Source organism: Pinus tabuliformis, chromosome 4_1 (genome assembly GCF_031772625.1).
Source record: "Pinus tabuliformis cultivar Carrire ecotype Pingquan chromosome 4_1, CPIR1, whole genome shotgun sequence".
NCBI lineage: Eukaryota > Viridiplantae > Streptophyta > Pinopsida > Pinales > Pinaceae > Pinus > Pinus tabuliformis.
In genome coordinates, this window is record NC_142303.1 from 263,554,775 (window position 1) to 263,626,863 (window position 72,089).

Here is a 72,089-nt window from a genome sequence, read left to right on the forward strand (position 1 = left end):
TCTTCAACAGTGGTGACGGTGATAACGTGGTACTCTAGGAAAATACCTTTTGTGGGTTAGGTGGTGAAGAAGAAGAAGAAGAAGAAAACCAATATGATTCTGACGAAGAAGGGGAACACAGTGACGAAGACATGACAGACCAAGATCTGGACTGGATGTTGTAGGGCCCACTTGCACTACCAGGTGTTCTAGACAAGATGCCAAAACATCAAAAAAAGTTATTAAAAAATTATGATCATGACAAAGGAATAAAAGTGGAGGACCATCTAGACAAATTATACCTATATCTGCAAATTCTAGAGGTACGTTATGATGATGTTGCATGCAAACTTTTTCCATGCACCTGAGACGGAAGAGCAGTTATATGGTATCATAGTCTTCCTCTGAATTCCATCTAGAATTGTAAGGGGTTTAAGAAGTTTTTTCTTGAAAAAATCCTTGATGACAAAACCCCTACCATGTTGTTGAAAGAGTTGGGCAATCTCAAGATGGAGAACAAAGAAAAAGTGAAATATTTCAATTAGAGGTTTAACCATATCTTGAATAGATTTCCGATAGACATGAAACCTCATGAATCCATCACTATCGATTATTTCACATTTTCCTTACCAAAAAGCATTGCGTAGTTCATGAAAAGAACTGCGAGGCCAACTTTGGCTGAGAATATTGAGGAGGCAATCAAAGTTGAAAAGGAATTACATGCGATTGGAGTCATCGCAAATGATGAATCAACAAAGGACTCCAAAGACATGGGGAAAAGGCCTCAAGCCTCTATAAGCAAGGATAAGGAGAAAGAAGTTACTAATCTTGAGAGCTTGACCCACACTATTAGGTCTTTGTCCAATGAGTTGGAATAATAGAAACAAAGGTCAAGCGAGACCACCATGAGAAACAAGCCTCAAAAGTTCAACATTATGAGAAGGACTACTAACTTTGGCAGCAACAACAACTAGTCAACCAATTCTATGAAAAGCTTGAACGTTGTGTTGAATGTTGAGAGTATGGGAATGGACTAGTACTGTTCATTTCATCAAGAATATCATTCAGAAAAGACATGCCCACATTGGAACCATAACATGAATGCTCTTGCTGCACATTTTATTGATATAGTGCTTTCTGATGAGTAGACCGAGCCTGCAAAAGAAAAGGAAGAAATTTCCACGACTAAAGAAACTACAAGTATGGGGCATCCAATGAACACATTCAGTTGCGTACTCGCAGCTGGAAAGAACGTTGCTGAAAAGCAACCATTGAGTGATGGTTTGACCCAGAAGCAGAACAACCGGTATAATTTGAGAAGCCAAGGGCTGACCACCGAACAAGAGTTGATGAAGCAAAAATTGAAAGAGTATTTGTTAAGGAAGATTGGTACGCCCATAAACCCAACACAAAACACTCAGAGCAAGTCTGGAAATGTAGTTACAACAAAAATTACTTTTGCAAGTAGTAAGAGTAAGTTCATAACTTTGGAAGTAGCAGATAATCCAACTTTGTCAGACACTTCGAAAATGTCTCCCACATTGGATTATAACATACTTGAATATATGAAGAAATCTCGTGTGAATATTTCACTTCTTAAACTAACTAAGATTGCGAGCGAATAGAAACTACTTAACCGTGCACTTGAATAATCTGCCTCAGGTAATGGTGCTTCTTCACATAATGGATTGGTACTTCCTCTGGTTCTCTCGAATCTGTACTTAATCCTTTAACGTTAGATGCAAACACAATCTTCCATCCATTTCTGTTAACATTTGAAATTTTAACTATAATGTGGACAATTGCTTAGTTGATTCTGGTGTGTCTATCAACGTAATGCCTTTATCAGTAACAAAAAAAATCAATGCAAAATGGGATAAAACAGATGCACAGATCATTTAGCTAGACAAGATTCTTGTGCATGCGATTAGTGAACTCCGAAATGTGCTAATACGCTTATCATCTGTCCAACGAGTTCACCAATGTATAAAAATAGTAATTGTGGACATTCAGAAAACATATAGTGTATAATTGAGTAGATACTAGTCCAGTAAGTTACCGGTGTATTTTGTGACAGATTGGTGACATTTATGGCTTCTGTAAAAGGATAGAAACAATAATATATGGGTGAACTTAGAGCGGTACATGAAACACACTGTAACTCCCTTAAAAGGCAAAAATGAGCCAGTGGCCTTCACAAATCTTATCTTTGGGAATTTCTTTTTTGAAACTCATCTGGGGTGCTATCTTTCTCAGCCATCCCCAGTACCACCTAAAACACAGTTGGAGCTCCTTCCTAGTCCAACTGGTGAAAATGACATTTGTATAGTTAGTAATAGTAGTAATAATAGTACTAGTGTAACACATAGTCCTTGTACATATGATGTTTTGACATTGTATTTTGATGGTTCTAAAACATAGGAGGGATCTAGAGCTAGTTGTGTTTTAGTAGACCCGCGACATAGGAAACATTTGATCTCCAGTCGCTTGTAATTTGAGTGCACAAACAACACCGTAGAATACGAAGTAGACATATTGGGTTTGTAAAGAGCCATTGACCTCAATGTTACAATTCTCAAACAAGTAGGTGACTTACAAATTATCGTACAACATGTACGTGATACTAGACGTTGTGTGTCACCGCATATCAAGAGTTACCAACAAGAGGTATGGCATATTATTTCGTATTTCCAAATGTTCAATATTATTTATGTTCCTAGATTACGCAACACAGTTGCAGATGCATTAACAAATGCTATTGCTAGGTTGTTACTGCTTAGGGATGATTTTTCTACAGAGATTCTTTATAAACCATCCATCCCTGACAATATCACTAATTTACATGTATTCAATGATGAACAACAGATACTGCACTTCATGGAAAACGCTAATGTATTCAAGGATGTAGCTATCGATGAAGACGAGCATGAGAAAGTGTTGTATGATGCAGCTTGCACAAACAAAGAGAACCTCATGCCAAAAGGCATGGTATCATTGGAAATCCATATGACTTTCATAACCATTTTCGAGGGCCATTCAATGCGAAAACCCATAGTTCGATGTTATCGCACGAGAAAATAAATATTTGGAGAAAAAAAGATCTAAATTTTTGTTAATATTGGTACTTGCTACACACCACAAGAGTGATAAGATTTAATCCACCTATTCAAGCAGTACCGAGATGTAATCATGTGGACATGCGATGAGCTCAAAAATTATGACATGCGAATAATCCAACATGTGATTCCAATCAAAGAAGGGGTCGAGTCGTTTCAACAAAATATACAGAAGGTGCATCCGACGCTTGAGCCTCTGATTCAAAAGGATTCGAGGAAACTTCTGGATGCTCGGATCATATACAAAGTGTGACATTCTACCTAGGTATTGAACTTGGTTCGGTGAGAAAAAAGCTCGGGGAAATCTGCTTGTACTTTGATTTCTACAACCTAAATCGTGCCTCAGACAAGGATAGTTATCCCATGCCACTTATGGAACAAATACTGCAAGAAGTATTCGGGTCAGAGATGTTTTCTTTGTTGGATGGATATTCTGGTTACAACTAGGTTCTAGTCTTAGATCCTTATAGACTAAAGACAACATTCTGCATGAAGTGGCGTACATCCACATTTAAAAGAATGTCATTTTGGTTGATCAACGTCGGTGCAACATTTCAGCATGTCATGGACATCACATTTCATGGGCTGATCAGATAGAGTGTAGTGGTCTATCTCGATGATGTCATCATATTTTCCAGGAAAATATTTGACCACATACGACACCTGAAGAAAATTTTCGAGTGATGTTGAAAATATGGGATATCCCTTAATCCCAAAAGGTGCATTTTCGTAGTGTCTGAGGGTAATCTCTTGGTCCATATTATCACAAAAAGTGGATTAAAGTAGACTCGAAGAGGGTCAAAGTGATTACGTAGATTCCCTTCCCTGTGAACAAGAAATCCATTCAGTCCTTCCTGGGAAAGATCAATTTCCTTCGCAAGTTTATCATCGATTATGCTTAGATTGTTAAATCCATATAGGAGATGGTAAAGAAGGACGAGATATACAAATGGGATAGAGGGAAAAGGACATGTTCTCCCATATTAAGCAATCCATTGCAAAAGCACTCACTTTGTATAACCCATATTTAAGCAAATATTTTATGCTCTACACCTTCGCTTCTGATACTTCTCTTGCCTCAATGATTACTCAGAAGGATGACTAGAATAACAAGCGGTCAATATCTTTCATGAGTTCCAGCCTTCAGGGACCTGAACTCAACTATCCCACCATTGACAAGTAGGCATACACAATTTATAAGGCGGTGAAACATTTCTGACCATATCTCTTGAAAAATCATTGCATCATCTTGGTCCACACCCAATAGTCATATCATTGTTCGTTAAACAAGAGCTAGGTGAGAGAAGAGCGAACTAAATGACCGATTTAAAAGAGTACGATCTGGACTTCAAACTAGTGCACACAATCAAGGGCCATGATCTTTGTCGGCTAATAGTAGAAGCAATATATCCGAATGAAGAAGATTTGTCTGGTTGGGATCATGAAATCGAAATGTACAATGTCGAGCGAGCTTCCCCCACTACCATTGCAAACTATTGGTACACATATGTGCACCAATACCTTGAGCACGACGCCATTACTTCCCATTTATATGCACGACAAAAGAGAGAACTCAAACCTAAACCATTATATTATCAGTTGGTACATGGCATGATTTTTAGGAAGCACCATAATAGAGTGTTTCTTAGGTGCCTAGAAGCGCATGATTCAGAGAATGTAATACGTGATATCCACGACAAACCAACCAAGGGAAACTTTGTAGGTAACACAATTGTGCATAAATTCATGCGGGATGGTTTCTATTGGCCCAGATTATTCAAAGATGTTCACGCCTATTCCCGCAAGTGTCTGGTTTATCAAAGGAGTGCCGGCCGAAACATGAAGTCATCCACCCCATTGCAGCCAATTACAATGGAATAACCATTCCAATAGTGGGGATTAGATTTCATCGGAGAAATATTTCTGTATTCGTCAAAGAAGCACCGCTACATCCTCACTACTACAGACTATTTCACGTGGTGGACAGAAGGAATTCCGCTTAAATAGGTGAATAATTAGGAAGTCGTCAACTTCCTTAAGCAGAATATCATTTCCAGGTTCAACATTCTGACTTCACTTGTTTTTGATAATGCAACATGTTTTTCATCATTATTCCTATATTAATTTTCATTAGAAAATGGAATTGTATTGAAACATTCAACTAACTACTATCCACAGGGAAATGGTCTTGCTGATTCCACAAAATAAGAATCGTATCTTCATCATTAATAAGACCATCTTCTCTGAACAAATGAACTGACACTCTGCTTTGGTAAATGCATTATGGGCTAACCGAGTCATGCCAAAACCCTCTCTGAAGACATCCCCTTACTTCCTGGTGTATGGAAAAGAAGTCATCCTCCCCCCTAACATTTACTTTCCTACTCCCCAGGTTTCAAAAGAATCCCAAGGCAAGCCTTGTTTATTGGTTCAGCGTAGGATGGACACCCTTCACAAGCTATAGGAAGAAAGGTTGAAAGCAAAAGAAAAAAATTCCCTTCATCGGAGTCATATCAAGAGGTGCTTTAACAATAGTTTTGCAGGGAAGAATAACTTTAGTGTGGGTGACTTAATCTTGAAGTGGGACAAAGCCTACGAGGACAAAGGAAAACACACCAAGTTTCAATCCCAATGGAATGGACCGTTTACTATTCACGAAAATCTTGGCCAACACACATATCATCTACAATCAATAGATGGGAAGATTGACTCTCTCCCCATAAATGGCCAAGATTTAAAACATTATTTTGAATGATGATCTGGGGCTATACCCTACACTATGTACATAGTCTTTTCTTGGTTTCCTAATTTTTATTTTTGTTTTGGTCATGTAAATAAATGTTGTGTATCAACATGTTTTCCATCTTCTTTGTGTGTGGCTGAATTAAAATAGAGTCTTGTGACACTTCAACATTTTCCTAACCTTCCGTCCATATTCCTTATGTTGGTTATATCTTTTCGTCGATGAAGTTCCAACAGAAAATACGATCTATCCGTGAGGAGAGTTTTGGTTAAACCATGAACTTGTGTCTATTTAGGAAACCTTATGCCCACACTTAGTTCTTATGTCTAGTGTCTTCACTCTTATCCAATTCGTAGAAGAGGAGAAGGGGAAAATTCTAAATGAGCAAACCTTAATTAGAGGTTTCTATATGCTTCTTTGAAGGAACAACCTCTCCTACTCTCAATAATTTGGGATCCCTCTTCCACCCATAAAATGAAAGTGTATCGAGAAAGGATTCCTACACAGAGACGTGAAGCAAGCAACTTCGCTAGGGTACTGACCAGGCTCGTTGGTAGCGCAACAATTTTTGTGTTCCTGTAGTGACTCCGCCTGGGTATTGTCCAGGCCTGATGGCAGCAGAGCAACATGATCCAAATGGAAAATGGAATTCACCCATGGTATTCATCAACCCATGGTATTTATCCACCCATGGAATTAACCAATGGTATTGTAAGTGACATCCATCCATGGTATTGTAAGTGACATCAACCCATGGTATTGATTCACCCATGGTATTTACCCACCCATGGAATTTACCTATGGTATTGTAACCAAAAAATGCTATAAGTAACAAGTCACATTTTGTAAAAGGACAGATTGTACATCACAATGTAGCCTTTACAATTATTATTTGTTTTAATAAACAAAATTTTCTTTGTGGTTTTATTTATTGTGTGTTATCTCCTTTTCTTTTTGGTATTTCAATTTTTCAGACCTTGGGGTCCTCCACCCAAGATCCATATTAGTGGTATCAGAACCAGGTTACGATTCCATGGGAATGAGGATTTGATGCTTATTTCAGTTTCAAATTTTTGCAACAATATTCAACAAACTTCAGGCACATGCTACGACCTCCACATAGCACTTTCTTGGGCAAAGCGAGAAGAATTTTTATTTTTTTTTATTTTTTTGCAGTAATTTTGTTTTTTGGACGGCAAGTTTGCAGATCCGATATAAAACTTTTGGTGCAAAATTTACCAAAAATAATACATATCAAGATTCCTTGCGAAAAAATACCCAAATTCAAAAAAAAATCGGCTGAATCAGAGTTTGGATGAGGGACATATTGCTGATTCAAAATTAGCTATGTTGTAGACATTTTTCTGATGGCAATTCATGGATGGAGGATCTCTTATCATTTTTTGCAGTTTTGTGCATAATTTCAGAAAAATGATTGTAGATTTGAGCTCTTCTCAAAAAATCATTCAATTTCAAAAAAAAATTGGTCGAAATAGAGTTCGGATGAGGGAGATATTGCTGATTTAAAATCATCTATTTTTTTAGAACTTTTGTGATGACAGAACAGTTGCAGCGTGAATCCAAGTTTCCAAAGTGTCCAGATAGGGATTTCAAACACATGAGAAGATGCATAATGGTCATTATGTTTCCAAAACTAGGTTATAATAAATATTTTGAGTTACATTGCCCGAGTTATGTACATTTTAAATTTGGAGCAACATTCAGAGCAAGTTCCCTTTGGAGACAGGCCCTCCCACCTTGCTTTAGTAGGCACCTGCTTCACATTCGTCAGTTTCAACATAGCAACATCTGGCTTGGATTCTTTGGAGACTTTCCATCCTACCCTAGGCTATGTAGGCACTTGCTACTTCATTAAAAATCAGCATCACAGTTATGGGTCAACCGCACAAAATCCTTGTCATCGAAGTCCATTTTCTAGGCCGCACATTGTTAGTATCATAGTTGGTCACAAGTATTACAGGGTATCTCTATCCTCGGATCTTCATTTGTCATGGTTATGGGTCATCCACAAACCCACACTTTATTGAAGTCCATTTTATAGGCCGCACACTGTTAGTATCATAGTTGGTCACAAGCATTACAGGGTATTTCTCTATTCGGATATTCATCAATCGCGGTTATGGGTTAACCACACAAAACCCTTCTCTTTAGTGACTCTTCATATCCAACAAAGGATTCTCAGGAGGGAAATTCATGCAATGGGGACCATTGATTCTTAACGAGGGAGGAATGATCTGAATGGAAAATGGAATTCACCCATGGTATTCATCCAACCATGGAATTTACCCATTGTATTGTAAGTGGCATCCACCCATGGTATTCATCAACCCATGGCATTTATCCACCCATGGAATTAACAAATCGTATTGTAATTGGCATCCATCCATGGTATTCATTCATCCATGGTATTTTAAGTGACACCAACCCATGGTATTTACCCACCCATGGAATTTACCTATGATATTGTAACCAAAAAATGCTATAAGTAACAAGTCACATTTTGTAAAAGGATAGATAGTCCACCACAATGTAGCCTTTACAATTATTATCTATTTTTAATAAAAAGTTTTCTTTGTGGTTTTATTTACTGTGTGTTTTCTCCTTTTCTTTCTAGCATTTCAATTTTTTAGATCTTGGGGGTCTCACCCCCCAAGATCGATTTCAACTTTTTCATATCTCGGGGGCCTCCACCCATGATCCAGATCATAACACCAGAGATGAAAAATCATACTCTAAAAATATTGACCTCGCAAACTTCACTACCCTTCCTAACTTGAAACATTGAGATAGTTCTGAACCTTATGTTGTGTTCAATCGAGGAGGTATAAAGGGGACCATTTTTTTCATGAGGTAAGTGGGGAGACCAAAGTAATATACACGATGAATCAATACTCCCCGGAGAATTCTACTAGTGTGTCGCCAAGTGTTGTCCTTGCAACAACACCCTCCAAAATTTTTGGCCTACGCTTAATTTTGGAGCCTTCCTTGGTCTTGTACATTGTCATCGCAAACATTGAAACTCATTCCATGTCTTTTCTTGAAGTATTTTTCCCCTTTTGCAAGGTAGGAAAAATGTCATATTTTCACATGTTAGATGTCGTGCAACATGTATAAGCCTATTCTGGTTGTTTCAATAGGATTCCTTTGTGTAAATGAGTTAATATAGCCATGTAAACATCCTTCACACTCATTTCCAAAGTTTCAAGCACTATCGCATAAGTGTTGTCACGGTCGTCGCAAAGTGTATATGTAGTGTTGTACTTGTCGTAAGTTGTCGTAAAGCTGTTGCACTAAGGGAAATGCATTGTTCATATTTCCTGGATGATCTACGTTGTTGGGTCATCAATTATTCTAAGTGTGTGGTCATAGTCGAAGTCTTATCAATGTTCACATCAGCCTCACTGATCCCACACTTAGCCAGTTTCTGAAAATCTTCCTGACCAAGAAACCTAGCTTGACCCAACCTCCCTGAACTGTGAATTATGTAATATCATCCCTTTAGATGTGATATTACGCAATGCATAGTTCCTACCTTCTAGGACTGCTACACTCCATTGTTCCAGTGCTCAAGCCTCGACCTTGGCTCCCAGAATTGCGAAATCCATCTTCCTAGCCTGGCCTCAACTGCACATTTCACAATATATAGCCTCAGTCTCATCCCTTGATCCCTTGAGATGCATAACTGTGCAATGGACCAACCTCCTGATCCTCCTGGAACTATGTAATGTGCTAATCTAGTGCCAATCCCCTTAGCCTGTCACACTGACCTCCAGAATTGCGCAATTTTCTTTCTCAGTCTAGCCTGGACTACGCATTATACAATCTCAAGGCTCAAGGCTCACCCCTAAATACCTGAAATTCACAATTTTTTAGTCACTAAGCCCCTCTCCCAGCTTGTCTCCTAATTCTGGGTTAGCTAATGGATCGATATGCACTATCTTAGACTAGGGGTTTTTCGGACTGATGTCATCTCATCATGAGTGAATTTCAGATGCAGGTACCTTATCATGCCATGGCGATATGATGAAGGAGCTGAAGAAGGGAAACATGTTGGAAGACATATTTGTAGCTGAGTATGCAAGTTGATCAACCAAGAGAAAACAAAGGGGACACCAGTTTGTGATCACAACTCAAGACTTGAGATCATTCAAGATTCCTTATCACCAAAGCATGCAGAGGTGGAAAGAAGAGCATTATCAAGTAGAAACTCAACACGCATCAATAAGAGTGGATTGACATTTATTCATCATCAATCAGGCCATGTCAGCAGTGTCATGTCATGTCATTTCATGAGTTTTCACATGCCACACCATATTGTGGATGATGTAAATTATCTATTGAAAATGTATTGTAAAGTGGTAGTCCAAAGGACACATTCAGAATATGAAGATTCATGTAAATTCAAAAATTCATAGGAATTCAAAGAGTCATTAGGGTAGTCAAAGAGTCACAAGGAAGGTGAAGCATCATCTCATTGGTTATATATACACCCTCATTGTATGCAAAAATGATTTTTCACATTAGCTCCTCTCACAAAGCATTAGAGAGATAAACTAGTTCTTTTGGGGAGCAAGGAGTGGCTCCAATGCTCCACTATTGTAGCTAGTGGTGTTGATTGTATACATGTGTCTTCAAACTTTTACTTAATAACAAAAGTCTTCATGGCCAACACATTCTTCATGCATGTATTATGAATGTTTGTAAGGCTATTATGTGGATGTTTGTATTTCATGTTTGCTTTCATCTATGCTAAAGTAGTTGAACTATTTCGGTTATTTTAGTACTTATCTTATTGAGAATGTGTTGTGATGGTTTTTATCATTGTCCCATCCTTATGGACTATTCCACAGGGTACTATACATATCTTTCTGATTGATTGGCTGTAATGATCGTCACATCTTTTGTGGACTATTCCATTGGATGTTAGACGGATCCTTCTTGGTTGTGTGTGTCTCTACTAGGGTGGTACTATTACCTCTCCCTGAGAGGCTAACTTTACTCTTTCCCTCCACAATAGAAGAACTTTGACACACCTAAAACTGAACACTCACCAGGAACACCTTCTTGCTTTTTCGATGGCACCATTGCACCCCTCTCTCTTGTTGACAGTTAGAGCCAAGGAAAATCTTTAAGAATTTGGCAGTTGGGCCATATTCTGGATGGGGTTCCTATCCAAAATGGTGTGAGTTCTAATTGGGACCACATATCGGGGAGACCCCTTGAATGTTGGTGGGTCTATCACCATCAATAAAACCCTTCACAGAAAAATCAAATAAAAGGAACCCCCAAACCATAAAATAAAGGATAGGGCTAGGTTGGACCACCCCAAGCAAAGCCATTGAAGCTGCAAATAAATAATAGTACTAGGAAGATGAGGAAGGAAACATGAAAGTGGTGTGAGTTCTTTAAGAACCCCACTCATAACACTAATCAATGCTGCTTAAAGTAGTCGTTGGCGGTTGAGCTAAAAGCTTAAGAATGAGGTAAAGGTTCTGACTCTAAATCAAACCTAGACAAGGGAAAAATATCATTGATGCAAAACCCAGCGCCATCATTGCCACCACTAGGGTCAAGCAAAGTGAACCCAAAGATATGTAGGAAGGTGAATGCCTCTTCCACTCATATATGTGGGTGAAGGGTGCTCCATTTCATTTCATTGTCAATAGCAGAAGTCAAAATAACCTCATCTTAGTAGAGTGGTTGAGCCTACCAACAACTGTACACCATCAGGTGGCTCCACCAATGGAAAGATATCTAGTCAACCAACAATGTCACCTACCCTACAATATCAATCCTTTCATGGATAAGGTATTATGTGATGTTTATCCCCTTGAAGTTTGTGATGTTCTGTTAGGCTAACCATATTTGTGAAAGTGGAATGTTGTGTATGAGTCTAGACCTAGTAGCATTATTATTACTTTCGATAGACAACTATACAAAATACCATAGGTATCCCCTCCTACTATTTCAGTAAGATCATCTCCCATATTGGGAAATTTTTCTTCCTCTTGATTCAGTCTCAAAGTAGTCGGAATATTGTGGCCACATCCATGGTATCCACACAAGGATCCTCCCAGTAGCAACAACAAGTGAATAAGATAATGGAATACTATAGAGACATCTTCTTCTCACCCACGGGGGTACCTCATCACTGTCAGGTCAAGCATTCAATCAACCTGACCCTCGGTGCACCACTACCTAGTGGGGAAATCTACCATCATTCTCTCTTGGAGAATGAGGAAATCAAGTGATAGGTTCAAGAACTAATACAAAAGGTCACATCTGACTGAACTCCTCACATTATGGAATCCCAATTTTACTTGTGCAAAAGAAATATGGGGTATGGTGACTTTACATTGATTATCGAGCGTTGACTAAAATCATGTCAGAATTTGGTCTTTGATTCCCTAGATTGATGAAATCTTTGACCAACTCAAGGGGACCAAGTATTTTAGTAAGTTAGATTTGAAGTTCGGCTACCACCAAGTCACAATAGAACCAATTGATGTGTGGAAGACTACTTTCAAGAGAAAGTAGGGTCTTTCTGAATGAATGGTCATTCCTTTTTGTCTGAAAAATGCCCCAACAAATTTCATGAGGATGATGGATGATATCTCGTGGCCTTTCACCAATGCTTTCATGGTTGTATATCTAGATGATATCCTCATGTTCAATAAGAGTTAGGAAGAACACTTGCAGCATATTCAACATGTCCTCCACAATCGGTGACAACACAAGCTATGTGCTAACTTGGAAAAATGCTCTTTTGGCATGGACAAGGTCCAATACTTGAGCTAAATTATTGATGAGAAAGGAGTTCTTGTGAATCCATCCAAGGTCCAAGTCACTCGGGATTGGTCGACCCCAACAACTCTAATAGAGCATCACAACTTCTTGGGCCTTACTAAAGTTTCATGCTCGAGTTATCTTAAATCTCTTGGACCTTAAGTTAAGTAACCAAGGGAAAATCAAAAGAAATTTGTGTTTGGTCTTAATCACAACAAAAGGCATTCAATGAGATGAAACATTTCCTTTGCTCTGCACCGGTCCTCACCCTTCCATATTGGCATCGACCATTTGAGATTAAGAGAAATGCATCTGTCTATGTTATTGGTGTAGTACTAATTCAAAAAGGACATTTGGTGGCTTATCATACTGAAACACTCTAATATACTATCCAGAAATACTCCACCTATGATAAGGAGATGTATTCCATCGTGCGGGTCTGCCAACAATGGAAACATTTTATGGGGAAGGAAACAATCATCCACATTTATCACGAACCTCTTCAATTTATGTAGACACAAGGGATGTTATAGAATGAACACCATAAGATATGGTACATATACCTACAAAAATTTCATTTGAACATCAAATATAAGAAGGGTAGCACCAATCATGTCACAAACTGCCTTAGTCAACCCCCGGTTGTGGCACTAATGACAATTCTCAACTCTTGTGGGCACGAGAGTTATGGATAACCAAAACGATACAACAATGACTTAGAATTCACTACCACATACCATATGTTGATGGCAGGAAAAAAGTTCCAGAATTCCACCTCCAGGATGCACTATTATGCTACCTGGGACACCTTTGTGTTTCTTCAATTGAGCATGCCAAGTTGATCTAGGAGGCACATTACAGTCGAGTAGTAGGGAAATTTTGTGTCGATAAAATAGTGACATTACTATAGAAGTATTTTTATTGGACAAAACTTCAATAGGATGTTGGCACGTATATTAGGTCCTGCACCGCCTGCGCCATTTCCAAACCAACCATTAAGAAGCAAGGCTTGCACACCCCTTTGCCAACTCTTAGCCAACCTTGGGAATCCAGCGTGATGGACTATATATTTTCCATTCCTACTACAAAGCATGGTAATGACTGTGTGTTTGTGGTCATTAATAAATTTTCTACGATGTCCATTTTAACTGCCTGCAAGAAGGGTATCGTAGTAGAAGCCACTTCCAATATTTTTCTTTGAGTTGGGTATGGGTACATCTTTGGATCCCGTAGACCATCATATATGATCGAGATAGTAGGTTCCTAAGTGCATTCTGGTTGACCCTCTAGTCATTTTTGGACACCCAACTCGCCAAATCAACTACGTTCCACCCCAAAATGATGACTAGATGGAGGTCCTCAATTTAATGATCATGCACATTTTTGACATGTACAACTCCAAGCATCCACACACATGGGATGAGAGTCTCCCTTATATTCAACACAACTACAATAGATATCTGCATAGCTCAACTAGCCATAACACCTTTCAAGTGGGCATGGGGTTTCAACCATTGGGTTCCATCAATGTTGCACTTCCCTTTGCAACTACACATATTGTATTTGCACATGTTCAATCTGAAGTCAAAAAAAAACTTCCAATTTTATCGAATGAATTTAGCACATTTTCCAACAGGTTCATGATATATTGGAAAGAATAAGTGATATGTACAAACAATGCCATGATTAGCATTGGGTTCCACATGCGTTTTAGGTGGGAGACAAGGTTTTTTTACATTTGTAGAAGGAACGCCTTGTAAGGGCCCATCAAAAGCTTCAACCATTCTGCTATGGACCTTACAACATCACCAAGGATGAAGTGGACAACTATTTTGAAATCAATATTTCCTCCTTCCTTAGCCTACATACAATGTTCAATGTGGACCGCCTTTGTCCATACTATACACCTTTGTTGGAAACATACAAAATCGTAGAGTAGTTGACATCAACATAGCTCACCCTAGATTGCATTGAAAAAGCCATGGTTGATCAAATCATGGACACACATCTTAAGAGCACTCGCCAACAAAAGATCCAGTTGCATTGTTTTTTTAAAGTAGGTCATCTTTTGCAACATGACATGTGGCTCACCAGGGACCAAGTTCAGCACACGTTTCCTCATTTAATGGAGGCACTCAACATAATGGATACCATTGCTTCCTAAGGGGGGAGGATTGATACAAGTGGATATCGGTGGCCACCCACCTATTCCACCTGGATCATAGCACAATTTCCTATTTTGTATCACAATTTCCTATTTTGGAAGTTTCTATTTTTGGTAGTTCTCTGGTCCTATTAGAGATGTTTTGAGGACCTATTATTTTTTTTGGGAAATGATCCAACATCAATCACAGACTTCATCAACACTCAAAAGTTGTACTCCTCGAATAGACCTTTCCAGTAGGCTATCATGTGCACCAAATGAAGATGATATGCCAAAGTTACGACCTCGAGAAGTTGGTGTTCTAACTTACCCCATCGAGTAGATAATCCTTTGGGGCTTCATCTCCTAGGGTTAGGTTTTTGGATGTTTAGGGTTTTCTTATTCATTCTTCATGGTAAAATGCCTCAAAGCCACATTGTAATATAGCTCAGGAAGGCAAATAACAATCACTTCTCTTTCCAAATGACTCACAACTTGAAGAGTGTTTGGAATCCTGTGTGGAGAATTTTTCTATTGACGTTTTGAGCTAAGTATCACGACCCATCTTTAGGAGATCCACAGAAGAATCTTGTATTTATTTAATTGGCCAAATATGTAAATAAATAATGATTAATCTATAATATTAAAGGTGTTATGTCGGCCAAAGTAAGTAAAAGAGAGGTAAATAATGTAAGTAGTTAATATAATTAATATTAATAATTAAAAAGAGTGAAGCAAAGTTAATTAAACATGTAGCTAAAATTAAAATATAATAATTAAAAGAATGTAATGTAATTAATTTACTAATAATAACTAAAAATAAAATAGTATTATAATTAGAATAATAAGATAATATAATAACCATAATAACAATAATAACAATAATTTTAATCATTATTATAATGAATATAATAATTAATTATAATAATGATTATAATAATTAATCATTATAATAATGATTAATATTAATCATTATTATAATAATAATTAAAATAATTTTTATTAATTTAATGAAAATTATAATGATGTAAAGAAAATTAGATTGTAATGTGATTAATGTACTAATGATAATTTAAAATGAAACAATATTATAAGATAGATTAATAATAATAGATTATAATAATAGTTATAGTTCTAATGACTATAATATTAATCAATATAATGATAATGATTATAATAATTCATCATTATAATGATTAATATTAATCATTACAATAATAATATTAAAAAATAATGTGACAAAAGAAGTAATAATTAAATAATGTAATTAATTTGAAGTAAATTAATATTGATTAGTGATAATGAGGTTTATAATGGGTGACCAAGATTTATTGAGTTCCCATCCATGATCATGATTAAAGTTGTTGGGGTTTTTTTCTTATCTCCAAGGCCTCATTAAATTTTCTTTTGGAATATTGATCAATAGAGGTGATAATTTGGAATTCTCTAAGCATATGAGGTGTTTGGTTGCTTTTGAGGGTTCAACTAATGCATATTTCTTAAATCTACCATGAATGATATTAGCACAATGTTCCTTAAGCCTACCTAAACAGAGCGGTTTGTTTCTCCAATGTAAACTTTCCCACATCCAAAAGGGATCAAATAGACACCTTTATTTATTTTAGGGCCAGCTTATCTTTGAGATGAAGTTCACAACGGTGCTTATTTGATCAATATCAAATGCTTCTTACAATTGATGAAGGGTGAGCCACGTTCCACCCCACCATAGGGTTGGGTAAACTACAATATTTCTACAAGATGGCCAACCTCGAGCTAAACCAAGAATCCATGACAGGATTTCTCACTCAACATTATAGGGTGGAGTCATGAAGACCATTCTACTTCTTCAAATCATGCTCATTAATAGTGTAAGGATGAAGAAATTCTCCTTCATCCACACATAAATTAGTATGAGTTATTTCAACCTATTGGGCCAAGGCATGTTCTCATTCTTAGTGTGGACACAATCGACCTACACAACACAACTACATCCATTAACTATGTCAATAGTTCCCTTGTCGCTTCTATTTTTGTGCTTTTTGTGCCTTCACGACATGAAATGATCCCTTCACTAAGACAATAGTCCCCTCCATGCTTCCATTTCTTAGTGCTTTTGTGAATAATTCAGAAAAAATCTTTAGAAATTGTAGTTGGCCCTCTAGCTCAAGTTAAAGAATCCAACATGTAATTTTCTCACCAAATCAGGCGAACCAAAATCATGCACAGGTCTCTGTATCATGCACATAATTCTCTATCTACACGAGAGTCTCCTCTCTATCTCTTTGCTCTGGTCTATTCGTTTGTTTACCTATCTATCTATCTACTCTCAAACCTCAACAAGTTCTTCTCTCTTATTCTTCTTTCTTTTTTATTCTTCCTAATTGTCTATTCTTCTTGCACCCCGATAAGTGCTTCTCTTGTTTCCTTACACACACTTCTCTACTTGTCCTTACCTTCCTTCAAATATTTCTTCCTTGATGGATTTCTTGTCAGATCTTCCCATCATGGTCAAATTAGAAGCCTCTAGTTATTTGTAGAAGTCTTTGAGTGATACTCTACCCATACATCGAATAAGATAGTTGGGGTATAACCCAACTAATCCCATAAATATGGAATTTACTAGCACACCTTCCCATTAGTTTTTTCTCTTAAGAAAATTTGAAAATATTAGATCTTCTGAGTATTGTATCAACCAAATAATTTATTGGAAAGGATTAATTCCCTAAATCCCTTTTACTTGCTTCCCTCCTCCTTATGGTTTCTCATGGTCCCTATTAAGGCTCCATCTCTTCATCAGCCGTTATTAAAATATAATTTCAATTGTTCTAGGTATTTTAACCCATTTACATTTACTTTCCCACATGGGCATCATTATCATAATTAATTACAATTACAATATCAGTGGGGGATTTTAGGATGTAGTGTTACAATATGCCATCTCAAAGCTTTTCTTCAACTCTTTCTTTATATAAACAATAAAGATTTGATTGTTCCCTATTATCAACAAATCATCTACATACACTGTAAGATATACAACAAATCTTCTAACTAGCTTGACAAATAGAGTTGCATCATCAAGATTAAAGTGCTTAAAATTCAATTTCCAAAGTTGCTTAGTTAACCTTTCATACTAGGCTTGTGGTGCTTTCTTTAGGACATATAAGGATCTAATGTGTTTACATACTTTCAATGTTTATCCCTTCACAACAAAACCTCCTAGCTAATAAATCAAAAGATTCCCTTTCAAATCTCCATTCAAGAGAGAAGTATTCACATCCATTTGATGAACATTCCATCTCTTCTTTGCTACGAACGAAAATAGAGTATGGATGGTGGCCATTTTTTGTGGGGGAAAATGTTTGCTCATAATCAATGCCTTCTTTTTATGCAAATCATTCTTCCATGAGAGTTGCTTTATGTTTTTCAAGTGAGCCATATGATTTGTATTTGTTCTTAAAGACCCACTTACATCCAATTGGAATGGTTCCAAATGGAGGGTCCACAAACTTCCTTGTGTCATTCTTAATGAGAGAATCATATTATTTCTACATTGATTATTTCCAATCTTCGTGACAAGCAAATTATTTGAAGGAATTTGTTTCAAATTTAGTTGATAAATTAAATTCACAATTATATGAAACATCCATGTCATCTAGATCACTTAAATTAGAGTTGTCTACATCATCTCCATCTTGTTTGGCGAAACCTTCGGTTCCTTCCTTTTTGACCTCATTAAGATGAAAAATTTAAAGTGTTTTGATGAGCCACTTTGGTGGAAATTTTGAGATACTCTTGGATGCTCCATTGATTAACATGATGTTCCATCAAGATTCAACTTTTCAATCCTCTCACTCATCATTTAATGAATCTTCTTGATTTGATGAAGTGGATAGAAATTATTGAGGCAGAGTTGGTGTTTCAAAAGGAGATTCTATAGATTCATCCAAGAAAGAGAGCCACCTTAAATATATGGAATATCATCATCAAATTCATGATTTTTCTTTACATGAGTGACTCTATCTAGATGATTAAGTTACCACTTAACCATTTTGTCAATCTTGGATGATTCAAGAAAAATTACATCCATGTAAATAATGAAATTATTGTTTACCTAATTATAAAGATGATATGCCTTGGTGGTATTTGATTACCCCAAGAAGATTCACTTTTGACTCCTTTCATCAACCTTGTTTCAATGCTCCATAAAAATCAGGTCCTAGCAAGAGGAATCAAAGACCCTGAAATGCCTCACCATTCAACCATATAACATTTCATAATGATTCTTATTTCTAAGAGCATGAGATGGACACCTATTTTTCACATATATTTCACATAAAACTGCATCAACCCAAAACATCAAGTTTACATTGATGAAAAACATCATGGAATGAATCATATTTAATATGGTCTTGTTCATTCTTTCGACTACACCATTTTATTGAGGATTCTATGGAAATATGGTTTAATGTTGAATCGCCATGTTGGTGAAGTGAGATTTCAAATTCATTACATGTATATTCCCCTCCATTATTAGTATGAAGAGAGCCAATCTATTATTTTTCTTCATTTTGAACCCATACATTAAAACTTTTAAAAGTTCAAAAGCTTGAAATTTATCTTTCAACAAGTACACCCAACACATCCTAGTGTAATCATCAATAAATGGAATGATATATTCGTTACCATTAATATATGAAATAGGCATGGGGACATATAAATAAAAATTCATCAATTCAAGTTTTCTACATGCTCTAGAAGTTGAATCATTGAAGGGTTGTTTGTTATGTTTTCCAAGGATACAAGCATCACATTGCTTCAATTTCCTAGGAATAGTAGGAAAACCAAAAACACCATTAATTTTCAACAAACAAATGATTTCATAATTAATATGTCCAAATGTATCATGCCATAAAGTACCAGAGGGAAATGTACCTTCACTGTGATGAGAGAGGTATGCATAATTCTATGCATGAGTAGATGTGCCTTTCAACTTCAACAATCTTTCATCCTCCAACCCAAATCATGACAAACATGCTATCAAAATCATTCCTTATTTCAAATTTTCCATCACAAACATGAATGGAGTGGCCTTGATATTGAATATGTATAATGGATAACAAGTTCCTTTGCACCTCTAGAAGATATAATACATAATGCAAAAGAAATTATGAGAATCTAGGCAATTTAAGCTTCATGGTGCTAGTTCCTAAATGTTTGAGACTTGATTTATCTACAGATTACACCATACCATCTACATTGTTGCTGAAATAATTGTCTCTTTGGAAGGTCACATGGTATGTTTGATCTATAAACTAACGTGGATATTCCACTAGATAGTTCATCATAATAAATATGATAAATTATACTTTAAAAAGTTACAAATATAACTATGAGGGTTTATTTCTCTTTAGATTTCTAGATATGTAAATTATTGATTATTACATATGCATGAAAATTACAAATATGCATAAAATAGAGAAAAATGATATGAAAACTCACAAACCATGATTGACACAAGATATATGCTAGAAAATGCTTTGGAGATAAACCTATTTGGAAGGTGAGGTCACTTTGCTCTCTTTCCATGAATAGAAAATTATTACAAGTACAAAGAAGGCATGTGGCCCATGGGCTACTATAGTGCACAAATCCTCTCTTTATGCGCTTTCCTTATCCCTCGTGACTACTTTTTTTGTCTATGAAACAAAATTCATTCGAAAAGAATGGAACCCATTTTCCTCCTAGTGGCCCAGTTATAATACATCCCAATAGCCTACTAGTTGTTAAAAGTTGACTCATTCAACTCTTAAGTGGAGTTACCACATTGAATCTTCTAGAGTCATCTTCATCATGATCATGTGGCCAACCCCTTTTCCTCCAGTAATGGCGATTGACATGGCATCCTCACTAATTATGGTGGAAAAAACAATAAGGTCAACTTCCAAGTGGCATAAATTTTTCATATCGAAACTGAATGAGGGGATTCTTGGGTCATTGTAAAGGTATCTGTGTGTGGAATACGAGAAAAATGTGCCACGTTAAAGCAACAAATTTCTACCCCCCAAAAATGTTGTTTGATGCCTCAAAATTCTCTCGGAAGATTTCAAACCCCAATTTGTAACACTAGGTCTCGCCAATAAAAATGATCCTGTTAGTTGATTCCTCCGCTTTTTCCACTCTAAAAGTATTGAGATGGATGAAAAAAATATAATGATCCAATCTAGATCAATATTTCACCTATGCTAAGCATCCACACATCTCTCAAAGATGTAAATGAAATGTGAAATAAATTTCCAGATACTCCAATATTACAATGGGAAACGATGTAACAAATAGTTTCAGGTGCTTTACTCCTTTTTATTATTTTTGGTCTTGTTTTTCTTTGATATTCTCCAAGGGGATTTTGCATGTGGTTGAATCATGTCCATTTATGTCCCAATAAAATGAATATGATATCTCTCTCCTTGGTTGTGTTTACCACTCTTCCTCTAGAATTATTTCTCCCGCATCCTCTTTTGCTACCATTTCCTCTAGAAGAATCATGGGGTTGATTATTCCAATTTTGAGATTAACACATGCTCTGTCTAGTGGGTTGATCTATTATATTCCTCTTTCTAATGACCTTTTCATGTTTTGCAACTTTATTGATGAAAGAGTCAACTGTAATATACTTCAATTGGTCACTAATTTGTAGGGATTAAATACAATGAGAGTATGCTAGGTAGAGGGCCTTGATGAAGGATGTGAGAGTATATATTCATTCCACTGACATGTATGTCTTGCATGATATCTTTTCTCTGAGACGCTAAGGCCATGGGATCATCATCCTTCAACTCTAGCTTGAAGAGATTCACTAGTAGTTGTACTAGATCCAGTTATAGTGTGAGTTATACAAGTCCTTTAACTTATTTAGAGCACCATAAGAATATATAATGGAAATAATATGATAGTTCACCTCTTCACTTACCAATGTAGCAATAAGGGTATATGTTTTATTGTCTTTGTTCATCCACAAGGCTAGCTCCTTATGAGATGTAGGTTTAGTAAGTACATTGCCCTCCTATGCTTCACAAGTGGTAGCTTCTCCTTCATAGATGACATTCCATAAATCATTAAATATGAGAGTGTGTTTGATCTTTTTGGACCACTCTTGGTAGTTCTCCTTTCCAATCAATGCCATACTAACAATGGAGATGGTGTTGTGGGGAAAAATGCCTATGCAGGACGATCCTATCCACCTAAGGTGTGACAGTGCCTTAGCAACAAACAGAGACAACTATTCTAGTATTCTTCCTTTATGAATTAAGACTGAAGAGAGATGGATGGACTAACCGGTGTCTTCCGTTTGTCCCTCGATCCAGTTTCTCTTCTCTTGGAGAGTTCCCAGCCACTTGCCTTCTCGCTCGCCCAGCTTCAACAGGTTTCTGCAAGATCACAAGAGAAGAACACTACACAAGACATGGATTCATATTCATAACTAGTTCAGGATTAGAAGTAAACTAAACATACTAATGCAATCATACATCAAAGATACACCAGTATATAGGAGAAACCAAGATAGCTTTATTGATGAATAACAAGGTTCAGGAAGAGATACAACCCAGAGGGCTCCAATCCAGCATCTCCTTCCCAGCAAAATGGAATTCCTATCTTCACCTCCCTTCAAAGCATTAAGCACCCAATGATTCTGATCTCAAACCAACAACAATTCTTTGCAATAACAAAATTCCAGCCTCCAGATCTCATGGAGGAGAGATCCATATATAGATGTTTGGAGAGAGGATGAGTCAGCTTGAGATCTGACTAGTGTCCTCTCCCTCTGTCAGTTCTTGATTCCACTTGGAGGTTCTTGCTTCCACTTGGAGATTTTGGAACCTCTTACTCATCATAGTCGAATTCCCTGAGGCAAGTTTCATTTTGGAAGCTTCCTGGGTTTTGACACCTTGAGAAATGAGCTTGCCACATGTCCACTCTCGCTCAGCGCAGGTAGCCAGTGTTGGCTTTGACATTCAGCGCAGATAGCCAGTGGAGCCATTGACATGATCCTGAATTGACTTGTTTTTGAGCAGATTCTGGTGGAGAACTTCTGTGAATTGCTGTGGTTTGTTAGCCTTGTTCCTCTAGGGGTAGGAACAACATGTTTAGGGACTTTGGATCCCTTAGATTATGGACATTTCATGCTCAATGCTGTAAGGCACAAAAATGTCTATAACAGTTGCCCCCTAAAGTATGAGGCCGTTTATCGGGTGAAATGCTTTATCCAGGAGGGTCCGAAGTTCATCCAATGCTGGGAGGAGACCTGTAATAAGATACAATACAATACATTATTTTCCATACTGCTTTCATGATCTAGCTGAGGCGGGCATTCCCATGCTCAACTTTATAAATTCATTTTTCTGTACATAGAGTAGACAATCGTCTGATGGTAGACTGATAATTTTGATGAAATTATCATCCTTTGAGTAGGATGATCATCTGCTGCAATGATGTACATGTCAATGTCTTTATTTTTCCTGAATATATATCGCAGCCTGGATGGATGAAACTAGATCCGGGGTCTTCAAACTCGTTCGATCTTCACTCTAAGTACAAGTCGATCCATGTGAGAAATGTTCTGAAGTCGAACATGGAAAGACATCGCTTGATTACCGGTCACTGAGGTAAACCGTTAACAAGCGCGAGAGGAATCACCGATAATGATAATGACCCTCAAGGTACTGCAGTACAATTCATGTGGTGTCAATAAAGGACTTGGCGTCGAACACCACGCAAAATCTTTCGGTCGAAGGTCATTGATGTATACCTGTCGCCGGAAGTGAGAAACTTTCCATTGAGGCATGCAAGCTTCAAAGTACTGAAGGGGTTGTTCCTAGATCAACTTCTTGGATAATGAGCTGATGTCGACAAGAAGCAATCCGTCAAAGGAGGGCCTTAATGAATCCCACATCAGTGACACAGAACGGAGCTAATGATTTTGATGGAGGTGAAAACGATCTGTGACATATGATTCAGGGTGGCGGTCATGAAAGGATGAAGGATAATGTATTGCAGTGGATATGACACGGTTGACTTTTCTGAACGACTTCTCTTGAACATATGGCGACACTGATGCGATGGATCAGTAGCATTACCCCAAATATGGATGGTATGGTGAGACCATGGTGATGTGACCGGTGAATGAAACAACCCAACCCAATTGTGGTATGGAGGAAAAGTGTCATGTTCAAGAGCGACTTGCTACCATCAAAGTTTTCTTGAGTTTCTCCCGATTTTTCCCCAGTCATTGCTGACCAGTACCTCTTTATTTTTGTCAAGCTTGAGGAGGATAACATATGCTTGTTCTATAACCTGCCCTTCGGGCAAGCCCATCGCTATGTTTTAATGAGCCTAACGATAGTGAAACTCGTTCTCGTCTAAAGACAAGTTTGTCGCTATTTAATGATTTTAACGAGTCTAACGACAAAGATAACTCGGTCCTTTTCATTTTTAGAGAGTCTGAAAAAGTACGTAAAGATAACTCCAAAGTTCCTTTTTCGTCATCTAATCCCTTAAGTCCGAAAAAGTATAAAACAATACAGAAGGGATGAGTTTTCGATAGTTTTAACGAGCCGAACAAAACAAGCGCTTGATCTTTTTGTGCAATAATCCCTCAGGTCCAAAAAGATTAAAATCTAGAGGAGGGATAGCACTTCCGGTCGCTTTAACGAGCTGGAAGGCCAAAAATCGGCAATCTTTTCATATTTTACGAGTCAGTCGAAAAGAGCTTAAAGAAGACTCGTCTTTTGAGGAACGAGTGATAAACAGGGTTAGCAGCTGATTCCAGGTACAGGTTGGAATTTTCCAATCACGGCAGTGTCACAAGGATGGCTAGGTGAAATCACTCTTCGCAGTTGTTCCTCAAAATGGGTAAACAATCATACGGAAGTGAACGATCAGCCAAATGAAAAGTGGAGGTGATGGTGCAAACACGACTAAGGCTTTAATGGCTGATAAGGTTACATTCATAGTGGTTATTTACCGGGTAGTTCATTTTTTAACGAGCTTAAACGCAGGAAAACATTTTCTTGATCTTATGTTTATTTTTTAACGAGCATGAACTATGTGCTAAAACTGCTCGGATCTTGCGTTTATTTTTTAACGAGCATGAACTTTGTGCTAAAACTGCTCAATTAACCCAGTCATATGATAAGAGTGTCTCATTGAAGATGCTATTTTTTAGGGAGCTTAGATCTTACGTAAGCTTTGCTTCGGATCCTTTCGTTATGCAAGTGGAAACGACTAATCCTACGAGTTTAACGGGTTAGACCTACAGGTTTAAAGGGAGGACCTAAAAATTTAAAAAATAAATAGCCGCCCCTTGCTAGCACTCCAAAAGGTTTGCATGCCCCCAGGCATAAAGTACGATTTCAAGGTTACCTCTACTTCATTTCCGTCAAAACATTCGTTTCACCGAGAGAGACGTACCTCTTTCAGGTTACCCAAAGATTGTCTCGTTTGCGGGCACGAATGAAACACTTCTTTGGCGATGTCTACCGAGATAAACAAAGGTGAGCGACGTAGCCCGCCAACTCACATAACTTTGACAAAAGAATCTTATTCTAGAATAACCCTCTTCCTAGACGGACGGGGTACAGACTAGTCATATTCTCCTGCGGAAACCTACTCTATACCCAAAGTTTCTCTGCCGAAGCAGACCAGGACGCATGCTCCCTGGGTTCCAGTCATATCCTCCCGGATTACTCGCGCTCATCAGGGGGACGGACCGTGGGTTGAGACACTTCTTGCGTGAAGAGACCATTTAGGGATGGTACATGACTATTTGCGATGTGTGATCTGTGAAACGAAAGTTGGTCCACGAGCTTGACCACTCTTCCTTCATGCGGAAAACACATTACTCTAAAGAGTGAGGAGACGATGGCTTCCATGCAATATATATAGTCTCGTCCAAGGAGTAGGTTATAATCCAAGGGTCCTTGAACGACTATCACGTTCATTTGAACGGTCTTCCCTTTCAATGTGATAGGCACATTGGGGAGGATCCCTAAAGGTCGATTGGTTCCTTTATCAAAGCCTGATAGATTTCTCATTTCAGGCAAAAGCGCTGGCGAACCAAGCGCTTTCCAAGCAATAGAGGAAAGGATACTCACAGATGCCCCCTCATCAATAACTATGCCAGCCATTACCATTCTGTATATTTGAACGATAATTTTGAATGGTATGCTAGCTGGCAAGCGGGGTCTGCCTAGTTGGTTCCAGTCGAACGAGACAACTAGGTTGCTTGGTGGTGGGACCGAATAGACGGCCGGGTATGACCCTGACGAAGTTCCTTCCTGCGATAAAGGAATGGGCAAATTGCCCCCTTGTTCGTCAGAGTCTATGTTGATGAAGAGAACTTGGACGGTGTCATCTTTATTCTCCTCTGTGATGGTATCATTCAAAGAGAGAGCCTCTGAAGGCAAAACCGGGGCAACTGCCGCCTCAACCTTTTGACTTTCGTCAGGTATGGATTCAGACGGTTCATCTTCAATGATAGGTGCTGAAGTTGCGCTCGTAAAATCAGGCGATCTTCCAAAACTCTTTTAGCCTCATCTAAGAAGGGACAACGGTGGATGGCATGGTCGCCTTCACACAGTTTGCAGGGAAATCTAGCTTTCCCTCTCTGTCCTGGGGCTTCACTTTCACTAGTTGACGGTGTGCAGTCAACATGGTTATCAGAGGTTGATGCCACTGAATTGTGCAAACGGGGAGACCAGTCCCTTAGTATACGAGGGATGCAGGGACAATCTCTGTGGAAGTGGTCTCCCTTGCATATGACACATGGCGATTTAGGCCTTACGAGTGCCGTGTGTGGATTTTTGTCAGACGACACTTGTTTGCCCCCAGTCACTTTTGGCTCCTTCTTCTTCTTCTCTTTCTTCTTCTTTTCCTTCTTCTCCTTAGGAACTCGGTTTTTTGTTTTACCAGTTCCGTCAAGCGAAGAGGAAGGAGGAGAGGAAGAATTATATGAAGTCGAAGGCTGGTGGGCAGTTCTGGTCTGATCTAACTGTTGACTCGACTGTTCAGGAATAGTGGTGTTCTGAACGACATTGGTTGAAAAGAGCCAGACCGGCAGGCCAATTGTCAATCCTGGAAGTGACAAAGTGGCTATGTGGGGCGCACCAACATCTCCCCAAGAGGAGAAGGGATTAGGATTTCCACCAAGGGGAATTCCTTGGTTGGTGGGCTCCATCTTTTCAACCTAAAGATCAACGCAGGAATAAAGGGTGATTGTTCCGTTTAAAATAAATTGTTAACGACGCTTAGACACAACTTGCTTTTTCACTTTTAAAGAGTCGAGAAAAAGCTAAAGATGACTCTAGTCTCCTTCGATGTTTTAACGAGCCTGAAGTGACAAATGCTCGGATGGACTTTTTCTGTTATAGAGTCTGAAAAAGGCCAAAAGAAACTGCTCTGGAGTTCTAGGCAGAGGGTGTGCCAAACTTTTCGCAAAACCGCAGAATACTTTTTAGGGTACGGGCGGTCGATCTTCCCGAATGCTGTGTTCAGTGCATTGCGATCAGTAGGGCGGCCGACACGGCTTCCTAAGGATAAAGGTTTTATGCCTATAGGGGTCTCCCAATATATACGCGACGGTACGTGGGAGCACAATCCGTACTGGCGCTATCGTCCCTCAGGAGGAATCACCCACCTTCAACGAGATCGACAGTCACCAGGCTTTACGACGCCGGAACATGTCTCTAGCCTAGACCTCTATGTTGTGTGTTATGTTGCAAAGTGTTGTTAAGTTCATTCAGTTTATTTTAGGTTGATCTTTTTAGAAGTTTGCCTTTCTGGATCACCATGAGATGTATGGTACAATTCCTAAATGCAGTCTAAAGATGATAAGCAAGCTTTATATCTTTTCAACTTTGAAAATCCTAGCTACAAAGGGAAAAGAAAGACACCATCTTTTCTCAAAGAGCAATCAGCACACTCTAATGCACTTTTCCTAAATCAAGCATGCAAACTATCAAGATGCAAATGCACAATGCAGGTGTTTGTTTTCCGCTTTCTTAGTATTGATGCCTACAAAGAAAGCTTTTTGTACAACTTTGAATTTGCTTTTAAATGACAAGTACAAACAAGTTTACTTTTTCGAAATCAGAAAGGGTAGAAGAGAATACAACACTTTACGACTTTCGAAATGAACACTTGTTTCGACACTTAAAAGAGACAAACTCAAACCAAAAGCAAAAGCAAATGTATAATCAACTGTAAACAGCCAATGAACTCTCTCCTAAGATCACAATGAACAGATCTGAATCAAGGGCTACAGGATGATTATTTCACTCATGCAAAGGAAAACTGTAAATGACGCCACAAACACATAAAAACACTCATAGTCTTTTGTACAAAAGGAGGCGGAATTTAAGAAGAGAAAAGGAGTTATCAGACTGGTACCTATGCTGGTTACAGGCTGCAAAAATCAGAGATCAAAATAGGGCAAAACAGAGCAGAGAACCCCAGCTGCACAAGGCCAAACTGGTTCAGCGCAACCTCAACACTGGGGTTTTGACATTCAGCGTAGGTAGCCTTCACGGGACCTGCGTTGAAATGTAGAACCTCTTCACAGGGGTCGCGCTGAAGGAGAAACGAGAGTTTCTCACTGGGTTCTGGGTCACAGATTACTGATTAATCAACGGTTTCAGGCCAAATAAAAGCAACAAGCAAGGTACAATCAAAGGGATGCTTTGAGGGAGTACTAAGATCTATCACAAAGGATCATCAAATCATTTGTGAGTCCATTGTTCAGATCATAGACAAATCCAGTGATTGGATCAAGGCAGCAACTGTCTACTTTGCATCTGAGAAGAGCAGATGTAGTTCGATTGTTGCTGTTGAGTCTATGAAACAAACAATGATAGAGACACAAATAAAATGATTAAACAGATCTCCCCAGCGGAGTCACCAATTTGTTGTGGGGAAAAATGCCTATGCAGGACGATCCTATCCACCTAAGGTGTGACAGTGCCTTAGCAACAAATAGAGACAGCTATTCTAGTATTCTTCCTTTATGAATTAAGAATGAAGAGAGATGGATGGACTAACCGGTGTCTTCCGTTTGTCCCTCGATCCAGTTTCTCTTCTCTTGGAGAGTTCCCAGCTACTTGCCTTCTCGCTCACCCAGCTTCAACAGGTTTCTGCAAGATCACAAGAGAAGAACACTACACAAGACATGGATTCATATTCATAACTAGTTCAGGATTAGAAGTAAACTAAACATACTAATGCAATCATACATCAAAGATACACCAGTATATAGGAGAAACCAAGATAGCTTTATTGATGAATAACAAGGTTCAGGAAGAGATACAACCCAGAGGGCTCCAATCCAGCATCTCCTTCCCAGCAAAATGGAATTCCTATCTTCACCTCCCTTCAAAGCATTAAGCACCCAATGATTCTGATCTCAAACCAACAGCAATTCTTTGCAATAACAAAATTCCAGCCTCCAGATCTCATGGAGGAGAGATCCATATATAGATGTTTGGAGAGAGGATGAGTCAGCTTGAGATCTGACTAGTGTCCTCTCCCTCTGTCAGTTCTTGATTCCACTTGGAGGTTCTTGCTTCCACTTGGAGATTTTGGAACCTCTTACTCATCATAGTCGAATTCCCTGAGGCAAGTGTCATTTTGGAAGCTTCCTGGGTTTTGACACCTTGAGAAATGAGCTTGCCACATGTCCACTCTCGCTCAGCGCAGGTAGCCAGTGTTGGCTTTGACATTCAACGCAGGTAGCCAGTGTTGGCTTTGACATTCAGCGCAGATAGCCAGTGGAGCCATTGACATGATCCTGAATTGACTTGTTTTTGAGCAGATTCTGGTGGAGAACTTCTGTGAATTGCTGTGGTTTGTTAGCCCTGTTCCTCTAGGGGTAGGAACAACATGTTTAGGGACTTTGGATCCCTTAGATTATGGACATTTCATGCTCAATGCTGTAAGGCACAAAAATGTCTATAACAGATGGTAGAATGCATCATGAGAAAAGTTTTGAGCTGAGGTATGGATAAATAAAGTCTTTCTAACAACAATAACCTATGGTGGAATTTTTTTTGAAATATATCTACATATAATAAGGAATTTTCCTCATATTAGTGCAACATTTAAAATTATTTTAACTAAAATTACTATTGAAAATGCAAAAAATACAAGTCCAGATATATATAAAGCAAAATATTTGTCTTATCCCTTCAACCTTCATATGCTCACATAAAAACAAGCCCTATTGCAGTCAACTAACAAACAAAAAATCCATCCTTAATCTCAAAAGAGTCATTCAACCAACAAACCATCACAACCTTAATTTCAAGTTAATGGAGTTAATTTCCACTGGATATGAGTTATATAAAAACTTTATCTAATCTTTGTTTCCCTCGAGAGTCTATATCTCTCAAGATACACCCAAGCTAATTGGGAATACTATCAATTTAGGGGAATGATATTGATTGTTGACAATGAGTTTGATTAATTCCTTGTAGTAAATACATAATAACTATGTCACTTCCTTCTTTTGAACCATCACAACAGGGTTCCCATAGGGCGAAGCGTTTGGTCCAATGTATCCTTTTCTATCAATGCTTGAATCTAACATTTGATGTTCCTATTTTATAGAAGATATCTCGATACACAAGGCCATTAAGTGGAATAACACCTAATGTCAAATAAATTGCATGCTTTACATGATAGTGCATAGATAATATTGTGAGTGAGGTCAATAAATATTAGTATTCTGCAACCAAGTAATCTACTTGTCTTTATTGCATAAGGGGACCTTATTAAGGCCTCCATAGTTGCGATGAATTTTTTTAGTCCTTTTTAATGAACCGTGAAGAGAACAAACCTCCTAGTTTAAGATATTATCTTCTTGCACTTGCTTAGCTGTGATCAACGAGACCACAATAAAAATTTGATCTCTGATGGTGACAATCACATTATGGTGCATGGACTACTCGGATCAATGCAGCAGCTCGTGCCAATGGGGTTTCTTATAATAGATTCATCCAATATTTGTACAAGAGGCAGTTGCTTCCAAATCATAAAACACTTGCACAAATAGCTGTATTAGATAGTAATTGCTTTTCCACCATCTTTAACAACTTATCGTATGATGAAATAGGTTAGGTATAGATGAAATAAATAGGTAAAGATGGACTGGATAGAACAGATTCTCCCGGAGAATTCCCTCCGGGAAGGTCGAACATAACAATATGACACTTCTATAGATATGGTTGTCCTAAAAGAACATCACAAACTTCAAGTGGGGATTTGATATCATGCATCACCTTATCTTTGAAGAGGTTGATGTTGCATTCCAAGCAGGGGCACTGCTAGCTAATGCTAATGTCTCATCCCCAGTGTATCCAATCAATGATGTATGATCTGGGGTGTGAAATTTTTGGTAGCTTCGTATTCTTAGAAACCTTGAGCAATATTATGTTCTTTTGTTTTTCATTGTGAACTATGAAATGCAATGGCGTCTCCTTCACGCACATTTATAAGTCAAAGAGGTGCTTACCTTCCTTGAGCTACTTGGGTTCTTCTAGTTGGATCTTCTTTGTGGTGATAGTAAGGATTCCATATCAATGATCCATTTTCCCAAATCTATCAATCTTGTGGGTTAGGGCTCAATTAGAGTTTAAGGATTTCAATTTATGCGATAATGATTATCCGATGAAAAATTCATTATTTTTATATTAATGAATTTATGGCGGGCATGCCACTTTAATGTATCCTTCTTCAACTTCCCATTCTTTTTCTTTGCATGTAGTTGCGAGTGATTTCCTTAAGGCTAGTTATCTTTACTTTATCCTTTATTTTAAGAGTTAGGATAACCTTTACCCTTCTTCCAATTTTTTTCAATATTGACAACACAATGGTAAGCAACTTCCAATGAATATATGTTATCAAAATCCTTTTATGTTTGAAAGTATCTTTGTAGGTTGTTATAGTATTCTAGAATCAAGTGTCACATGGAGTTCCTAATACCTAGTTTTGTAGTAAGGCATGAAAGGAGTCCCTATACTTTGATACAATCTAGTCTTTACCTTGGTGCAAGGTTATTTATCTTGTAGTTTCTAATCCTTTAAATACTCCTCCTTAATTGTATCAACAAATTCACCAAAAGTGGTTTCTATACGATACAATTTAGGATCTCAAACATGTTGCAGGTAGTAAGTATGCCACCAATCATCAACATTGGGAAGGGGCTTTAGAAGTGATGATCTAATCTTCTATTGTTGGAAAAATTGTGAATAAAAATTAACCATCTCTCCAAACATCTACACATATATTGCCTTCAACCATATGGTTTATGAAAATAAATGATTCACATCTTGAAATGTATCATTCATTTGAAATGATTGCTCACTGAAAATGACTTCCCCCAAAGTGGTTTCTATAGCATACAATTTAGGGTCTCAAACATGTTGCAGATAGTAAGTATCCCGCCAATATTTGGCATTGGGAAGGGGCTTTAGAAGTGATAATGTAATCTTCTCTTATTAGAAAATTGTGAATAAAAATTAACCATCTCTCCAAACTTCCAGATATATATTTCCTTCAACCATATGGCTATGAAAATAATTAACTCCTACCTTGAAATGTATCATTCCTTTAAAATGATTTATTGTCGAAAATGACTTCCCTTGAAGTGGTTTCTACAGTATACAATTTAGGATCTCAAACTGTTGAAAATAGCAACAAGAAATGCTAAATATAGAAGTGCTCAATTTAGTACTACTATAAATAGCATTTCGGGATACCTTCCTATTTTAGTTAGTCCCTGAACTAAAATAGAGAAGTAAAAATTCGAATTTGATCTTAGCAGTTGTTTGTAAAATAATTAATTAATTCACCATGAGTTAATTAGTTGTAGAAAATCAAACATGAAGTCTATGTGGGGACATGTCATAGTTTCTCCATTAATTGAGGAACTTATCCATCAGTTAAAGAGATAAGGATGAGTTGTAATTAGTTGGCTCAGTTAACTACGTCAAGTCTAGTTAGATTAATTCAAATAGTTTGTTGAATTAATAGTGAGTTCAGTTAGTTAATGCATGCATGCATGTAACTGCTGCACTTCAGATAACTGAATATTCTCTCATAAATAACTCATGCATGTCAGTTTAGACAGAGACCCAGTTGAGATTAGATGGAGGGACAATGTACTATCAGTTGATGGAATATTCCATTGTGAATATCCCTTGCATGCAGAAGGAATTCTTTCCTTGAGGATTGCGCAGTTACTTCTTCAGGTTTTGTGAGTGTGAGGAGGCCAATTCACACATGTGGCAACACTAGACCCCAAGGAAAATTGCACAAGGAAATAGGAGGCTTGGAGGGCTTGAGGAGGACATATACAGTGTCTATTCAGTCTATGAGCTGTATTGTTTGATTGCAGAGAGAGCAGGATAGCTTGAGAGATGATTCTTTTTGTAACTTGAACAAGATTTCCACTTGTATGATAATACAGAGATTGGGGTTTTAGGTTGAGGCTTTACCCAGGTTATTTCTTCTATGTTATGTTTGATTGATTTCTCATTCTCAGTTATATGTGTTCTCATTGATCTTGCTCAATTCGATTAAGCTTCCGCAAAGTTTGTTGTAGAAGTAGATCTTGTATTTTTCTTTAGTCTATTGCATAATCTGTTGATCTACAGTGGGAATTTCTACATGGTATCAGAGCAAAGGTGATCAAGGCGAAGAAAAGTATACAAGAAGGGATAAGTTCAAAGTTTGAGGTTCTTGAATATAGAAACCGAGTTCTTATCACATCTCAATTTCACCAATGGCTTCAGTGGTTTAAGACTCGAGTATGCGCTTGATGGCAGCTCGAATTATATAGCTTGGAAGGATCGCATGGAAGTAGTATTAGAGGATAACGGTCTAAAGGAATTCATTGATCAAGAAGTCCCCAAGCTGACTGATGCTACTCAATTGGCAGAATGGAAGAAATGTGTCGCTAGAGCAAGGAGAATCCTCTTGGAGGGAGTTCGAGACCACATTGTCTTGATCCTCCATGGGAAGGAGACACCATTTTCGATGTGGAAAACATTTAAATATCTATATTAGAAAAACAACGATCAGAGGAAGATGGTGTTGAAAGACAAGCTTCGTAAGATCAAGTGTGAAAAGGGTGACACGATCTCTACATATCTGAACAAGGTCACCACCTGCAGGGATGAGCTTGGATGTGTAGGGATCACGACCGCTGATGATGACATGGTGAGTCTTGCACTTCTCGGTCTTCCTAAGAGTTGGCATAGCTACCAAGACTTGGTTAATGGAAGAGAAAAACTGCTAGATTGGGAACGAATTTGGTCGGATTTGAGGTAGGAGGAAATAAGAAGAAGCACTAGAGATGGATCCTCATCAAAGCAAGATGATGAGGAAAATCTAGCCTTAGCGAGTAAGGCAAGGAAAGGGAAAGGGAAGGTGTCCCATCCCAAATCCAGTTCTTCCCATGGTGGGAAGAAGTTTGACAAATCGAAAGTGTGATGCTTTCATTGTCATGAAGTGGGCCATTATGCTACAAATTGTCCACAGAAGAAATCCAAGAAGGGTTCCTCGAAGGGATCTGATGGTGAGGCACTGGCCTCACAGTTTGAGCTGGATTTCTCACTTATTGCATGCATGGTTTCATCCATGGTGGGATGTGTGTGGTACTTGGACAGTGGAGCTTCATTCCACATGTCAGGTGACAAGAATCTTTTCAGTACCTTGGAGGAGAAGGATCTCCAAATGCGGATCGAGATGGGCGATGATGGAAAGTACCGTGTTTCAGGTGAAGGTACGGTTATGTTTCAGAGGGAGCATGGAGCTCCCCTCACCTTGACTGATGTAAAGTATGTACCAGGTCTAAAGAAGAATCTTGTGTCTATTGCTATGCTAGAAGATAAAGGCTATGATGTAGTCTTTAGTAAAGGAAAGGTATTCCTGAGGCATATCGGTACTGGACAGACAAAGTGAATTGGGATTTGAGTAAAGAATCTCTACAAGCTGGAGGTAGACGACTGTGCTGCATTGAGTTCCAAAGTTGAGATGGTACAAAGCCAAGATGTTGGTGAGCTATGGCATAGAAGATTGGGCAACTTGCACCATGGAGCCCTAAAGATCATGTAGTAGATTTCTACCAGATTACCCAAGGGAAAACTTGAGCAGACGAATACATGCAAAGGTTGTACCTTGGGTAAGTATGCGAAATCTTCCTTTTTGGATTGAGACAGTAGAGCTGGAGCAATCCTGGAGCGAGTTCACTCAGATGTTTGTGGACCCTTCTATACGGCCTCCACCACTAAACAAATGTACTATGTTACTTTTATTGATGATTTTTCTCGTAGATGCTAGATCTACTTTATGCAAAAGAAGGATCAGATCTTCTTGAGGTTTTGTGAGTTTAAAGCCTTGGCAGAGAAAGAATCTGGAAAGAAAATAAAAGCCTTGCGTAGCGAAAATGGTGGAGAGTATGTCTCCCAATAGTTTAAAGACTTCTGTGCTACAGAAGGAATTAAACAGGAATTGATGGCACCCCATAACCCACAACAGAATGGGGTGGCCGAAAGGAAGAACAAATCGATTGTGGGAGCAGCTCGAGCGATGTTGCATGACCAAAGCCTACCACTGCATTTGTGGGCTGAGGCATGCAATACAACAGTATACTTGTAGAACAAAAGCCCACACCGTATACTGGGGATGAAGACACCTATGGAGGCCTTTTCTGGGAAGCGACCTAATGTAAGTCACTTCCGAATATTTGGATCATCAGTTTACTGTCATGTGACCAAAGATGCCAGGAAGAAGCTAGACCCAACAACTGAGTTGGGAATACTTGTGGGGTACATGGATACACCCCACAACTATCGGGTGTACCTACCTACCACTCAGAGGACAGTGGTACGCAGGGATCTGAAGTTTGACGAGCAGAAATCCATGCGCTTATCACTTGAGAGGGAGCTCAAGTTGCATGCAGAGGAGGAAATTTTAGTTCCTAAGGAGGAGGAGCCTCAGATTGATGCGGAGTAGCCGCATGCAGAGGATCCGGGAGTGGAGACATCCACTCATGCTGAGACTCCCAAAGATGGGCGGAAACGCTCAAGGGAAATTGACAGGTTGATGCTGGATGTGCGGGAGAATGTGGGACAACCATCTTTTCAACACAGACAGAGGAGGTCACCCAAGCGGTACACTGGGTACATGGCCCTGGTTGGGGAGTGTGTAGATACCGAACCTTCTTCATTCAAGGAGGCAGTGTAGCAACCAGTCTGGGTTGATGCAATGGTAGAGGAGTACGACTCTATCATTTGGAACAGTGTGTGGGATGTTGTCCCAAGACCTCAGGGTAAGTCAGTGGTGAGTTCCAAATGGCTTTACAAAGTAAAGCAGGCAGCTAATGGCAGTGTTGAGAAACATAAGGCAAGGTTTGTTGCCTGGGGTTTCTCACAGGTCGTGTGGATCGACTACTGATGAGCCCCAAAAATGGGGAATCATATGGGCTCATTTAGCCTCCTAATTCGACTTAATCCACCATTCTCATCAGTTTATTGCATTTTTTTGATTATATTTATGCTAATAGAGTGAATTGGGTTAGTCATTGTGCCAAAAAGTCTAATGTGTGCTTTATGCAGATTTTTGGTCAATTTTGAGACAAAATCAAAGGTTTTAATGAGCACTTGATAGCCAAATTCGTGGAAGAACAAGGGTGAAGATTTGTAGGAAGGTGTCCCCTTCATTTATGAGCCCTTACCTCGAATTCTCCACCAGCAGCTCGGAGTTCAAGGGCCACCACATCGATTATCACAAGGGCAGTCGAGCAAGGGCTAGTAAAGTTGTTGTTAACTGCAAGTTTTGGCAGCCGAGTTCCTAAAGTTTAGGAGGGTTGTTGGGGTCCTCAATTTGTATAAATAAGAAGGCTTAGGGCCTCATTTTGGTTAGGCAGATGTTAGCCAAATTTTAGTCAGATGTTAGTTATATTTTAGTCAGTAGGTTAGCTCTGCATTTCAACACATTTTCGAGCTTTTTTCTTGTAGACAATTTTTGGGATGTAACTATTATTTCTTGATCAATAAAGATGAATCCAGATTTGCACCAACTCTGATCTTCCTTAGGAGGCTGTAGCTCTTGGGGTTGGGCCCAACTCAAGTGCCAATTCCTCCTTTGTGTACGCTTATGTGTCTTTGCTGCATTCTTAGAATAAATTCTGTTATTTAGGTTAAGATCTTACTTTGTTACTTTTGATGATTAAGATAGCTTTTTCTGCTTCAGGTTGATTTGATAGGTTGGTAACAGAAAAGATCTTCAAAAAAGGCCATCAAGCAACCCTTGATCTCACCTCTCCCTCCTTAGGACCATGAGCTGAGACCAAGGCGTCCTTGCTGCCACAAAAACATTGTTTTTGCCTCTTCATGCAATTGCTAGTGTTAGATTTTTAGTTAGGAAAGTTGATACCAATTGTACTTGCATGTTTAGAATCTGTTCTTGCTTAGTTTCCATAGTTATCTTGCATGATTTTCAGCCAATAAACTTATGTTCATCATGTTTATGGTATTTAGGTCAAATTAGGTCAAAATAGCTAGATCTTTGGTTTTGCTAGTCTTCGTTTGATCAATTTTGGAAAATAACGTGCAGAACACATGTGATACCTCCCTGCCTACCCTTCCTCCATCAATACAACCTGCTCCATCCCCTAACTCAGATTCTTGCCCTTCATTTGCCACATTTTACCACTTTGCCCTAATTTCTACATTCTTGTGCATCATTGCTCCCTCCATCCTTGAACAAATTCAATCACCTTAATCACTCCTTAGCCTCATTCACCAGGTCCTATACCTCTTCACATCCTCATCCAACCTCCATCTCCACTTTTCCACCTTTTTTTCCACCATCAACCCTCCAAAATCCTCTTTTGGATCTTCCCGTAGAACATCCTGTAGAACCCCTGCAGACTTTCTGTAGAAGTTCACGTGAGTGGTTTTTCAAGATCTAATCACTATGGAACTCTCTGGAAGGGTGCTAGGGACCCCTTAGGCCCTCTTCTCACTTTCTGTAGAAGTTCACGTGAGTGGTTTTTCAAGATATAATCACTATGGAACTCTCTGGAAGGGTGCTAAGGACCTCCTGTAAGCACCTACTCCATTTCCTTTCGCCAATCAACCTCTGCACAGTCAAACATAGTCAAAGCACATGCATAATAATTTTACGAAATTACTCAAAAATGTGAAAATATGTTTTTTCCAAATTTCACTTCAGAAGTAGCTTAGTCACATACATCTAACCCTTCCAAGAGTCAATGGCATCCATTTCCACCACTTTCATCTCTTTTCTTGCGTCAGTAGGGTTAGTCAGTAAAACTAGGGTTTGTTAGGGTTTGCATTTCCTTTCAGCTTCCAGCTTCTTTCTGCAAGTAGATTAGCCTCCTTTGAGTTAGCTTTCATCCATCACAGTTAAAAGCTTCTTCTAAGAGCTCATAGAAGTTGGCTTAAGCTCCTAGCGAACTTGTGCCAGCTGATCAAGTGACAGCCTGCAGTAAGAGCTAGTACTTGTGCATATAACATTATCGCTTCCAAGTTTGTTACGAACAACCGGGTTGATAAAATTAAAGAAGGGAGTCCCAGGAGTTGTAGCATCATTGCTGCAATACTGGGGCTCACCATCTTTTTGGTGCCGTTGTCGGGGAAGCGTCAAAGTATTGGTGATTGCTGCTTTTCTTCTATTTTCTACTACAACCTTCTGCTAAGTAGTTTATTTCATTTCCATTCTGCAATTTCATTTCCGCAAAAGTAGATTAGACATTTCCTGCTTTCATAGATTAGCATTTCAATTCTGCAATTTCATTTCTGTAAGCTTAGATTAGCATTTCAATTTTGCAATTTCAATTCTGCAAGCGTAGATTAGCATTTCATTCCTGCAATTTCATTTCAGCAAAATAGATTAGTCATTTCCTGCTTTCATTTCAATTCCGCATTTTCATTTCAGCAAGATAGATTTTAGTTAGTTGCAGTTCAATCTATTTCAGTTTTGCAGGTACAAGTAGAAAAAAGAAGAAGCAAAAGTCAACCAAAAATATTTCCTTTCATGCCTTGTAGGAGTAGAGATAATTCAGAAAAATGATTGCACAACACCCCCACTGCTTCACATAGCCAACCTTCTCTCTTCTTCGATGGCTGTGATTAAAGAACCCCTAGGTGGACAGCAAGACATATTTGAAGAACCTCTAGGGGAGAAGAAGAAGAAAACATTCCTCTGGAGCAAATGGCTACAAACAGAAATGTTGGGAGCAGTACCTTGTCCAAAAACGAATTTGCAAATCAGATGGAAGATTTCAAGAGCGAGGTGAGGCAGTTTCTTGCCATGCAACTGGATACCTTGCGGATCCAAAAGAAGCAAGAGGAAGCCAAGAGGGCTTTGGCCATCTTTTGTCACAGGTGCTATAGAAAGCATCCTAGGAACGAATGTCCATTGCACTCCATAGAAGTGTGTTTTGTCTGTGAAAAAGACCATCCTACGAATTAGTGCCCTTCCTTGCCCGGAATTAAAGCTGCATATCAGAGGGCCAAAGGAGCCACTGAACCACTCTATTATATGAACCAAAGGAGGCCACATGGACCCATACCTTACCAACAGGGAATGCAAGGGACATCCCAGGCCTATTACAACCCCTATCAAGCCACTTCCATGCCTTCTTGGAGTTCTCCTGCTCATCCTTCCTGGTCCACACCTCCTCCTTGGTCCTTCACATCTCCATATTATGCCCAACCAGCTGCTCATCCATTTCACCCCTACGCTTAGCCATAGCCTCAGTGGAATGCACCTCATTAGGGGTGGAGGCCCCAATACAACACTCCTCCAACTCCTTTTCCTCCACCACCTGCTCAACTGCAACCATCGCCTCCTGCTCCATCAAGGCAGCCCCAAATGCCTGCTCAACTGAACCCGAATCCAAATAATAGGCAGGCTCAGCAAGTATATAGTGGGAAAACACCTGCCCAACCACAACCACAACCCCATCCACATCCATCTCAAATATACACCCCCACTCAACTACCCATACCACCAATTCCAAACCCGCACATTGGAGTAGCTCAACCCAATTGCAAAGCTGAGGTACAACATGTCCAAACAACTCCTCTTGAGCTCAATGATATTCACCATAGCGCAGGAAGAGTATTGCAAAATAGAGATTATATTGATATCATTGAAGGACCTCATCCAGCAGACGAAGATGCAAAAGAGAAGATCAAAGAACCATGGGTTGCACTTGATAAAGAGAAGACAACAGAATCAGAGATCGAGAGAGCTCCCTCATGGTTACCATCAAATCCTCCATGTATTCAAGAGAAAAGTCAGCAAAAATAGGAAGATGAGAAGGTCATGGTAGAAGGTGACATGAAGAATGATCCATATCAGCAAAAGGACCAAGGATATCAGAGCTATATTGAGATATGGTTCCAGACAGTCACTAAGTTGCAGTAGTACTCTCTTCCTCAGCTATGTTTGATCCCTTCAAAGTCAAATCATTTGGTCTTTGAAATCTGGATACCTGTTAAAGCATGCATTTCAAGCCTCCACATCATTTTGTCTCTAATCTCGATGTGCACATGGCTCCATTGGAAGTATTCTTATACTTGAAAATGATTTTGTTTTTCAAGTAGGGTAGGGTAGGAAAAAAGAAAAAATAAAAAATAAAAAACGAAAATAAGAGGAAAATAAAAATCTAAGGTGAAAACCTCCTCAGAGGCGCCTCAGATTGGCTCATTGATTGAAAACCTCCATGAGGCGGTCAATGGGTTGGAAAGAAGAGAAAATAAAAAGAGAATAAGATCCCTGGGTGAAAACCTCCCTTGGAGGCGCCCAGGGCAGGCAATTAGGGTGAAAACCTCCATGAGGTGCCCTAGTTGTTTTCAAAAAAAAGAGAAAAAGAAAGAATAAAAGAGAAAAAGAAAAATAAACCTAATTTCTGTTGAATAATTGTAGGTTGCCGGAAGGACATTGCAGGTTAGGAGGATCACACAAAACAAAGACAGAGGAAGTTCTGTGCCTTCTACAGGAAGTTCTATGTCTTCTACAGGAAGATCCTGTAGAGCCTGCAAACAAGCCAAAATCGATCTCAGAAGAGGACCCGAAGGTTGAGAATCTGTCCATGAGGCCTGTAGACATCCCTGCTTCCATCCCTCACTCTTCTCCATCATTTTTTTCCACCTCATTGTGCTTCTTTTATGAAAACTGTTTTCTATAGGAAGTTCCTGTAGAAATTACAAAAAGCTAGAAATGGATTTTAAAAAGTAGTTTGGTGAACATGGAAGCTTCATAAAGGGTTCATAAATCCTCCCACAATCTTCAAACCTCTCTTCCATCAATTCCAAGTCTGCATTACAGCCCAAGATCATTTTTTCAAAAACTGCAGAATGCTTTGAAACAAAATACATAGAGCAGAAATTTGTTTTTTCCCTAAATTGAAAACCATGCATCCATTTACAAAACTATTTTATGGGGAGTTGTATAGGGATGATGGCAACCTGCCCGAGAAATTTCAGCCAATTCCAGTGCATGGTTTCCAAGAAATCAACCTCCATCACTTTCAGCCATTTTTGCATTTTCTCCATATCCAGGCATCCATTTCAAAACCTGTTTCATGGGGAGATGCATATAGGTGACAGTAACCTACCCAAGTAGTTTTAGCCAATTCCAGTGCACTGTTTCCGAGAAATTGACCTCTTTCATATTCAGCCATTTTCAGTTTTTCTCGAAATTTGTGCTTCCATTGACCACAATTTTCCTATGGGAGGTGCATAATGATGATAGAAACATGCTCAGAAAGTTTCAAGTCAATCCGATCTATCGTTTGGGAGCTATGGAGAAAACAAGTCGCTGTCCTGCAAAAATCCAGCATCAACAGCATGAGGGTGCAAATCTAAAGGATGAAACAGACTTCTGCAGCTTAGATCCAGCCAGAGGATACCTGCACAAGAAAAATAGCCACACATCAGACAGCAAAAAGCATATAGCATAAGGGATCCAGGCATGCAGCAATGGAATATGAGCATGCAGCAGCAAAAAGAACCAAGCAGCACGTCGACTTACAGGTAAGTGTCTAAACCAATTCCTCTATTTGCATCTGTATGATTCGAAAGTGCATGAACGAATGAAATGGTTGGATTAAGCTAGAAGGCTAGCCAGTCAACTTGACACCCTCAGTTGGTTCGATTGCACTCATCTGGAGATCACCCAGCAGACGTGTATAGTCATTCACGGCAAATTTAAAAAACACAGGTAATGGTAGATGTTTTAAACTCCAGCGCAACTGATGGTAAGGGATTACAGGCAGAAAACATCCAGTCCCATGATGACACTGCAGTCTGCATGGGGCCAATGCACATTTCTGCCACCTCATCTCCTCACCACGAATCACGCCAACAGTTAAAAGGCGGCTACGTTAACGCATTCACCACTCTTTGTTCACTATGCCTTCACGACATCCCTAACTGGAGTACGCGTCCACCACTTCCAGAGCAGCTAACCAATGGTCCTCTGTAATATTTTTGCCTGATTTTTTGAGATTTCTGCCTGTTTTTTTTAAATCTCCCACCTATCAGGCTCTACCGGAAGCACAATTTCGTTCTACAGGAAACGAGAGCCTTCTATAGGAAAGGCCGAAAACAGCCTTGTAGAAAGAAAACCCGGGATTTTCAGTGAATTTCAAGCTCAAAGTGAGGTAGGCTCAGGAAAACTTCTCTGTGCATGATTTCTTATGCAAGGTGGTGAATTGAACGGCATCAGATTGGAAAATCAGAGGAAAAGTCTGCCTGTGTATTGAAAGTAAAACAGTTGCCTGCATATTGCACTGAGTTCCCCCAATTTTTTTCTCTGCATCCGAAATCTCCTCATCATTTTTAATTTTCCTGTAAAGAAGATACATGCAGTAGCAGAGGCCAACCTGTGTGTGTGAAAAAATCCGAATTTACATATCTATCAATGTGCTGAAAAGAACTTGTGTTATTTATCCACTATTCTGTTAAAAAAAAAAAAAAAAACTGAACACCACATGGAGGACAAGCTAAAGGAATTAAGAGGAGAGTTGGCCATGGTGAGACACATTGAAAGCATTAAAAAATCCCAGCTACAGGAGAAAAATGCACTGCTGAAAAGGCAGTTACAGCAACAGGAAACTCAAAGGGCAGACATAACACAGATTTCTGAAGAGCAGCAACTACAGGAAGGTCCCCTAGCAGGTCAGGAAATAGTAGAGGAACAACAGCCAAGGGAAGAGACACAACCTGATGTTGAAATGAGGACAAAGTAGCAGCAAGAAAGGGAGTCTCAGGCAGCAGCCGAAATACTGATGCTGAAACAACATTTGCAGGAGAGAGAAGCCTAGATGGCCTACACGTCTAGTTAGGCAATAGAAGCCCTGCAATGTAGACAACCAGCTAGATCCTATGCATTGTATCTTAAAGACCAAGAAGCCCTCCATACATTCACACTCCCTAATTGGGAAGTCTTCAGGGACATGACAACAGAAAGTGACATAAAATCCCTCACCTATGATATCAGTCCTTCTGATAGTGAGGAAGAAGAGCAGAAAGGGGGAGAAGATGAAGCAATTGATGAATCAACAGGACAAGAAAAGGAAAAGGAAGAAACTAAAATAGAAGAGGAAAAGGATGAAGAGACAGAACAGGAAGAAACAAAGCAAACAAAGAAAGAAAAAGAGACAGAAGGAGGAGAAAAAGAGGAAGCAGAGGCAAAACCAAGAAAAGGGTCCCCTAAGACTCTGGAAAGAGAGGTAGCAGCTGGTCTCACTGCCTTGAGCACATCAATTAAGCCAAAAGAAAAGAGAAAAAGGTAGGCCTCCATGTATTTAAATGCCAGGAAATGCACAAGAATTCAAGCAAGCAGAATAGGAGGAGCAGTGGAAGGACATGGACAAGAAGGTAGAATTTTATGGCACGCATGAGTAGATCACATCAGAAGCTTGGGATGATAAGGAGGCCACCAGGGCCATCAAAGATGAAGAGATAGATTAGTTGCTCAGAGGATGAGCAACACTTTCAGTAGGGGGGTGATGTTGAGCCCCAAAAATGGGGAATTATATGGGCTCATTTAGCCTCCTAATTCGACTTAATCCACCATTCTCATTAGTTTATTGCATGTTTTTGATTATATTTATGCTAATAGAGTGAATTGGGTTAGTCATTGTGCCAAAAAGTCTAATGTGTGCTTTATGCAGATTTTTGGTCAATTTTGAGACAAAAGGTTTTAATGAGCACTTGGCAACCAAATTTGTGGAAGAACAAGGGAAAGGATTTGTAGGAAGGTGTCCCCTTCATTTATGAGCCCTTACCTCGAATTCTCCACCAGCAGCTCGGAGTTCAAGGGCCACCACATCGATTATCACAAGGGCAGCCGAGCAAGGGCTAGTAAAGTCGCTGTTAACTGCAAGTTTTGGTAGCCGAGTTCCTAAAGTTTAGGAGGGTTGTTGGGGTCCTCAATTTGTGTAAATAAGAAGGCTTAGGGCCTCATTTGGGTTAGGCAGATGTTAGGCAGATTTTAGTCAGATGTTAGTAATATTTTAGTCAGTAGGTTAGCTCTGCATTTCAGCACATTTTCGAGCTTTTTTCTTATAGACAGTTTTTGGGATGTAACTATTATTTCTTGATCAATAAAGATGAATCCAGCTTTGCACCAGCTCTGATCTTCCTTAGGAGGCTGTAGCTCTTGGGGTTGGGCCCAACTCAAGTGCCAGTACCTCCTTTGTGTACGTTTATGTGTCTTTGCTGCATTCTTAGAATAAATTCTGTTATTTAGGTTAAGATCTTGCTTTGTTACTTTTGATGATTAAGATAGCTTTTTCTGCTTCAGATTGATTTGACAGGTTGGTAACAGAAAAGATCTTCAAGAAAGGCCATCAAGCAACCCTTGATCTCACCTCTCCCTCCTTGGGACCATGAGCTGAGACCAAGGCGTACTTGCTGCCACAAAAACACTATTTTTGCCTCTTCATGCAATTGCTAGTGTTAGATTTTTAGTTAGGAAAGTTGATACCAGTTGTACTTGCATGTTTAGAATCTGTTCTTTCTTAGTTTCCATAGTTATCTTACATGCTTTTCGGCCAATAAACTTATGTTCATCATGTTTCTGGTATTTAGGTCAAATTAGGTCAAAATAGCTAGATCTTTGGTTTTCCTAGTCTTCGTTTGATTAATTTTGGAAAATAACGTGCAGAACACCTGTGATACCTCCCTACCTACCCTTCCTCCATCAATACAACCTTATCCATCCCCTAAATCAGATTCTTGCCCTTCATTTGCCACATTTTCCCACTTTGCCCTAATTTCTACATTCTTGTGCATCATTGCTCCCTCCATCCTCGAACAAATCCAATCACCTTAATCACTCCTTAGCCTCATTCACCAGGTCCTAGACCTCTTCAAATCCTCATCCAACCTCCATCTCCACTTTTCCACCTTTTTCTCCACCATCAACCCTCCAAAATCCTCTTTCGGATCTTCCTGTAGAACATCCTGTAGAACCCCTACAGACTTCCTGTAGAAGTTCACGTGAGCGGTTTTTGGAGATCTGATCACTATGAAACTCTCTGGAAGGGTGCTAGGGACCCCTTAGGCGCTCTTCTCACCTTGCAAACCTCCTGCAAGCGCCTACTCCATTTCCTTTCGCCAATCAACCTCTGCACAGTCAAACATAGTCAAAGCACATGCATAATAATTCTGCGAAATTACTCAAAAATGCAAAAAGATGTTTTTTCCAGATTTCACTTCAGAAGTAGCTTAGTCACATACATTCCACCCTTCCAAGAATCAATTGCATCCATTTCCACCGCTTTCATCTCTTTTCTTGCGTCAGTAGGGTTAGTCGGTAAAACTAGGGTTTGCTAGGATTTGCATTTCCTTTCAGCTTCTAACTTCTTTCTGTAAGTAGATTAGCCTCCTTTGAGTTAGCTTTCATCCATCATAGTTAAAATATTCTTCTAAGAGCTCATAGAAGTTGGCTTAAGCTCCTAGCGAACTTGTGCCAGCTGATCAAGTGATAGCTTGCAGTAAGAGCTAGTACTTGTGCATATAGCACCGTCGCTTCCAAGTTTGTTACGAACAACCAGGTTGATAAAATTAAAGAAGGGAGTCCTAGGAGTTGCAGCATCATTGCTGCAATACTGGAGCCCACCAACTACGATGAGACTTTTGCTCCCATAGCAAGGTACTCATCGATTAGATCGATGTTGGCACTATCAGCTCAGATGGGGTGGAAGATCCACCAGATGGACGTGAAGACAACATTCCTCAATGGGAAGATTGAGGAGGAGGTGTACATTGAGCAGCCAGAGGGTTTCGAGACCTTCGATCATGAGTCGCATGTGTGCCGACTCAAGAGGGTTTTGTATGGGCTGAAGCAAGCATCCCGTGCTTGGTACACCAGGATTGACAGTTATTTCACTAGATTGGGCTTCACCAAGAGTGAAGCAGATGCGAATCTTTACCACATCATGGCAGAAGGTAAACCATTGATCATTGTTCTTTATGTCGATGATCTGATTTTGACAGGTGATGATCAATTGATACAGTCTTGCAAGGAGGACCTTGCAAGAGAGTTCGAAATGAAATACATGGGTCTTATGCACTACTTTCTAGGCATGGAGGTGTGGCAAAAAGATGGTGAAGTGTTTGTGTCTCAAGGCAAGTATGCTAATGAGATACTCAAGCACTTTCACATGGAGAAGTGCAAGCCCACGCAAACTCCTCTAGCTGGGAACTGGAGGAAGGAGGATGCTACTTCAGGAGAGGTAGTAGCTGCTACTATTTATCGACAGTTGGTGGGTTCACTTATGTATCTGGTGAACACATGACCCGACTTATGCTTTGTGGTGAACCAAATAAGTCAAGCTATGGTTCAACCTACCAAGCTGTTTTGGAAGGCAACGAAGCATGTGTTGAGATGCCTCAAAGTCACATCTCAGTTTAGATTGTGGTACAGACGGACAGAGGGGGTGAAGCTTTAGGGCTTCACAGATGTGGATTGGGTAGGGAGTCCATCAGATCGGAAGAGCACTTCTAGAGGAATCTTCAACCTTGGTTCAACTACAGTTTCCTGGTACAACATGAAACAGAGATCAGTTGCACTTAGCTTAGCAGAGGCTGAATACATGGTTGCTAGTCAGGCTACATGTGAGGCCATTTGGATGCGGAAGATTCTAGTGGGATTGTTTGGTTAGAGGATGGATCCAACCATGATCTACTACGATAATCAGAGTTGTATCAAACTCTTTGAGAATCCAATTTCTCAAGACAGGTCCAAGCACATTGATATCCAGTATCACCATCTTCAAGACTGTGTGGTCAAGAGGATCATGTTGTTGCTGTATGTTTTGACCGAGGAACAGGATGCAGATATTTTGACTAAGGAATTGTCAAAATGCAAGTTCGAGTTCCACAGAGACAAGATTGGGGTTACTGATAATCCCTTTCTTGTTGAGAGGGAGTGTTGAAAATAGCAACAAGAAATGCTAAATATAGAAGTGCTAAATTTAGTATTGCTATAAATAGCATTTCAAGATACCTTCCTATTTTAGTTAGTCCCTGAACTAAAATAGAGAAGTAAAAATTCGAAATTGATCTTAGCAGCTATTTGTAAAATAATTAATTAATTCACCATGAGTTAATTAGTTGTAGAAAATCAAACATGAAGTCTATGTGGGAATATGCAACAATTTCTCCATCAATTGAGGAATTTATCCATCAGTTAAAGAGATAAGGATGAGTTCTAATTATTTGGCTTAGTTAATTGAGTCAAGTCCAGTTAGATTAATTCAAACAGTTTGTTGAATTAATTGTGAGTTCAGTTAGTTAATGCATGCATGCATGTAACTGCTGCACTTTAGATAACTGAATATTCTCTCATAAATAATTCATGCATGTCAGTTCATAGAGAGACCCAGTGGAGATTAGATGGAGGGACAATGTACTATTAGTTGATAGAATATTCCATTGTGAATATCCCTTATATGCAGAAGGAATTCTTCCCTTGAGGATTGCGTAGTTACTTCTTCAGGTTTTGTGAGTGTGATGAGGCCAATTCACACATGTGGAATCACTAGACCCTAAGGAAAATTGCGCAAGGAAATAGGAGGCTTGGATAGCTTTAGTGTCTATTCAGTCTGTGAGTTGTGTTGTTTGATTGTAGAGAGAGCAGGATAGCTTGAGAGCTGATTCTTTTTGTAACTTGAACAAGATTTCCACTTGTATGATAATACAGACATTGGGGTTTTAGGCTGAGGCTTTCCTCAGGTTATTTCTTCTATGTTATGTGTGATTGATTTCTCATTCTCAGTTATATGTGTTCTCATTGATCTTGCTCAATTCAATTAAGCTTCCGCAAAGTTTGTTGTAGAAGTAGATCTTGTATTTTGCTTTAGTCTATTGCATAATCTGTTGATCTACAGTGGGAATTTCTACACAAACATGTTGTAGGTAGTAAGTATCCTACCAATCTTTAACATTGGGAAGGGGCTTAGAAAGTGATAATGTAATCTTCTCTTGTTGGAATTCTTTTGAACAAAAATTAACCATCTCTCGAAACTTCTACATATATATTTCCTTCAAACATAGGATTATGAAAATAATTAACTCATACATCGAAATGTATCATTCCTTTGAAATAATTGCTTGTTGAAAATGACTCTGTCATTGTTTGGAGTGATCAAAGGATCTCACTGAAATCATCCAACATCTCCTTACTTTATTTCTCATGGGATTCTTGGGGAAAGAACTTGATAAGATCTCTTATTTCATTGTCTTTCCTAACAAAATGGGAGACTACTTGGGCTAGCAAGGGAAGCCTTCACTAATCTTGGTTAGTTAGAGGCCCAACTCCTATACCTTGACCTTGTGAGGAACATGCATGAGAAAAAAACATAGAGAGCATATTGTTCTAATAGTAGTAATCTTTATTGAATTAAGAATGAAGTGAAATTTTGTTTTGCAACTATAACACAAGTTAAAATACTGAAAGTAAAGTATTACAATCAAAACAATATTATGTCAATGAATCAAATGGTGAAAATCATTGCAATGTATGTAACAATACAAAATGGATAGAATAGTGGTAGCATATCTTTGATAAGAGATGTGATGACTATGATCATTTGCATAAAACCATAAACTATAAGGGGGAGAGCCAATCTTATTACAATTGTGGCTGTGTCCATGCCACGATTCATGTATCATTTGACAAAGATATTAGTTTATGTATATGTATCTGTACTTGCTTGCAGGTTTTCCGATGGCAGATTGGTTCCCCGCACTGATTTATAAAGCATTTCATCCCTCACTCCAGCTCGGCCTTCACGTTTTAGGGGGCATCTGTTACACATAATTTTGTCACTGTCCCTGTACTCCCCATTCCTTGATCCTGGAGGACCTCTACAGTGAACCCCGCATGCTTTACCTTCATGGAGAAAATCCCATTATGTCCCTCTTCATGAGTAGATATTTCCCTTTTGCACCATTTCCCCTGAAACTTCTGTTTTGCCTAGTTTACAAGAATGACGTTAATGGCCTTTATCTCCCCCGCGCAGATGTGCACAGATTAGCACTACTCCTCCCACCGACCGGAGCAACTGAGCTATGTTCCAGTCGCGTTGGTCCTGTTATAGAAAGTTTTTTAAATTAGAACCAAAGCTTCCAGCTCTAGAAGCTTCGTAACGAAAGTCTGGTAAATGGTTTGGTTGGATGGGGTCGAGGATGACAGTTTGGGCTCCTTTCCCCAATAATGATGGAACTACCTCAAGTGGTAAGTCCTTCTCCCATGAGAATAGGATCCATCTCCCATCCATATTTCCTATATAAACCTCCCTTCTTCCCAAGCACAAACTAGTTGCAGTCATAGTTTTTGGTTGAGTGTTGATGCTATTTTGGTTTGGAGTAGACAAGCAAGCTATTACTAGTTGTAACTATATAGTTGTGTGAGGGAGAAGTGTGATTTGGTTTGAAGTGAAGCCTAAAGGTAAAAGCCTTAAAACTATTGTTGATTGAGGCCATTATGGAATGATAGTAGAAGTGTGTGGGAACCTGGTCTTGTCAGAGGAAGACTGCAATGTCAAGACGAATGGTTGTAATCTCACTTTGATATTAATATATGCAACTATCGATTTATTTCCTACATGTTTTGTAATATTACATATTCATGTCTTAATGTTTCTTGACTTGTTAAGTAGGTTGAATTGCATTTTGTCTACTATAATGTTTGTATGTTGTTGTTGTTTACTTGTTTTAGGAGCTTGAAGAAGGAGGTGAGAGATTGTTGGAGCGAGCAAGCGAGGACATCATCAAGCAAGATAAGCGACCAAGAGGTAGGCCCTCTTGATTGATTCTAACCTAAGGAAATCTTCCATAAAATGTATCTGTTGTGGCTAGACCCATTATTGGGCTAGAGGAATGTGTTCGTGTCCGCACTTATAATTTTACTCCACCACAAAGACAAGGTTTGGTTACATTTGTAGAAGGAACGCCTTGTAAGGGCCCATCAAAAGCTTCAACCACTCTGCTATGGACCTTACAACTTCACCAAGGCTGAAGTGGACAACTATTTTGAAATCGATATTTCCTCCTTCCTTAGCCTACATACAATGTTCAATGTGGACCGCCTTTGTCCATACTACACCTTTGTTGGAAACATAAAAAATCATAGAGTAGTTGACATCAACATAGCTCACCCTAGATTGCTTGAACACGCCATGGTTGATCAAATCATGGGCACACATCTTAAGAGCACTTGCCAAAAAAAGATCCAGTTGCATTTTTTTTAAAGTAGGTCATCTTTTGCAACATGACATGTGGCTCACCAGGGACCAATTTCAGCACACGTTTCCTCATTTAATGGAGGCACTCAATGTAATGGATACCATTGCTTCCTAAGGGGGGAGGATTGATACAGGTGGATATCGGTGGCCACCCAGCTATTCCACTTGGATCATAGCAGAATTTCCTATTTTGTATCACAATTTCCTATTTTGGAAGTTTCTATTTTTGGTAGTTCTCTGGTCCTCAGCTCTTAGAGACGTTTTGAGGCCCTATTTTTTTTTGGGGGGAAATGATCCAACATCAATCACAGACTTCATCAACACTCAAAAATTGTACTCCTTGGATAGACCTTTCCAATAGGCTATCATGTGCACCAAATGAAGATCATATGCCAAAGTTACGACCTCGAGAAGTTGGTGTTCTAACTTACCCCATCGAGCAGATAATCCTTTGGGGCTTCATCTCCTAGGGTTAGGTTTTTGGATGTGTAGGGTTTTCTTATTGATTTTCATGGTAAAAGGCCTCAAATCCACATTGTAATATAGCTCATGAAGGCAAATAACAATCACTTCTCTTTCCAAATGACTCACAACTTGAAGAGTATTTGGAATCCTACGTGGAGAATTTTTCTATTGACGTTTCGAGCTAAGTATCACAACCCATCTTTAGGAGATCCACAGAAGAATCTTGTATTTATTTAATTGACCAAATATGTAAATAAATAATGATTAATCTATAATATTAAAGGTGTTATTTTTGCCAAATTAAATAAAAGAGAGGTAAATAATGTAAGTAGTTAATATAATTAATAATAATAATTAAAAAGAGTGAAGCAAAGTTAATTAAACATGTAGCTAAAATTAGAATATAATAATTAAAAGAATGTAATGTAATTAATTTACTAATAATAACTAAAAATAAAATAGTATTATAATTAGAATAATAAGATAATATAATAACCATAATAATAATAATTTTAATCATTATTATAATGAATATAATAATTAATTATAATAATGATTAATATTAATCATTATTATAATAATAATTATAGTTCTAATGACTATAATATTAATCAATATAATGATAATGATTATAATAATTAATCATTATAATGATTAATATTAATCATTACAATAATAATATTAAAAAATAATGTGATAAAAGAAGTAATAATTAAAATAATGTATATTAATTTAATGAAAATTAGAATGATGTAATTAAATTAGATTAGTAATAATGTAATTAATTTGAAGTAAATTAATATTGATTAGTGATAATGAGGTTTATAATGGGTGACCAAGATTTATTAAGTTCCCATCCATTTTCATGATTAAAGTTGTTGGGGTTTTTTTCTTATCTCCAAGGCCTCCTTAATTTTTCTTTTGAAATATTGATCAACAGAGCTGATAAATTTGGAATTCTCTAAGCATATGAGGTGTTTGGTTGCTTTTTAGGGTTCAACTAATGCATATTTCTTAAATTTACCATGAATGATATTAGCACAATGTTCCTTAAGCCTAGCTTGAATAGAGCGGTCTGTTTCTCCATTGTAAACTTTCCCACATCCAAAAGGGATCAAATAGAAACCTTTATTTCTTTTACGGCCAACTTATCTATGAGATGAAGTCCACAGGGGTGCTTATTTGATCAATATCAAATGCTTCTTACAACTGATGAAGGGTGAGCCACATTGATGGGACCAACCCAACACTGTTCAGACTAATCAACAATTAAATGATTTAAGTGTGATTTAGCTGTGGATTAGTTTATGATTACCAATGTTCTCAGATTTTTCTGGAAAATGATAGGTGGCATTTATGTGTGCAATCAATATTGTGTACTATACCTCGAGTCGCGTTTCCCGCTCCTCGTTTCGCCAAAACTCTTCCTTTGTCGTTCATTCAACCATTTATGTTCTTTGCACTTGTTCACCGAGGGTTTGTTCTGTATGGTTTTGCTATTTGTGTATGCAGCTGCACTGCAACTACTGGGCGCACCTTCTGGTTTTTCTTGTTCGACAGTGTGACTCTTATATTTGCTTGACTCTTATACTTGCTTGGATAACCTTTGGTCTTGATTCATTGGACAACCAAAAATGGTTCTGCCGCCGCCTGTGTAAGTAGATTTCTGTGCTCTTTTTGCAATTGTTTCAACTGGTCTCTGCTCCATGAGCTCGGGTTCTGGTATGAGGTTGTCTTGCTTGTGAAACTCAGTGAGTTGGCATGCACTCAGGTTTCGAAACAGTGGCGCTCTCCGGTCTTCGGCTTCAATGCAGGTAGCCTCTTCTATCCATGATTCAATTTGTCGTTTCCATTCTTCTGTTCCTAATGTGGCCGCTCCTTTGTCTCAGTCGTTGGTTGGAACTCGAGGGTTAAAGGCTTGTTCTCTGTTCTCGCTGCGAATCCTTCAGGTAGGGAAAATGTATCCCTCTTATACTTGCACTCATGCACTTGTTTTGTTTTCCTCTGTCGACAGGTTGCTAACAACTGTGTGTTGGTTCTTTTGCAGGTATTGGGGTTTGCAGTTGGGTATGCTCGGAACAAACGTGTCGGCCTCTACCTGGTAGGCTCTGTCAACGCAACTAATCTTTAGTTTTTGGATTAGGCCTGTAAGATTGAGGATTTGGTTTTCCTCAATGCTTAGTCAGTGTTGTCTCTCGGCTGTAGCTAGCGTCCTGGTCATTTTGTTAGCATAGGCTTCCTTGGTTTTGTGATTGTTGGCTGTAACTTTTAATGTGTGGGAGCCATTTCCCAAAACCCTCACCTAGGGTTTGTCAACCGTCAGCTATGTGACTGTTTCTAGTTTATTCTGGAACTCTGCTATGTATGCTCATACATTTCATCTTATAATTTAAAGAAAAAAACTTTCAGGAAAACGTTGGTTTCGGTTTACCTTGTTTTAATGATGATGATTGGCTGTCATTCCTTTCATTCCAGCTTCAACGCCTTCGAATTACGATTGTTAATTTGCAACTGTGTTTGTAATTTTTTTTTTCCACGAATAGAAAGTTCTGTAGTTGCTCTGGTAATTTGTTCTGGTGGTCGATTTCAAAGTTAAGAAGATAATGTATGGCATGTATGTGATTAACTCGTCTGATTGATTTGTCTGCGTTTGCTCCTATTTATTCAATGTCGATTTCTTCTATGGGATTCAAACCCTCATTCTGGAAATGCAACTCTGTCTCACTGTCTGGACTCTGTTTCTTAGAAAAGAAGAATTAAATAAACTTGTATGTAAGCATTGTATTGATTACTCTGATGTTCGGTGAACTAGGAAGAAAAATGAAAATACTATGGATACACAGATGGATTCGAATTGTCTATTCTTTTCTTATTATCTCTTGAATGCTAAAAAAAGTTGAACCCTTTCAATGGATTTTTCATGTAGATTTATAGTCTACGTTCATAGTTACCTGAACTGTGCAGTTACTGTTTTCAGTTGTATTTCTATTTAGTTACATAACGATGCTTGCATTCGGTTCTTCTTTTTGACAAGATTTTACATCAAACACATTTTGTTTTTTTCTCCAAAATGACAAAATAATTATTAAATTTCTATTGATTAAAGACAGACAAACTAATGACCCTAACTGACCAAACTATCCCTAACTAGTACTGAAACTAAAAGTAAACAAAATCTTCCACCCTACTTTGACAAACTAACATAAAAAAAAAAAAAAATTTGTTAACACAACTTCCATCTTGGCGGAGACCAACACCCGGTCATGGTGCCCTAGCTGGATGCTCCTGCATCAGGCTCCCGGGGTAAAAAGAAATCATGACTCCGGTCCATGAGCTTCTCGACTGAAGAACCCGCCTGCTCAATCTGCCTGGCATCAAGCCACGAACTGTCCTCAATAGGACGGTTCTTCCACTTGACCAAGTATTGCAGATACTCCTTCCGCTGAGTTCGTTTGGCCACTTGAGTATCGAGGATGCTCTCGATCTCAGGAGGCTGAATGTAAGGCATCTATCTCATCCAAGTTTCTCCTCCATCCTGGGTATTCCGTGTAGGCCGTGTGGTTCTGTCTTCTTCTTCTGGGTCAGCAGTGTAAGGAAACAGGTCTGCTACATTAAAGATGGGTGAAATGCCTATCCCTGGTGGCAGCTGTATCTCATAGGCATTCGCTAAAAATTTCCGGAGGACTTTGCAGGGACCTATCTTCTTATACTTCAGCTTATTGTATGCACCTCTAGGGAAGTGTTCCTTACGTAGATGCGCGAGGACTTCATCTCCTACATTGAACTGTACTTCCCTTCTCTTCAAATCTGCTTGTTGTTTATACTTTTGGCTACTGTCCTGCAATTTAATTTTCACCTGCTCATGCAAATCTCTCATCGCGTTAGTGAAATCTTCTCCATCTACGCTTTGCCTTTCTTGTAGTCCGAGATCTCGCAACTCATGCACTCTGTGAGGATGCATGCCGTACAGGATCTGAAATGGACTATAACCTGTGCTGCGATTAGGTGAGTCGTTATAAGCGAACTCTGCCTGTGCAAGCACTCGATCCCACATCCGCGAATTCTCACCAATCAAACTCCATAGCAAGTTTCCCAGACTCCTGTTTACCACCTCTGTTTGTCCATCGGTTTGTGGGTGATAAGCAGAGCTGTAACTCAGCTGTGTATCCATCTTCTTCCACAGGGTGCGCCAAAAGTGCCCTGTAAACTTCACATCCCTGTCCGAAAGAATAGACTTAGGCAAACCATGTAGCCTGACAATCTCCGTGAAGAACAAGTGGGCCACGTGAGTGGCATCACTGGTTTTTCTGCAAGGGATAAAATGTGCCATCTTCGAGAATCTGTCCACTACTACCATCACCGAGTCATAACCTCGTTGTGTCCTAGGTAGACCCAAGACAAAGTCCAAGCTGACTGAGTCCCATGGTCTGCTTGGAACAGGTAATGGTGTATACAGTCCCATGTTTTGACTGTGACCTTTTGCCAACTGGCACACTTTACATTTGGTCACAAATCGTTGTACATCCCTTCGCATCTTTGGCCAAAAGTAGAAATGACTGAGCTGCTCGAGTGTCTTTTCTATGCCGAAATTTCTGACTAGACCTCCACTGTGCTTCTCCCGAATAATGTTCTCTCTCATCAAGCAGTCAGGAATGCATAGCTGTCCTCCTCTAAATAACAGTTTCTCTTGCAAGTTGTAGTCCAACCATGGACTGTTATCTCTCACCAAGGGATTCTGACATGCCTCATAGGCTTCTTTAAAATCTGTGTCAGTCTGATATAAATCTTTCAAGTGCTCAAAACCCAGCACTTGTACAGTACTCTCCTGCAAAAGTAAGGCCTTCCTGTTCAACGCATCTGCCACCTTGTTGGCCTGCCCGATGATGTGTTTCAACACAAAGGTGAAACTTTGCAAATATTCCACCCACTTGGCATGTTTGTGATTCAGCTTGTGCTGTTGCATCACATACTGTAGTGTAGAATTATCTGAAAACAACACAAATTCATTTCCCAGCAAATAGTGCCTCCAGTGTTTCAATGCCTGTACAACAACATAGAACTCCTTGTCATAGGATGAATATTTCTGTCTGCTTTCATTTAGCTTCTCGCTGAAAAATGCAACAGGTTTATCCTCTTGGCTAAGTATAGCTCCAATAGTCGTACCACTAGCATCACAGCGAACCTGAAAGAGATTTTTAAAATCTGGCAATCTCAGGATCGATCTTTCTGTGATCTTCTTCTTTAGTAGCTGAAAACTCCTCTCCGTTGCATCAGTCCATCGAAAAGGCTGACTGGCCTTTTTAATGGTGTCCAACATAGGTGCACAGATTTTGCTAAAATTTCTTATGAATTTCCAGTAAAAACTTGCCAGTCCATGAAAACTACGTACCTCAAATAAGATTTTCGGAGATGGCCAATTAACTATCGCTGCAATCTTCTCCGGATCCATCTTCAACTCATTTTCTACCATTATGAAGCCCAAATAAATCAACTCTTTTTGTAGAAAAGTACACTTCTTCAAATTTATCAGCAGTTTATTCTGCTGTAATTTTTCCAGCACTTTTCGAACATGTCAAAGGTACTCCTCCCTTGTCCTGCTGAAAATTAGTATGTCGTCCAGGTACACTATCACAAATTTTCTGATGTATTCTTTCAACATTTCATTCATTATCCACATAAATGTACTGGGTGCATTGCTCAACCCGAATGGCATAACCAGCCATTCATACAGTCCCTCATTCGTCTTAAAGGCTGTCTTCCACTCGTCCCCCTCTCGAATTCGGATTTGATGATACCCACTCTTCAAGTCTATCTTAGAAAAATATGTTGCCCCGCTTAGGCAATCCATCATGTCGTCCATCCGTGGCAGTGGGAACCTGTACCGGATGGTGATTTTGTTGATGGCCCTAGAGTCTGTGCACATCTACCATTCTACTCCTTTCTTGGGAGTGAGAACCGTTGGAACTGTGCAAGGGCTCAAACTCTCCCTTATCAATCCTTTGTCTAGCAGTTCCTGCACCTGCTTCCTAATCTCTTCCTTGTCCTTGGGGCTCATTCAGTATGCTGCCTTATTCTGCAAACTTGCTCCAGGTATGAAGTCAATATGGCGACTTATGTTTCTTTTGGAGTGCAGTTTATCTGGCAAGTCATCCACCACTATGTCTGTAAATTCCTGCAACATCTGCTGAATTTATGGGTGTAAATCTGATACCTTTGTATGCAACAGTACCGTTCTTGCTCTTCTTAAAACTGCGTAACTCACCTCGCTATCCTCAACTTGTTTCAGAAATTGTTTTCTGCTGACCAACAATGCTCTTGGCTCACTTGCTCCTGCTGTTCCTTCCTCCTTGATGGGCACAAGTGTGTGCTTGATGCCATCCTTGACAAACTTATAGCAGTTTGTCAATCCATCATGTACCAACTTTTTGTCGTACTGCCATGGCCTACCTAGCAGTATGTGACATACATCCATCGGCATGATGTCACAAATGACCTTATCCTTATATCTGCCTATTTGAAACTCCACCTCGCATTGTTCATCCACTAGCAACTGATGGCCTTTTTGCAGCCATGAAACTTTGTAAGGGGTGGGATGTTTCAATCGCTTCAATTCCAACTTTTCCACCATCTCTGTGGCCACCAAGTTATCTGTACTACCACTGTCAATAATTAACTTACAGCACTTACCGTGTGACTTACAAACCGTTCGAAACAAAGCCTTCCGCTGAGTTTGTTCGGTGGTTTCTTTTGCTAGTTTTAACAACACCTTGTTCAACACCAGGGCTTCCCCTGTTTCTGGAGCATTCTTTGCTTCTTCTGGTTGTGCGACATATGCACCCCTCTATCCAGCTTGGTCTGCCTCAGGACACTCAAATGATCTGTGTCCCCACTTATGACACCTGTAACATTGGTAACTAGCTCCTCTACCTTGGCCATTTCCCTTGCCTCGCTGATATGGCCTACCACCTTTCGCATTATCACCTTTATCTGTTGATCCGGAAGCTTTAGAACTTCTACCTTCCTTATTACTACTAGCATTCCACCCTCTGCCATATGACTAGCCTTTTCCTCTGCCGGTTCCTCGTCCTCTCCTGGCATTTTGCTTTCTAGTAATTTTCTCTTTAGCTTTCATAGCACTTTGATACGCTTCTTCAATGTTCTTTGGAGACAGAATACTAATTTCATCTAAAATTTCTAGTCTTAAACCATTTACATACTTGGTTGTCTTCTCTGTTAGGGTCCCACCCTAACCCCCTTATTTATGTAGTGGGATCGAGTCATAGTAAAGAGTCAATAAAGCCCATATTAATAATTGTAAGTGGTTAAACTGCAATTAATGACGAGACCACAGTTAGTTGCAAATGGGCCATGGTATTAGATAGATGGTATTAATAAAACCCATGGTATTGATCCATGGTATTGCATGTATGAGTCATATATAAAGGATAGAGACTCCCTGCAAAGTACAATGGGAAACGCTGTAACAAATAGTTTCAGGTGCCTTACTCCTTTTTATTATTTTTGGTCTTGTTTTTCTTTGATCTTCTCCAAGGGGATTTTTCATGTGGTTGAATCATGTCCATTTATGTTCCAACAAAATGAATATGATATCTCTCTTGTGTTTACCACTCTTCCTCTAGAATTATTTCTCCTGCATCCTCTTTTGCTACCATTTCCTTTAGAAGAATCATGGGGTAATTATTCCAAGTTTGAGAATGACACATGTTCTCTCTAGTGGGTTGATATATTATATTCCTCTTTCTAATGACCTTTTCATGTTTTGCAACTTTATCCATGAAAGAGTCAAATGTAATATACTTCAATTGGTCACTAATTTGTAGGGATTAAAGACAATGAGAGTATGCTGGGTACAGGGCCTTGATGAAGGATGTGAGAGTATATATTCATTCCATTGACATCTATGTCTTGCATGATATCAGACTTTCTCTGAGATGCTAAGGCCATGGGATCATCATCCTTCAACTCTAGGTTGAAGAGATTCACTAGTAGTTGTACTAGTTCCAGTTGTGAGTGTGAGTTATACAAGTCCTTTAACTTATTTAGAGCACCATAAGAATATATAACGGAAATAATATGATAGTTCACCTCTTCACTTACCAACGTAGTAATAAGGGTATATTTTTTATTGTCTTTGTTCATCCATAGGGCTAGCTCCTTATGAGATGTAGGTTTAGTAAGTCCATTTTCCTCCTATCCTTCACAAGTGGTAGCTTCTCCTTCATAATGACATTCCATAAATCATTAAATATGAGAGTGTGTTTGATCTTTTTGGACCACTCTTGGTAGTTATCCTTTCCAATCAATGCCATATTGACAATGGAGATGGTAGAATGCATCATGAGAAAATTTTTGAGCCGAGGTATGGATAAATAAAGTCTTTCTAACAACAATAACCTATGGTGGAAAAAAAGTTGAAATATATCTACATATAATAAGAAATTTTCCTCATATTAGTGCAACATTTAAAATTATTTTAACTAAAATTACTATTGAAAATGAAAAAAATACAAGTCCAGATATATATAAAGCAAAATATTTGTCTTATCCCTTCAACCTCCATATGCTTTGTTAGGTCCCTATAATACTAGTGATTACCCCATTACTATTGTAGTTATACCCCTTATTAATATTGTTGTGCCCCTATTGTCCCCATATTGTTATTACTGTGCCCCATAGAATCCCTCTATTGTTATTTTTGTGGCTTTATATTCTTATTGTTAGGTCGGCTGGGTTATATTGTGAATCCTTAGACTCCTATATATAGAAAGGAGGTATTGTCATTTGAATCATCCAAGAATTGTTCATTTATGTAATGTAAAGGAGGTTGCCCCCTCGAAAAGGCTAATTCTAAGGCGTTGATATATCTTTTCTATCTTTTCTTGAGCTGGTTTCATAACATTTGGTATCAGAGCTTTGGATTCTAGGGTTTCGCTACTCCAAACAGGTCATCGTGCCATTTTTGCTATAACCTTTTTTTCTGCGACGTTTCAGAAGTTGAAAAAAAAACCCATTTGAGAAGACATCGCGCTAAATCTCGGGTCCAAATTTCAGAGCTTTTTGCGCTATATTTGCAGAGATATGATCTAAGGAAGTTGGTCTTTTTGCAGACTCTTGAATTACATTCCAAACAGGTGACCTGGGGAAAATCGTCATAACTTTTTCTCTGAGCATTGGATTGAAATTTCGTAAGAAGGTGCAGAAAGAGGATAGACTGTAGTTTCTTCTATATATTTTTCAGAGCTAAAGGTCGAAACAATGACTCGTGGCACGTCGTACAAGTTCGCTCTACTGAACTAGTCTATAATCAGGTCACTGTGGGAGATTTCGCATAACTCTTCCTTCGAGAATCCAATTTGGATTAGACTAGTGGCATTGGAAAGAGGACATAGAGGGATACCACAGATCACAATTTCAGAACTGGATGTTCTGAAAGTACAGAGATATATCAGAGGCAATATCGAGCTCCTACAAAGTGAAAAAAAGGTGTGTAGATTCATTTAAATTTTTTCTTAAGATTGGTTTGAAAATTTATTTTGAAGGAATTCAAAGGGCTAGTAGAGCATTATTATTGGTAACTGATGCCCCGAGGAAAGAAAATGCAAACACCTAGTAAGGAACTTGAAAGCTCTAGCATGACTCATGAAGAAGAGGAAGAAATGCTACATGATATATCAAAACTACAAGAACAAGTGCAACAAATGTCACGCTCACAAAAGTTAACAGAAGCTAAGATAAATGGCGTGGAAGCTAAGATGAATGGAATGGAAGCTAAGATGGACAATTTGAAGATAGATTTGAACACAAATTTGAAGACAGGCATGGCAGATTTGAAGACAGATTTGACAAATTTTCTACAAGAAATACTTACTGATGGTGAAAAGGTAGTAAAGGAAACTCATGATGCAAACAAAAGAAATGTTAATCATGATATCATAGACTCTAATGTGGGATCGAAGACCCACCATATTCCAAAAATCGATATGAGGAAGTTTGATGGCAAGGATCCCGCAACATGGATATTACAGATGGAGCAATTTTTCGATCTCAATAATGTGCAAAACACACAAAAGGTACGTATTGCAACTTTATATTTGGAACCAAATCAGTTTGTATGGTATCAATGGCTTTGCTCTCGTAAACAATTTATCACTTGGGCAATTTTTACGGAAGAATTGATAGCACATTATGAGGATACAAAAAGCAACACTTTTTTTAGTCAATTGATAAGTCTCAAACAAAAGGGTTCAATAATGGAGCACATTGAGGATTTCCAAAAATTGAACATAAGGGTAAAAGATATTCCAGAGGAGCATAGGATTGATGTGTTCATAGGGTCTTTAAAGGATAATATCGAACATGATGTTCGCCTTTGGGAACCTGATTCATTAGAGAAGGCATTCAGGTTAGCAAGAAAAATGGAAAGCAAAATTATGGTAACCAGGAAGCATACCACTCACAACTATAAAGATGGAAGTGTTGTTGCCTCTAGTCTTCCACAACCTATAAGGTTGACACCACAAAAATTGGAAGAAAAAAGAGAAAAAGGGCTTTGTTACAGTTGTGATAGCAAATACACTAAAGGTCATAAGTGTGCTGAGAAGAAATTATTCTACATAGATTGTGAAGAGGAAGAAGAAAAGGAGCAAGAAAGGTCAAAAGAAGAGGATATACTCCAAGAACAAAGCCTAGATAAAGAAGAAATGAATCCGACCATATCTTGTAATGAATTGGTTGGAATTACCACTCCTCAAACCATCAAGATAGAAGGACAAATCAAGAAGAAAAAGGTAATAGTGTTGATTGATTCAGGAAGCACCCATAATTTTATTCATTGTAAGATAGCAAAAGAATTGAATTGCTTCCTATATCCAGCACCAGAGTGTCAAGTGATGATTGCAAATGGAGGAACAATAAATTGCTCTAGAAAGTGCCATAATATCAAGCTATCCATGGGAGAATATGTATTGACTAGCCCAATGCTTTCCATTCCAATGGGAGGTGCTGATGTTGTACTAGGAGTCCAATGGCTACAATTCCTAGGTACAATAGCTTTTAATTTTCAAGAAATTTTCATCAAATTTTCTGTGGAAGGAAAGGAAGTTGAATTAAGGGGTATTGCAGGGAAACCAGGAAAGATAATCAGCTCTAATGGTATGACAAAGCTTCTAAAAAAGGAACAAAGAGGTGTAATTGCACAATTATGTTCGCTAGATGTTTCCACATCGGAATCATCTATTTCTCCAGATCTCCAAAAAGTCTTGGACAATCATTCCAAGGTATTTGAGACTCCCAAAGGTCTCCCACCTATGCATGATCATGATCATGCTATTCATCTAATTCCAGGAAGTGTTCCTCCAAACATCAGGCCGTACAGATATCCCTATGCCCAAAAGAGTGAAATTGAACATATGGTTGCAGAAATGCTAGAGGCTGGTATAATTCAACCGAGTCAAAGTTCTTTCTCTGCTCCAGTAGTATTGGTGCACAAGAAGGATGGATCATGGCGCATGTGTCTAGATTATAGGGAGCTCAACAAACTCACTATTAAAGATAAGTTTCCCATTCCTGTCATTGATGAATTACTGGATGAATTGCATGGATCAATTTACTTCACCAAGTTGGATATTCGTTTAGGATATCTTCAAATCAGAATGAAGATTGAAGACATTCCGAAAACAACATTTAGAACTCATGAGGGTCATTATGAATTTTTGGTCATGCCTTTTGGCCTTACCAATGCACCTTCAACATTTCAAGGTTTGATGAATTCAATTTTCAAACCATTCCTTAGAAAATTTGTGTTAGTATTTTTTGATGATATACTAATCTATAGCAAGTCTTGGAAGGATCATGTTAAACATGTTAACAGGGTGCTACAACTATTGGAGGAGAAACAATTATATGCAAAAAGATCCAAATGTTTCTTTGGAGTCCAAGAGGTGGAATATCTGGGTCATATTGTATCTCATGAAGGAGTTAAGGTAGACCCTAGCAAAATTAAAGCCATTAAGGAATGGAAAATCCCCACATCCATAAAGCATCTGCGAGGATTTCTCGGGTTGACAGGGTATTATCGCAAGTTTGTTAAGAATTATGGGAGAATAGCTACACCTCTAACAACATTATTGAAGAAATATGCATTTTCATGGACTCCGGAAGCAACAAAGGCCTTCGAACATCTTAAAGAGGCAATGTGCCAAGCACCGGTCTTAGCTACACCGGACTTCACAGAAACCTTTATTGTGGAATGTGATGCTTCAGGAAATGGAATTGGTGTTGTTCTAATGCAAGATGAAAGACCCATTGCTTTTGAAAGTCATCCAATCAAGGGAAAGTTTTTACACAAAGCTATTTATGAGAAGGAAATGTTGGCAATACTCCATGCACTTAAGAAATGGCAACCCTACCTAATGGGAAGACACTTCAAGGTAAAAACGGATCATGATAGCCTTAAATACTTTTTAGAACAAAGATTATCCTCTGAAGAGCAACAAAAGTGGGTCACAAAGATGTTGGGTTATGACTTTGAAATCATCTACAAAAAAGGGAAGCAAAATGTGGTGGCAGATGCACTCTCAAGAAAGGATGAGGATGTGGAAGCATTGTTGTGCGCCATTTCTGTTATCCAACTAGATTGGATAAATGAAGCAAGGGAGGAATGGAAGAATGATGAAGAAGTGTGTGAACTTATTCAAAAGTTACAACAAGATTCCAGTACGTCTGATACATTTATTTGGCAAAATGATTCGTTATGGTACAAAGATCGCTTATACCTCTATAAGAATTCCCAGCTAAAACAAAAGATTCTTATGGAATTGCACACTTCTCCCTTAGGAGGGCACTCAGGATTTTTAAAAACTTACCACAGGGTTAAGAAGGAATTTTTTTGGGATGGCCTTAAATCAGATATTCAAAAGTTTGTGGCGGAATGTTTGGTTTGCCAACAAAATAAAGTTGAAACAATTAAGACACTGGGTCTATTACAACCTTTATCCATTCCAAGCCAACGTTGGGAGGAGGTTTCGATGGATTTTATCACAGGTTTACCCAAGTCTGAGGGAAAGAGTGTCATCATGGTGGTAGTTGACAGACTTACCAAGTACGCACACTTTTGTGCATTATCACATCCATTTAAAGCCAGTACAGTTTCTACTGCATTTATGGAAACAATTCAAAAGCTACATGGAAACCCAAAGATTATTGTAAGTGACAGAGATCCCATTTTCACTGGAAATTTTTGGACAGAATTATTTTCTTGTCTTGGTACTCAATTAGCTCATAGCTCATCTTATCATCCTCAATCTGGTGGACAAATTGAGATAGTAAACAAATGTTTGGAAGGATATCTTCATTGCTTTGTATCTGATAAACAAACACAATGGGTCAAATGGTTGCCTCTGGCTGAATGGTGGTATAACACTTCCTTCCATACAGCAACAAAAATGACCCCATTTATGGCACTTTATGGGTATCAGCCACCATCCATCACATCATATTTAAGAGAAAATTCTAAGGTTCAGGCAGTGGAACATCACATCGAACATCACATCGAACATCAACAACAAGTCCTCCAACTCTTAAAGGATAACCTCGTGTTGGCATAGAATAGAATGAAACAACAGGCAGATCAACATCGCAGCGAAAGAAGTTTTGATGTAGGTGATTGGGTATTCCTATGGCTACAACCATATAAGCAAATGTCTCTCAATCAAGCTAAGAAGGATAATAAATTATCACCAAAGTATTATGGTCCGTACAAGGTGTTGCAAAAGATTGGTACTATGGCATACAAATTGGAGCTTCCTGCAGCTTCTCGATTGCACCCAGTTTTCCATGTTTCATGTTTAAAGAAGGTTATAGGTGACAAGCTCCCAGTTCAAACAATATTGCCAGAACTTGACGAGGAAGGAAAAATTATATTGGAACCAGAAGCAGTCACAGAAACAAGAACTCGACAGCTACGAAATCGATCAATTTCGGAGTATCTTATCAAGTGGAAGAACTTATCCGCTGAAGATTCCACATGGGAGGATGAGAATTTTATACAGAAGTATCCAGAACTACTCAAGCGTTGAGGACAACACTTTTTTTGAAGGAGAGGGGCATGTTGGGTCCCCATAATACTAGTGATTACCCCATTACTATTGTAGTTATACCCCTTATTAATATTGTTGTGCCCCTATTGTCCCCATATTGTTATTACTGTGCCCCATAGAATCCCTCTATTGTTATTTTTGTGGCTTTATATTATTATTGTTAGGTCGGCTGGGTTATATTGTGACTCCTTAGACTCCTATATATAGAAAGGAGGTTTTGTCATTTGAATCATCCAAGAATTGTTCATTTATGTAATGTAAAGGAGGTTGCCCCCTCGAAGAGGCTGAATTCTAAGGCGTTGATCTATCTTTTCTATCTTTTCTTGAGCTGGTTTCATAACATGCTCACATAAAAACAAGCCCTATTGCATTCAACTAACAAACAAAAAATCCATCCTTAATCTCAAAAGAGTCATTCAACCAACAAACCATCACAACCTTAATTTCAAGTTAATGGAGTTAATTTCCACTGGATATGAGTTATATAAAAACTTTATCTAATCTATGTTTCCCACGAGAGTCTGTATCTCTCAAGATACACCCAAGCTAATTGGGAATACTATCAATTTAGGGGAACGATATTGATTGTTGACAATGAATTTGATTAATTCCTTGTAGTAAATACATAATCACTATGTCACTTCCTTCTTTTGAACCATCACAATAGGGTTCCCATAGGGCGAAGCATTTGGTCCAATGTATCCTTTTATATCAATGCTTGAATCTGACATTTGATGTTCCTATTTTATAGAATATATCTCTATACACAAGGCCATTAAGTGGAATAACACCTAATGTCAAATAAATTGCATGCTTTACATGATAGTGCATAGATAATATTGTGAGTGAGGTCAATAAATATTAGTATTCTGCAACCAAGTAATCTACTTGTCTTTGTTGCATAAGGGGACCTTATTAAGGCCTCCATAGTTGTGATGAATTTTTTTAGTCCTTTTTAATGAACCGTGAAGAGAACAAACCTCCTAGTTTAAGATATTATCTTCTTGCACCTGCTTAGTTGTGATCAAAGAGACCACAATACAAATTTGATCCCTAATGGTGACAATCACATTATGGAGCATGGACTATAACAATATGACACTTCTATAGATATGGTTGTCCTAAAAGAACATCACAAACTTCAAGTGGAGATTTGATATCATGCATCACCTTATGTTTGAAGAGGTTGATGTTGCATTCCAAGTAGGGGCACTACTAGTTAATGCTAATGTCTCATCCCCAGTGTATCCAATCAATGATGCATGATGTGGGGTGCAAAATTTTTGGTAGCTTCGTATTCTTAGAAACCTTGAGAAAGATTATGTTCTTTTGTTTGTCATTGTGAACAATGAAATGCAATGGCGTCTCCTTCACCCACATTTATAAGCCGAAGAGGTGCTCACCTTCCTTGAGCTACTTGGGTTCTTCTAGTTGGATCTTCTTTGTGGTGATAGTAAGGATTCCATATCAATGATCCATTTTCCCAAATATATCAATCTTGTGGGTTAGGGCTCAATTAGAGTTTAAGGATTTCAATTTATGCAATAATGATTATTCGATGAAAAATTCATTATTTTTGTATTAATGAATTTATGGCGGGCATGCCACTTTAATGTATCCTTCTTCAACTTCCCATTCTTTTTCTTTGCATGTAGTTGCGAGTGATTTCCTTAAGGCTAGTTATCTTTACTTTATCCTTTATTTTAAGAGTTAGGATAACCTTTACCCTTCTTCCAATTTTTTTCAATATTGACAACACAATGGTAAGCAACTTCCAATGAAGATATGTTATCAAAATCCTTTTATGTTTGAAAGTATCTATGTAGGTTGTTATAATATTCTATAATCAAGTGTCACATGGAGTTCCTAATACCTAGTTTTGTAGTAAGGCATGAAAGGAGTCCCTATACTTTGATACAATCTAGTCTTTACCTTGGTGCAAGGTTATTTATCTTGTAGTTTCCAGTCCTTTAAATACTCCTCCTTAATTGTATTAACAAATTCACCAGAAGTGGTTTCTATAAGATACAATTTAGGATCTCAAACATGTTGCAGGTAGTAAGTATGCCACCAATCGTCGACATTGGGAAGGGGCTTTAGAAGTGATTATCTAATCTTCTATTGTTGGAAAAATTGTGAATAAAAATTAACCATCTCTCCAAACATCTACACATATATTTCCTTCAACCATATGGTTTATGAAAATAAATAATTCACATCTTGAAATGTATCAATCTTTTGAAATGATTGCTCACTGAAAATGACTTCCCCCAAAGTGGTTTCTATAGCATACAATTTAGGATCTCAAATATGTTGCACATAGAAGTATCCCACCAATATTTGGCATTCGGAAGGGGCTTTAGAAGTGATAATGTAATCTTCTCTTATTGGCAAAATTGTGGATAAAATTAACCATCTCTCCAAACTTCTAGATATATATTTCCTTCAACCATATGGCTATGAAAATAATTAACTCCTACCTTGAAATGTATCATTCCTTTGAAATGATTTATTGTCAAAATTGACTTCCCTTGAAGTGGTTTCTATAGTATACAATTTATAATCTCAAACATGTTGTAGGTAGTAAGTATCCTACCAATCTTTAACATTGGGAAGGGGCTTAGAAAATGATAATGTAATCTTCTCTTGTTCGAATTTTTTTGAACAAAAATTAACCATCTCCCGAAACTTCTACATGTATATTTCCTTCAAACATATGATTATGAAAATAATTAACTCATACATTGAAATGTATCATTCCTTTGAAATAATTGCTTGTTGAAAAGGACTCTGTCATTGTTTGGAGTCATCAAAGGATCTCAATGAATCATCCATCATCTCCTTACTTTATTTCTCAAGGGATTCTTGGAGAAAGAACTTGATAAGATCTCTTATTTCATTGTCTTTTTTAACAAAATGGGAGACTACTTGGGCTGGCAAGGGAAGCCTTCACTAATCTTGGTTAGTTAGAGGCCCAACTCCTATACCTTGACCTTGTGAGGAACATGCATGAGAAAAAAACATAGAGAGCATATTGTTCTAATAGTAGTAATCTTTATTGAATTAAGAATGAAGTGAAATTTTGTTTTGCAAATATAACACAAGTTAAAATACTGAAAGTAAAGTATTACAATCAAAAAAATATTATGTCAATGAATCAAATAGTGAAAATCATTGCAATGTATGTAACTGTTAGCTCTGCTATAAATTTCAGTGCTTAAAGGTTAGATTCAGGTTTGTGGTTGGTTTGTGCTGAAGGGATGCTTGGAGCAATCTTCTCCTCCTTCCTTCTTCCCCCTTTTACTTCATCCTCCTTACACTCCCTTAACCCCACTGCCTCTACTTTTCCCCTTGCGATGCGATCTGATTGCAAATCGCATCCATGCCCGCTGCCTCCATCTGTTCCCTTGACTTCCTCCGAAATGATATTGTGATGCGATCTGATCGCTATTGCAAATTGCATCCATGCCCCATTGCCTCCGTTACGCCCCGTGTCTTCTCCGCTGCGATACTATGATGTGATTTGATCGCAATCGCAAATCGCACCCATGTGTGTTAAGGCTACGCCTCCTTGTCATCCGACGACGCGATATTGCGATCACAATCTTAGCCGTCCGATCTGCTGCGTCCAAATCCAACGACCTTCATTCCTCCTTCCATATTTCCTCCCGATACCTCCTTCCGATGCACTCCACCTGCTTCTCCCGATAGCCCCTACAATTTATCCTCTGACGTTCATTTGTAGATCTGATGGCCGTTAATTGTTCTTGTCCTATGCATGCCTCCACCATACTATATTTACTCCCGACTGCTCTCTACTGCCAGAGAAGGAAGAAGGCCAACTACCTGTACCCTACGTAATAAAGCTTTACAACTGCAATTAACCAACAGAATGGCCGAAGGACAAAAAGGACACCCTCGAGCAGATCAAAGAATTAATCAGTTATGGAGCTTCTTTTAGTCAACATTCCATATGCTTAGAAAAGGACTGCAGAGCGCCAGAAGAGGCTGATTTTGTTCATTAAAACACTCAGATTTCAGCAGAGCACCATATCCGATTGTAAATGCGGTTGGTGGTTAGTTATGACCCCTCCACGCATAGGTTAGCAGAGATTTTTTGTAATCAACCTCCATATATACTCAAAGACATAATGTAAAAGGGGGGGGGTGATGGATATTTTTTGATGTAAGGTTCAACTTCTGGAGACTGTAACTACTGTGATACCTGCAGCGTCTGGTCTTCATTTTTAGCTAATACAAGCTTCTTTTGCTATTAATTGCTCACTTTCCACTTCTTCTTTGTTCCAGGCTGTGCCTGTTATGCATTTGTCTTGAATTCTTGATGTTTGGCATTAGAGGGGTTGTCATCCCACCTTTGTGTCAAAGTCTTGTTTATTTCAGTAAATGTATTATTCAGGTTTCTATTTGCTTAGTGACAGAGAGCTGTCATCCTGTCTGTGCATTAGGAAATAGATTTACAGACCTTTTTACTAGTTTCAGTCGACCATCACATGGTCTTGTGCATCTGCTGGTGTGGTCAGTATTCTCAACATTCACTTAATCCTTAAACTGTGAGTGATTGGTGGTCTAAAGCCTTGTAGTCTGGGGGTGTTCACCCATGTCTGGGGTTAAGCACAGTAGAAGTGGTTATCTAGCTTGGACAAGCATCATTCCTTCCATTCATCCTCCATTTTCCAACATATTGTTGAGTTTGTAATGTTCCTGAGCATCTCTGAGATACAACCTAGGAGAGTTTCTTGGGGTGATAACATTAATTGGCGCCGTTGCCGGGGAGAGGAGATTGAGACTCAGCTTCCCTGGGAGACGACACAGTTCCAGATTTTGATGATAGACAAGGTTTGGGCACATTTCTGGTTGTAATCATCTATCTGGAGACTCCACTGGTGGAAGACCATCCTTGGTGACTCCACATTGAAGTTCTGGCTCAGTTATGAGACACACTCACAGAAATCTTTAGAAACCATCAGCTGAACCAGTTCCTGATCCTGAGAAGATCGTTCAATAGAATTAAATATTGCAGAAAGGAGCATTAGGATTAGGTAAGCCTTGGAATTTTTATGTATCTCTGCTAGTGTAGAAATACCTTCAGATACTCATACAACTCCTTGTTAGTCATTTCCCTTTTGAACCTCAGTAGAAAAAAGCATGCATGTTGTCCATCATATTCCTTTGTTTCTGTCATTCTTTTCATTGATCCATTCCACTCAATCTACCAGTATCCTTTCACATACCTCAGTCATGGCAGGCCAGCAAGCCCTTATAAAGATAGAACAAATAGTTGCTGCTAGGTATGGACCCTTGGTCTTGCCTTCCCCTTTGAATGCCATGCCTACAGGAGATTATCAAGAATTTATGCCAAAGTTTACTGGTGCAGAAGGAGTAATAGCTAAAGAGCATTTAGAGGCATTTTATAGTTATGTTGATAACTTAGATATCAATGAAGAGGATGTCTGGATGAGGGTTTTTGTCCAAAGCCTAGATGGGGAGGCTAGAAAATGGTTCAGAAATTTACCCCCTAGGTCTATTGCAGACATTGATTCTTTAGATGATGTAATTTTAAAGCAATGGGGAAATAATAAATATCTGCTCTTTTATCATTTTGAATTTGGGAGCTTGTAGAGAGAAGATGGTGAGCTACTGTCTGATTTCAACATCAGATTTAATCATATGTACAGCAGAATGCAAGCTGAAGTAAGACCCACCCCTGCTTCTGCCATGCTTACTTATGCTAATGCCTTCGATTCTTAATTCTTCCCGCTGTTAAGAGAAAAAAGATGTACTTCTTTGGCTGATATGCAAACTGCAGCCTTTGAAGTAGAGGCGAACATTATTGTTGTAGAAAGACTCGATGGTGATGATGAAAGAAGAAGGCAAAGAGATGAATCCCCTTCATCCTATGATTCTGAAATAGATGAATTAGCTAGGATGATTGAGTTTTTGACCTCTGAAGTTTCCAAACTAAAAGCTGAGCAGCATTTTGAGGAGGCAAGAGCTCATTTTTCCATTTCTTTTCCAGCTTCAAATTTATGTAGAGGAACACATAAGCATGTGCAGATTTTGCAGAGAAGCAGAGATACAAACAAAGATCAAAGGGTGAAGACCCTTTGTCAAAATATAGTCATGGAAGAATTGCATCATGAGGAGAAGGTCCATGTTTTGGAAGGGTTTCCTTTCCTTACAAGAGCAGCATATGAAAAAGCATTATCAAGAGGCATTGCTGGTCAGTTTGTTGTAGCTGCAAAACAACAAGCTTTTCAGCAACAGCATAATCAAATAGCAACATATCCCTTTGTCCTCCAAGAATCTGAGCTTGAAGCCTGCTCATCTTCACATGGCTATGCAGATCTGCCAATTTTCCAGCCTGCTATCATCCCTAGTCCAATGATAAAGAAGGGAGAAGAAAGCTCCCCATCATCTTTTGTTTCTCTGTTTGATCAAATGACAATCCCTCTAATTTTCCCCTTGAACACTGAGGTAGGAAATAGCTCTATTCTTAAGGCTGAGATTGATCACCTCAGTTTTGATTCTTTGAATCTTGCTCAGATGGACTCTACACAGATTGAAAGGGAAGCTTTTCAGATGGCAGAAGAAGCAGATGTGTAGTATTGGAATCCTCCTTGGATGAGGATTTTTCAAAGCAAGATGAAGGAGCAGAAAAAGTCTCTGTGTCCCCTACACAGGAATACAATGGTGCATCTTTCATATTAGTTGTGCAGACCATAGATGACACAAATAAGTACACATCAATAGTGGCTATTCAACAGGTGTACAAAGGCTCCTCTAAAGAGCATCCAAGGAGGAAAATACATAGAGAGGGAATGAAATTTGATCCCTATCTACCTATTAAGCTCAAATG